We start from the raw sequence: 72,089 nt of genomic DNA on the forward strand, positions 1-72,089 counted from the left end.
AAAGACATACATGAGATTTGCCTCCCTTGCCTGAATGTAATATTAACAAAATAAATAAAGTGTGTGGTAAGAGTTGGCTATCTGTTTATCATAGCTTTGCTAATTTTAAAAACATAACTGTCCTGCAAAGATTTTCAATTGAACTTTTATTCGTATATTTTCTAATGATTTTAATGAATTCATTTTGTTTTGTTTGATTGATTAAATTGTTGTTTGGTGAGACAAAGTAATCTTTTACTGTATAAACCCTTCCGTGGTGTATGTTCACCTTCAAAAAAGTTAATCAAACTGATCCAGCTCTATTTGTTCTGCAGCGACACAATTTTACTGTCAATAATGCATTTTGTTTTGTTTATTCTTTTTCACCACTTGTAATAGATTGCCTTAAATTGGGGATTTTTTTACCTGCTAAAAAGTGATTTTTGCATCTGGTTTGCAAATGAAGGATTGAATCTGCGACATAATGTCTATATTTAGTTTGTATTAATTATATTATCAACATCAACGCACAGTGGGCCTTTTGCATAATGTTCAATTACAGTTACGCAGTCTGTGCATGTTTCTCTGACCAATGATCAGTTATGTGCGCACTTCTGCATGATTAGGCTTGTGGTTCAGCAGCAGATGATCAAGCACCATTGACAGTGCTGGGATAAACCAGACAAAAGATAAACAGTGCTGCAAAGAGTTCATCATAGGAGATGTGTCATGGCTTCTGTTAGTGACTGGCTCCAAATCAGACCTTAGATAATCCTACATAGAATCCTGTATTCTCATGTATTTTCATTTTTGACAATCAAAATCTGTTGACACATGTACAGAATATCTGTATCTGCACATCTGTCATTCAATTTATGCCTATCATGTAACACCATCTATAAAACAAAAACTGAAGTTATTTTGAAATGTATTGGTGTATTTGTATACCTGAGATTTATACAGTATTTACAGTAGGGTACCCAACATCTTAAATATACAGTACAGAAATGTACAAACATATTCAGTTCATTATTCTTTCTAACCTAATCTGGAAAATTTTTGTTTTTCTCATGTTTCAAGCACTTATTCATCTCTAACCACTCATTTGAATCCTAAAACTTTCACTATTGTATTGCTATGTCAACATATATTTTAGAAGTAAAAAGTGCAAGCTGTGTCATTTTATCTTTAAGCCATAACACTTTTCCATCTCATGGCAACAATGTGCAAATGGTACATTATAATCACTGTCATGATACACTTACTCTGAAACAAAATAATAAAAAAAAAAGGCAAAAGAATGAAAAAATACAAATTTTATGACATCACTTGTTTAAAATGAACAGATGACAGCTTCTCTCTAATATAACAATGAAAAATAAGCTTGATTCTGAGTTTGTGACAGTTTATTTTAGAAGAAAATAGGCCAATCGGAGATTCTTGCCTGTGGTCACTAGGCAGAGTTTGTCTATGGGGGGGTAATTTTTTCCCCCTGTCTGAATACCTTCAGCCCTAAACTGATTAACATTGTAAATGTTGATAGATTTTACTTTACTTGTTCGAGGCATCATAGAGGATCTAATGACAATTGTCAATGAAGTCACTGGTCATACCATAGATGTTATCGAACACAGAAACTGGTATCAGGGAGATATGAACTCCCTGCGGATTATTATTTTTTCCTTTCTCAAAAGGATTAAATCATAAAAAGATATATGAAATTAAAATGTTGCACAGTATATGCTATTATTCAGCGCCAATTTTATTAGTCATTTTAAGTATGGCAGACAAAAAGAATGAACTAGGCTCAGGGATTTAGGCACAGTTCGGCTCACGAGGTTCTGATGTGGGAAAGAATTTGTGAACAACACCGGTTGTGTGCAACTGCAAAGGCTTTGAGACTGTGAGATGTTTAATTAAAGCTGCACCAAACACTAAAACACAAGGGGTCATTTCAAGCTAAGGATCACAATGACACTTTTGAACCCAACGAATGGATTAATAATAGATCAACCAAGTGGAAAAAGTGAAATCAGTTTCAATTGAGCATCTATGGTCTTTTAAAGCTATATTTGCTACAATTATTTTTCAAGGATTTGTAGTCTGCATCACTGAACTGGGTTTTCATTCCTAAAGCTTGTCATGAAACGGTTTTTGTCGTCGTCGTCGTCTTCCGCTTTATCCGGGACCGGGTCGCGGGGGCAGCAGACTCAGCAAAGACACCCAGACGTCCCTCTCCACAGACGCCTCCTCCAGCTCCTCCGGGGGGAGCCCAAGGCGTTCCCAGGCCAGCCGAGAGACATAGTCCCTCCAGCGTGTCCTGGGCCTCCACCCGGTGGGACTTGCCTGGAACACCTCCCGAGGAAGGCGTCCAGGAGGCATCCGGTATAGATGCCCGAGCCACCTCAACTGGCTCCTCTAGATGTGGAGGAGCAGCGGCTCTACTCCGAGCCCCTCCTGGATGGCTGAGCTCCTCACCCTATCTCTAAGGGAGTGCCCGGCCACCCTACGGAGGAAGCTCATTTCAGCCGCTTGTATCCGGGATCTCGTTCTTTCGGTCATGACCCAAAGTTCATGGCCATTGGTATATCGAGAGCTTCGCTTTTCGGCTCAGCTCTCTCTTCACCACAACGGACCGGCACAGTGCCCCCATTACTGCAGCAGCCGCATCGATCCGTCTGTCAATCTCCCGCTCCATTCTTCCCTCACTCATGAACAAGACCCCAAGATGCTTAAATTCCTCCACTTGAGGCAGGAACTCCCCTCCAACCTGAAGAGGACAAGCCACCCTTTTCCAGTCGAGAACCATGGCCTCGGACTTGGAGGAGCTGATCTTCATCCCAGCCGCTTCACACTTGGCTGCGATCCGCCCCAGTGCATGCTGTAGGTTTTGGCTAGAGGGGGCCAGCAGGACCATGTCATCTGCAAAAAGAGGAGACGAAATCCTCTGGTCCCCAAACCAGACCCCCTCCGGCCCTTGGCTGCACCTAGAAATACTGTCCATAAAAATTATGAACAGGACCGGTGACAAAGGGCAGCGCTGCTGGAGTCCAACATGCACCGGGAACAGGTCTGACTTAGTGCCAGCAATGCGAACCAAACTCCTGCTCTGCTTGTACAGATGAAAGAGTCCAACCCTGATTCTCCAGCCTCTGTTTCCACCAGGGAATGAGTGATGGCAGGATTGAGAAGATCCTCAAAGTACTCCTTCCACCGGCCAATAATGTCCCCAGTCGAGGTCAGCAGCTCCCCACCCCCACTGTAAACAGTGTTGGCGAAGCACTCCTTCCCCCTCCTGAGGCGCCGGACGGTTTGCCTGAATCGCTTTGGGGCCAACTGGTAGTCCTTCTCCATTGCGTCACCGAACTCCTCCCAGGTCCGAGTTTTTGCCTCTGCCACCGCCCAGGCCGCGGCACGCTTGGCCCCACGGTACCCGTCAGCCGCCTCAGGAGTCCCACAAGCCAACCACAGCCGATAGGACTCCTTTTTCAGCTTGACAGCGTCCCTTACTGCCGGTGTTCACCACCGGGTTTGGGGATTTCCGCCGCGACAGGCACCGCAGACCTTACGGCCGCAGCTATGGGCGGCAGCATCGACAATAGATGCGGAGAACATGGTCCACTCGAACTCTATGTCTCCAACATCCCTCGGAATCTGGTCAAAGCTCTCCCGGAGGTGAGAGTTGAATACATCCCTGGCCAAGGGGTCCACCAGACGTTCCCAGCAGACCCTCACTATGCGCTTGGGCCTGCCAAGTCTGTCCGGCTTTCTCCTCCTCCAGCAGATCCAATTCACCACCAGGTGGTGATCAGTGGACAGCTCAGCCCCTCTCTTCACCCGAGTGTCCAAAACATGTGGCCGAAGGTTTTTGTGTTCACTTTTAATTGATGACTTTTCACTTTGACTGCCCTGCAGTGATAACTGAATATAGTATGTTTGTAGAGTATGTATTTAGTATGTTGTGTTTTATTCAAATTTGAGAAATTCTGGGTAGTCTGTTTGGGTGTAATTGTGTTGTGAGCTATAAGAAACATCAGTACGCTGTCTGTGGTTGTGCTGTCAGTTTACCTCAATTCAGCTACAACCTAGATGGTTAATTTAGTGGAGTTAAGATTGTTGCCTTAGTCACAGCTAAAAAACGTCAGCGGTCACAACTGCAACCTATTTTGGATGTAGGTATTGGTCACGTAAAGAAGCCCCTACTAGGAGAGTCACGGCTCACCACTGATGTATATTAAGGATTGAGCTAAATGTTGAACACCAACTTATTTCCTGTGCTTGTGTGGGAAGGACAGTGCCTGCTCTAGGTTGCTACAGTCTTGTGTAAATTGTCAGCAAGTCACTGTGACATCACTTGCCGACTTGTAGATGACCAAAACTTCCTGCTGCACTTGGACCACTTCTGGTCTAGTGTTGCCAAATCCTGTGAGCTTCCTTCTTTGTCTAAGTAGTCAATTTTTCATCATATGTCACTTCCTCTCTATACGCTCCATATGGGGCTTTTTTTTTGAGAGATCAGCAACAAGAGTTCACTCCTGTTAGGAGAGTAAAAATCCATCTTGTCAAAGATTACTGAGAGCTGCAGATCAACAAACTTGCATCATAAAGAACGATGGCAGCTGCTGTTGGACTATTGCTTCTGTTACTGGGAGTCTCTCAGGGTGAGTATTAAATCCTTTTCACACGAGACTCAATTAGTGCTTTAGTTGCAGTGTTAGCAATACTTAAATATATTTACAATAGATGAAATATATTTTGCATATCTTTTGGAAATCAAGGTTCATAGTCTCGGGAAAGAGTGGAGAAGAGCAGAATCCAAGTTGCTCAAGGTCCAATGTGAACTTTCCATGGTCCATTGAGGAGTCATGTTATGTGTTGGTCCACTGTGTTTTAACAAGTCCAAACTGACCATCCCACTGCTAACAAGCTTCAGGGAGATGCTGTTTCATTTCCCAGTAGGACTTGGCACCTGCTCACGCTGCCAAGGTACCAATACCTGGTTTAATGACCATGGCATTGTTGTGTTTGATTAGCCATCGAACTGGCCTGACCTAAACCCCATCGGTTCTCTATGGGGTTTGGTCAAGGTGATGATGGGAGACACCTTAAGATGAAGGATGCTATAAAAGCAACCTGGCTTCCGTAACACCTCCACAGAAACACAGACATATTACTTCCATACAGTGCTGATGCAGTTATTAATGCTAAGGAGTGGGGCTACTTTTTAGCAGACTAAAATTTCTGTATTAAAAATCTTTATTTCTATTGGTCTCATATTATATTCTAATTTTCTTACAACCCAAATGTTGGGTTTTTTATTAGTTGTAAGCCATAATTATCTAAATTGAAGCGAAACATCTTCAAACACACCACTCTGTAATATATAACATGCAAGTTTCTCTTTTTGAACTGATCTACAGAAATAACAGATCACATTATATTTGCAACTGCATATTTATAAAAAGCCTGGGTGGTTTCAGTCTTTATTTCAGACATTTCCTGTCGGTATGAGGTTGGTACAAAGTGTGGAGACAAAATAAAATCTAAATATGCTGAACCCCAGACTTGGAACTAATTACAGAATGACCTGAAAATCAAGGACACGGTCCTCTTGAACATCATGAAGTACTTCTCACTGACTTGGAGATAATAACATCTGGTTTAGATGTTGGTTACAATAGAAATGCAGATTATGTACAATACCGGTCAAACGTTTTAGAACACCACAGTTTTTCCAGTTATTTATAGCAATTTAAGTTGTTTAAGTCAAATGAATGGCTTGAAATGCTACAAAGGGAAGTGCTGAACTGTCAAAGCTAGAAAAAAAAGATAAGGTTACCGATGTAAGGATTATGATTATTGATCAATGAATATCAAAAATTATAATAAAAAATCATAATTCAGAAAATAAATTTTGAAAATCATTGCTTATGAATAGAAGTCAGAGATGTCCTCTGGTGTGGTGATTATGGGCTCACAATACGTAGTAATTACGATTAGTTAATTATCATCAATAATTGATAATTGTTAACCAAAACCACACTAAATGTCTCTGTTAAATCAGCCGCTTCACCAATCGGTGGGGGAACTTTTACCTTATTTTGACAGATAAATCAATCTTGCATGAAATAAACATGAACGCTTCTCCTATGTACATATATATATATATATATATATATATATATATATATATATATATATATATATATATATATATATATATATATATATATACAATGTTCAAAAAAATAAAGGGAATACTCAAATAACACATCCGAGATCTGAATGGATGAAATATTCTCATTGAATACTTTGTTCTGTAAAAAGTTGAATGTGCTGACAACAAAATACCACAAAAATCATCAATGGAAATCAAATTTATTAACCAATGGAGGCCTGGATTTGGAGTCACACACAAAATTAAAGTGGAAAAACACACTACAGGCTGATCCAACTTTGATGTAATGTCCTTAAAACAAGTCAAAATGAGGCTCAGTATTGTGTGGGGCCTCCACGTGCCTGTATGACCTCCCTACAACGCCTGGGCATGCTCCCAATGAGGAGCATGCTCCTCCCAGACCTGGACTAAAGCATCCGCCAACTCCTGGACAGTCTGTGGTGCAACGTGACGTTGGTGGATGGAGCGAGACATGATCTCCCAGATGTGCTCAATCGGATTTACCAACATTCAAAAACGACCAAAACATCAGCCAGAAAGCATAGGTACTGAGAAGTGGTCTGTGGTCCCTCCCTGCAGAGCCACTCCTTTATTGAGTGTGTCTTGCTAATCGCCAAAGATTTCCCCGTGTTGTCTATTCCATTTGCACAACAGCATGTGAAATTGATTGTCAATCAGTGTTGCTTCCTAAGTGGACAGTTTGATTTCACAGAAGAAAAACTCCAGTAATAAAACTGGAACAAAGGAGTGGTCAGGCCACGAGGCCCAGACCGCAGCTGCTTTGGAAGGAAAAACTTTTAAAAGTCCAACTTCTAACTCCTGGCCTATTTGGGATCAGCCGGACAAAAACATGAACATGCACCTTGCACAGCAAATCAAACAAAGTTCAGCATAAAACACTTCTATCAGTATTGCATGCAACAAGTTGATACCTTAGACTAACTATTGGTGATTCTAGATCACCTTAAACTATGCCTCACGCTGCCCAGACCTCTAAATACACCTATCCAATTTGATTAAAAAAAAGAACAAAATTACTTTGACGTGGATTTCTTTTCTCCACCGGTTGAGGATGGGTCAGGTCGGAAGAAAAACAAGCGGGTATTTTCCACGGGTTTTATAATCCCGGGTGAAGTTAGAGCTGGAAGGTCTGTTGAGCTGCGCATGTTAAACTGCGCAGCACAGCCAGTCTCCCCCCCCCCAAAATGGATGACCCCAACATCCCCCCTAGGTTTGAAGGGTGTGATTAATCGCAGTGTTTGAAACTATCGAGTCCATCCATCATAGGAGCTGAAAATCAATAAACCAAGATCCATGAACAAGCAAAAATAAAAAATACGGTCCCTGTGTTCCGTTTGGCAGGAACAGGAGTTCACAGTTCAGTTCGCTTCTCAAATGTCTATTACTGGGCAGGATAAGGATAAGTCCTACCTGTCTATGTAGTTCAATGAGGAAATACAAAAACAATATATTCACATTGTTGTAATTATGAATATGAATATATTATTTAATATTCAATATTAACATTTTAATATTTTATTAAATAATATTTTGGTCTGTTAATGGTTGTCCTGTGAATACCAGCCCAATAAGGTAGTGGCATTGGGACAAAATTTAAAGGGATGATCCAAGCTCTGACATTATTAACAGCAAAATTCTGCACACACATGGAATTAATTCACACAATTTCTTAAAATACAAGAATTTACTAACACAAATAAGTCAAACATATTTCAACCAACAAACTCTTTACTATGCTAAAACAATCCAACTAAACTACCAAGCAGAATTAAAGAATAAGGAAAACTAATGGGCTATATACAATATAAACAAGTTGATCAAAGATGGTTGAAAACCATGACTGAAAGAGTAGCTGTGGGGTGGGGCGGCTCGTTCTGTCGGCCGGCCAAACTGCACGTTACTGCTGTAACCACGGTGATGCGGTCCCGTCGTCCTTCCTTCAGACTGGGAAAACTGCTCCACTCAACCTCTTAATTACCCCCGTTCATGAATGAATACTGGATACACAAACAGCAATTCATTCCTACATATGATCGCATGATTGCATGACACTCTTGGATCCAGTTTGAAGAGTTATGTCTGTTTGCCAGCAAAGAGACATTAGCGCGCTGTGTCCCTCCGTCCAGTTTCTCTGGGGACCTGTGTGGAAGAGGTCAGCTTTTTGCAAAAGTGGTGATTTTATTTGGACAGTGACGTTACAGGAAGTCCCGTTACCCCTTTTCCTGGCTGTACTAGAAGTAGGTTAATGCGATTTATCTTGAAAGTTCCAGAAAAGTTCATACTGGCCTTTCATTTTGTAACCATGGCTGGGGTCCCAACAACATCATCATCACATTCTTTTGATCATCAGCTTTGGTAACCCTGGGACAAAGGGAAACAACAATGAAGGAAACAAAAATAACAAGACAACCAAATAATGGGGTCATAGCTTAGTCATCCAATTCCAGTCAGGCACAAGAATCAGCCTTTGTCATTGGCATAGGTGGCGCTAAGAACCATGGGAAAATAAATGTGGGCGAGTCCATCCTGGTTTGTAACCGACTATGCAGTGTGTTATCTTAACAAAAACCAACATTTAACACAGGTTTAGGTTTAAACACATTAGCTCCTTCAAATGATGATGAGATTTAACATAACTCCTGTCTCTAAACTATCTAGATGGAGAAAGGGAGAAAAAGAAATGGAATTTGCATTACTATAGGCTAGGTGTGTTTGTGGAGGTTTCAAGGTGTCTGTGGTGGTGGACTTTAGGATTTTCTCTATTAAATCCAGCAGAACTAGGCAAGTAGGTATCCGTGCCTCAACGGGACTGTCTACAGAAGAACCAATCTCTCTAATAAGATTTTGCATTTTAATCTCTAGCAACTTGTGTGTCCATTAAATCATTCTGTGAGGGTTTGCAGTGCATACAGAGTGTTAATGGAAAGTAGCGTGCAAACTTACAGTTAAACACTGTGTCCTTGAAGGTAGTTGTAATTTTAACAGTTTCTGTCGAAGGGAAGTTGTTAGTGGTAGGTGCATGTTATTGTGACTGTTGACACATGCACCTATCTAAACTGGTCCTACGCACTGGTCTTTCTTTTCCCGGACATGGAGACAAGCTCTGTTCTTGGGGAGGAGAGTTGAATGTAGAACTTCATCTGGTTCAGTAAAAGAGCATCAGCTGGGATGACGGTGTCATTTGGAGGCCAGTATACCATTTGTTGGAGGGTGTGGCTTTATAGCCCCTATGGCCCCCTACAGGAGAGTAGTGGGCGTAGGCTAATGTGACCCCCCTTCACACTGGAGGTGCACACTCTGGCTGTCTTAAGGAGACGGCGAAGGACGTCTGCTGAAAGTAGTGTGTGGCTGTGTTGTGCCTCAGTTAAAAGGGGATTTTCTTGGCCCAAGCAGTTATACAGCTCTCTACTGGTTGATGATTTTTCCAGCCAGAATGCCAGAAGCACTTCTGGTTTGAACATGGTTTTCTGCTGTACACCTTCCACCACTTTGGGGCAGTAAGTTTTCACAACTGGTTTCTTTAAAGAGCAAAGAAATGATGCATGACTGTGGGAGGGAGTTTTCTGGGTGGCTGAGTGCAGCTGTGTCCCAGAGGTGCCCATGTCTGGTTCTGACGAGGGCCTGAGAGGTTCTTTGGGCTCCTCTAAGCTGGCAACAGCAGGTCCTGGCCACCAAGAAAAGGCTCTGTGTCTAATGTGCCCTGATAGATCCCCACCCAACTAGTGATACATGATCGGTCTTGGGTGTGGCTGGTGATTTTTACATCACAAGCCTCGACCTGAAATGGTTTACTGAGGGAAAGCGTGGCTCTACTCACCTGCTCAAACAAGATTGAGCACATCGGGCTGATCTCTGATCCTGTTTTGAAATGGAAACTCAGTTTGACACATCCTCCTATACTGGGAGACAGTATAGGTGACGTGTATGTTCCTTTTGGTTCTGTTGACCTAAGAACCTTAGAGTTTGTGGTGTTTCTCTTGGCGAGGTCCCAAGAGGCTCTTGGAGTTTCCCAGGTTTGTCTCCCCATCCGATCTTGCGGAATATTGCGGAAGGCATCCTCCATCTCTCTCTTCAGGTTACATTCTGCTTGTTGATCCCAATCCTTACCATCAGACTTACCTTTGGGCCTCACTTGATGCTCAGGATGTCTATTCGACCAGAAGTGGTCCAGCATGGTATGTGCTCAGTACCAACCTGGTCCTTCTAACCAAACCTACGTTGTTCTCTGAACCGGTTCTTAACATGGGTTCTGGTTGAAGGCATTTCTCTGCCTTCTAACACAAGTCTGTCTTCTTTTGTGTGCACCTGCAAAACTCTAGCCTCACCTTCTGATCCCTTAGTAGGATGTGCACGTGTTTCCCACACCATCTGAGCATACTTCCAGATCTCTGGCATGGTATGGGTTTTTGTTCCACAGTACATAGTAACATCATATCGTACACTTTCATGAAGGTTGTGGAGGAATAATGATTTAAAAGCATGGTCCTGTTCTTTGCCGGGAGCATTACGTCCCTGGGAGCAGCTCTTAAGCACCGGTACTATTCCCTGGGTGCTTCGTTTTTCTTTTGCTGGATGGCATAAGCACCAAGAGTTGCAGAGGCCATGTCTGTGTACACAGAATGTTCTTCCCTTAAAGCCTCACAGAGGGTTGACTAACGGTCTCAGACTCTAGAGGGCTCTCCATGAAAACATGGACGCTCCTGGTTGTCGGCTTCCAAATGAGCTTCAACTTTTCCTGTGCTGATGGGCAGTTCAGGTATAAAAGACAGCGTTCGACTTCAGTGTTCATCAATGTTTGACTTGCATTATTAGGGTCGAAACGCTCTATGTCTTGGGCAAGAGACTCAAGCTGGCGGGTGCGCAACCCACTCTCAGGGATTGATGCTGGCCCGTCTGAGCCATCATCTGAAAGTTCACTCCTGCGGTTGAGAGTGGTATGAACCACATGAGTCCCAGAGACGGCTCTTCTGGCGCCTTGGCAGAGGTGATGGATCATAGAGGAGGGTGCTGCGAGTCAAGTGTAAAGGCTCCTCGCCCCTAAACCTTGAACTATTTACTTCTACTGGATCCGCAGCCAGGTATTGTTCATGGCTGCCTACTACAGTGCGGTGGGACACCGCACCACTGGACCTAATCTGACCACTCCCACCTGCTCTGGGTTTGGTGGATGTGTGGGGAACACCATGAGCGTTAGAAGGAAATCTTTGGAGAGCAACATCGACTTTATTCAGCTCTGTGCTGGATGTTCTCTCGGGGTGTTGTAGGTGTGTCTCATCTTCAAAGGTTTTAACATGTGAGGTGGGATTTACCTCCACCCCTCAGTCCTCTGGGGATGGGGGTGTGTTCTGGCTACTCTCAGCTACCTACAACCTTCTGGCTCTCAACTCAGCTGCTGCCAAATTCTTTTCAGCCTCTAACAGTTTATAAAATCAAGGCTCCAATCGCTTCCCGTCCCTGCATTCCTGTGGAGTCCTCCTGACTCACAGCTCCAGCAGCAGCCTGGGAAGTTTTATTCATATCAGCCAAAATGCACAATGACAACACAAAATAAGAAAAAAGAAAATAAATATCTTTTTTTAAAGAAAAAAAAATTAAAAACATTCAAGTGCTATTCTTAGCTTCAAATGAATGTTAGTGATGCAAACTATGGGTCATTTACTTTCTAGCAGGATCTACCAATTTAGACAACTAACATTAGTTGTATGAATCTGACCAACACGTGCTTCACACAAAAGAAAAACCCAGCAAAAATGCATAAATTTCAGAGCAGAAGTGGCAATGAATGATCAATAACTTGATTTTAGCTCAAGTTATGTCCTTTGATCATCGATGATGGTATTATCTGCCTGTGTTAATGGAAACAAATCAAAGTACTGTGGTTCCAACTGTAATTCTCACTAGTGACCACAAGATGGCAGTAAACGCCTGTCTGTAATGGAGAAAATCCTGTTGCAACTGCAATTCACTCAATGGCCACCAGACAGTGGTGTTGCTTTCTCCCTGACTGGGAGTGTTAGTTACAGCTGTAGTTACACCAACGGACACCAGAGGCAGATGGGATGCCAAAATGTCTGACCCCGACATCCAAAACTGCAAAATAATGTACATTGCTGCAAAAAAAATGCCGAGCTCGACCGTCCTCCACCCCACCTCCACCATCTTCCTTCCAATCTCCTCCCAGTCTCCTCACCTCCTCTGGCCTTCACCCCACCACCAGTCAGATCCCAGGGGGGGAAGACATCTCTAATCCTAAACCTAAAATGTCCTTTTAAGCTCATGATATTCTCAGCGTTCATGTCTTCCTCCGGGGTCCTATTGCCAAAGAAGTAATCATTTGCCAATAAACTTCTCTAATCACCATCTTTGTGTCTCTTATTGTGGGTCTTTTCAGGTTGAACTGGATAGGAGAGTGAAAACAAAGCAACCGACAAGTGCCACACATTAATGGGAACTTTTGCAACATATTTTGAAAGATCTTTTGGAAGAATATTTGATTTCTGTTATAGCAAAAATGCCATGAGATTGATCACCTATCTGCCAAAGGTGGCTACTTTGAATGAGATGTTTAGAACACCTGTTGGTCTATAAATTGATTACATGATTTCTCAAACTCAAATTACTTATTTGTTTGATGCTTTCATTTTCAGAGTATAATGAGAAAATAAACTGAATAATTTGAAATAGAAAAACTGGAAAATTTGAGGTGTTCTAAAACTTTTGTGTATCTGACCTGAATCTTGAAAGATACGACAGAAGAGTAGAATCATAAGAAAACTCAAAATGAACAAGAATCTAGAAAATGTTATGATTTATTTAACACATACAGATAAGCAGATACTAGCAGTTTCACATGGGCAACTTGCTTTATTATTATCATTAGAATTTAGTTAAATGACACAATACCTTGTACAGGTCCTTCTCAAAATATTAGCATATTGTGATAAAGTTCATTATTTTCCATAATGTCATGATGAAAATTTAACATTCATATATTTTAGATTCATTGCACACTGACTGAAATATTTCAGGTCTTTTATTGTCTTAATACGGATGATTTTGGCATACAGCTCATGAAAACCCAAAATTCCTATCTCACAAAATTAGCATATCATTAAAAGGGTCTCTAAACGAGCTATGAACCTAATCATCTGAATCAACGAGTTAACTCTAAACACCTGCAAAAGATTCCTGAGGCCTTTAAAACTCCCAGCCTGGTTCATCACTCAAAACCCCAATCATAGGTAAGACTGCCGACCTGACTGCTGTCCAGAAGGCCACTATTGACACCCTCAAGCAAGAGGGTAAGACACAGAAAGAAATTTCTGAACGAATAGGCTGTTCCCAGAGTGCTGTATCAAGGCACCTCAGTGGGAAGTCTGTGGGAAGGAAAAAGTGTGGCAGAAAACGCTGCACAACGAGAAGAGGTGACCGGATCCTGAGGAAGATTGTGGAGAAGGGCCGATTCCAGACCTTGGGGGACCTGCGGAAGCAGTGGACTGAGTCTGGAGTAGAAACATCCAGAGCCACCGTGCACAGGCGTGTGCAGGAAATGGGCTACAGGTGCCGCATTCCCCAGTCCTGGGCTACAGAGAAGCAGCACTGGACTGTTGCTCAGTGGTCCAAAGTACTTTTTTCGGATGAAAGCAAATTCTGCATGTCATTCGGAAATCAAGGTGCCAGAGTCTGGAGGAAGACTGGGGAGAAGGAAATGCCAAAATGCCAGAAGTCCAGTGTCAAGTACCCACAGTCAGTGATGGTCTGGGGTGCCGTGTCAGCTGCTGGTGTTGGTCCACTGTGTTTTATCAAGGGCAGGGTCAATGCAGCTAGCTATCAGGAGATTTTGGAGCACTTCATGCTTCTATCTGCTGAAAAGTTTTATAGAGATGAAGATTTCATTTTTCAGCACGACCTGGCACCTGCTCACAGTGCCAAAACCACTGGTAAATGGTTTACTGACCATGGTATCACTGTGCTCAATTGGCCTGCCAACTCTCCTGACCTGAACCCCATAGAGAATCTGTGGGATATTGTGAAGAGAACGTTGAGAGACTCAAGACCCAACACTCTGGATGAGCTAAAGGCCGCTATCGAAGCATCCTGGGCCTCCATAAGACCTCAGCAGTGCCACAGGCTGATTGCCTCCATGCCACGCCGCATTGAAGCAGTCATTTCTGCAAAAGGATTCCCGACCAAGTATTGAGTGAATAACTGTACATGATTATTTGAAGGTTGACGTTTTTTGTATTAAAAACACTTTTCTTTTATTGGTCGGATGAAATATGCTAATTTTGTGAGATAGGAATTTTGGGTTTTCATGAGCTGTATGCCACAATCATCCATATTAAGACAATAAAAGACCTGAAATATTTCAGTTAGTGTGCAATGAATCTAAAATATATGAATGTTAAATTTTCATCATGACATTATGGAAAATAATGAACTTTATCACAATATGCTAATATTTTGAGAAGGACCTGTATATTGTATCAGTGATGGACATAGCACAGTAGCGAGGATCAATATTTATTGTGCCAGGAAACTCATTCTTCTGTTTTCACATCAATTTTTGTGTGTGTTTAGAAGATAGTCTTTTTAATTGTAAGAAAATTTTTGTTTTATGTTCCAGGTTTGGCAGCTCACTGTGACGGCAGAAATTATGGAGCTCGGTGTGATGTAACTGTGGGAGAAACTGTGTTTCTACAGCTGGTTGCGAATCTTTCAGAAATACCTAGATTTGAACTGAAAAAGGAACAATCAATAATACTAATATGGAGGATAAATAATATAGTGACTAATACAATACAAGACAGATCTGTCTTTATTCCCAATAATGCAACATTTATAATCAACAACCTGATCCAGAGTGACAGTGGTGAATATAAACTCGAAATCTTTGGTTTAGATGGAAAGTCCACAGAAAATTGGACTCTTCATTTGAATGTTGAAGGTAAATGATTTACAAGAAAATAAAATTCAACAGATTGAGCTAATTCACATTATGTTGATAATATATTTAATTGTTTTAAACTATAAAATTATGCTTTTCATGATTCAGGTTAGAACAGTAGGTTTTCATTTTTTAGGTACATGGCACCATTCATACACAAAGCAATGCACAGCACTTCATAAAGAAACTTAAGTACATGAAAGAAAAATGTACATTAAAAAATAATAAATGCATTCAAAATATAGGCATTGTATAAAATAAGCAATAAACTGCAGATTTTAACCAGATACAAAGCTAAGAACTGGTAAAAGATATTAGCTTGTCTAAAAAGCGTAGTAAACAATGTTTTAGTTCAAAGTAGAGATCAGTTTCTGCACATGTCAGGTTTTGATTGGTTTCCGAGCTCAGCAGCATAGAAAGTAAATGCTGTCTCCTCATGTTTATTTCCGGTTCTGTGAACAGGTCTTTGATGTCATACCTGCTTTCTAAAGTAATATATAATTGTCATATTCATCAGCAACAATTCTAACAAATTATCACCTAATTCTTTGGTCACACTTTAACAACCAGCTCATCTTTTATCAACATCACTCACAGCCTAAACTAAGCAACATAGGTTGCTATCTGATTAGACCTTACAGCCAAATTGGGGCTCAGAGCAACACAAAGTCTTGAAACATTAAAAACTCAAAGCTCAGTCTGCTGAAACAATTTCACATTTGTGGTGTTTTCTTCCTTTCTTTCTATGCTATCTTGATTTCTTGTGCCTTTATTTTTGAAACAGGCAATTCCTTGGTGAGGATTGGAGTTATCGCTGCAGTGTTTTGTGTTGTTTCTGTTTGCTTAATCACTTCAACTGTCATCTATACACTGCAGAAAAAACAATTAAAGAAAGGTACAAATCAAACCTCAAAGTGTGATCCATTTTGTTCTACTGGTACATGAGAAAGTACAGTAGACGTAAGCATGTTTTTGTATGTTGACCAATGTTAAGTGATCACTTCTTGCTTATTTGCAGAGGATGGAGATCCGGATGATTTAACCTACGCTGTTGTCACAACAGTGCCGCAGCCAGATAGGAGGCTGGTGAAGGAAAAAGTGGAAGAAGAGGTGGAGTACGGCCAGATCAAGTCTGCAGGCTGATTTCAGCTGTTTAAAACCTACATGAGAACTGAATTAGTTCAAAGACTGTAGAATTTCCTGAGGACAGATAGAAGAAGGTGATGGAAGATGCCTTAATAACGTTTTTTATTTTCCAATAAAGTTAATTATTTTTTTGTCCCTAAGGACATGCCTGACATGTTTCAATGGAAAACGTCCATCTTCATCAGAGGTGTCACTAGATGGTACGTGTCCCATAGCCCACACAACTATGATAGGGGACGAGGGGGCCTTCCAGTTTTCCCTTAACTGGAATACCATCCTCCAGCAGTGAGCCAGACGCAGGGGGGGAATTGTGTCATTATATTAACAGGCTGACACCGCCTCAGGGAACAACAGCTGATTTTGACATGTCATATACCATCTAGTGATACCGCTGATGAAGACGGAGGTTTTCCATTGAAACGTCTCAGGCATATCCTTGGGGACAAAAAATGTGTCTAATAACAAAATAAGCTAGAGACTGCTTTTTTTGTTTATTCGGATTTTCATATTAGAAACATTCAAACCATCAAAGCTAAAAAAGTCTGCTCTTGCTATAAATGTATTTGATCATCATAAAGCTTTATTTGTTGATTGTCACCCAAAATATTACCTGACCTTCAAATAAATCCTGGGAAACAAGACAAGTTCATTGTAGTTTTGCCAGTTTGGGAAACTGCATGTTGGCTAATTCTTGTAGCACAAAACATGACCTGAAATTATTTTTGGACTACCAAAAAGAGGAAAATAGAGGCAGATTTTGTTTCTCTGTGGTTTAGTTCTTGGAGTCAAACAATATTAACACCAATAAATTATGTATATATGTATACCCAAAGTTACAGTAAAGGTGTGTCTTGTTTTCTTTTTCCTCCCCCTAAAACTTATGTTCTACCTGTGAAAGTGTCAATTTCATGTTTGTCATAAATATCTGCCTATTTATATTCTAAACTGGACTATTGCAATAAAATTTGCTTTTGACAATTTATCTGCATGGCTTACTTAGATTTAGAGCCATTTTGTGAACGGTGCTGTGATGGATGCACAAACCACAGTTTGTTGGAATGATCCAGATGCCAGAAGTTACGCCGCCATGTTTGTGGCTCCAAGTCATATAGGTGATAGGTCCTGATTGTTTTGTTTTTCTTCGGTCATTTCAAAGATGCACACGTGAACAGAGAAGGTTCCTTCTCTTCTTCTTCTTCTGCTCTGCCTACATCTCCTCCATCGTACCTGCCATCTCTGTGCAGTGCTGTTGCAAATTGCGGCTGCCTTTAGGACATGCAAAAATAATGACAAATATTGAGCGCAATTATTTGCAGCTTTAGTGAATCACACTGCAGATATTAAATAAGCATATTTCCATCCACTCCTCTTTGAATTTGATGTTGTGCTGAAACACCCAGTACTGCAAATTAATTGAGGCAAACATGTTAACTGAACAGTGGGTGTTATTGTTCGATACTGACCTCAATGTGTATGTTAGTAAATCATGCTTGTCATTTATGTGGTTGTGGAACAGGACCCAGAAGCAGACCAAAGCGTGGGATAAGCATAAAAATATTTTTTTTACAGAAAAACCAGAGCACGGGGAAATAGGACGAGCAAAACGGCTGAACAACAGGCCTGTAGTCAGGGAGGCAAACGGGAGGATCCAGGAGACAGATGAGAACAGATGAATTTGAAGACTGAAGGATGAGTGGAGAATGACACAGAATGCAGATGTAAGTAATTAAGAGGATATGTGGAACAACTGGGGCAGAAAGCAAGCAGGAAGACTTGGAAGGGAGAGGCAATTTTTATGCTGAGATCCGATTTTTTGTGTGATCTTTTAACTACTAATAAGGCTCAGTCCCAATACTCACACTTCACACTAAAACTGTCCGTGAAGTGTGTATACTTTGTAGAAGGGCATCTAGTAGTTCGAGTGCGCAGGTTACAAGCATGAAAAATCGCCGAATCGAGAAAGCACAGGTTGTCATCGACTTGCTCAAATCGTCACATACAGCAATGAGTTGTGGGAAATTTACTTCGGCGAAGTCCGTTTAGATGCGCGCTTAGCTGAAGTGTGGATTGAGGGCGCAAAGAGGGCAGGGCGAAAGACCGCTCTGGAGAATTGGGGCACGCTACGTACTCAAACCCAACAACTGGAACGCACAAATGGAACGATACAAGGGTGGAAGTGCGAGTATTGGGACACGGCATTAAATGCAACCACCATGTAGTCTGTTGCCACATGTGTAGGATAGAATGCAGACGTCACACACGTGTCCTACACTAAAAAAGTGTAGTGCAATGTTTTAAGATATTGAGTTCAGTAATTATAAAACATGTTATATTTTATTTTGACCTCACAGTTGTATTCGAAGTTCCAATAACAGGAAAGTCATTCAAATTCATTGACATTTTAGGTCATAAAAAGTAACTTCATAGTTACTTTACCTTGTAACTAGTTACTTTGATAGTGAAGTAACTGAGTTACTAACTCAGTTGCAAGTAACTTGTATCTAAAACTAGTAACATTTATAAAGTAACATGCCCAACACTAAGGGAAACCCGGACATCACTCTCACAGCCAAACTCTCCATGTGTTCCCAGGCCATTAAGGCTATATACATGTCTAATCCCTCCAGTAGGTTCTGAGTGTGCCATAGTGTCTCTCCCACTACACATCTTGACAGAAGATTACTTACTACAACATACTACATTTGCTTTTAGTATAACCATATTAAGCAGCAGCATCACCAGAAAGAGAGAATTCCAATCCTTGACTCAAGCTGGTTGATGTGTTGCAAATATAATCATAGTATCCTGCCTACTCTATAAGTTATTTTTAATTACAATTTTAGTTTTTCTCAGCCTTTTTCTAAACTTTTTTGTAATTTCTGTATGTTTCCAGAATTTTGCATTAGCAGGATATTTCCTATAGGCTAAAAAATGTAAGTTGATCACGCTATTGTTGATAAAACCTGTGTCTCATACCATTATTTCACACAAATAATAGAAATTCCCAAGAATTGATTAATTTTAGGAGTTTTTGTTGAATTGTAATAAGGTCCTGAATACTCAACTGATGAGGAAAATGTTGTTGCTTTGGTGTTTTGTGCCCTGGTTTATGACCTGATACTCTGCATATGAAAGATAAAAGTATTTGCTCCCCCTCCCATACCCATGTGCTGCAACACTAATTCATGTCAGATTTCAGGGCAGCTGGCTTGTGTAGTTTAAAAGGAGGCCACTTTGATTAGGGTTCTGTCAACATGTCTGGGGAAGAATTAGAGCAGGTCTTACCTCTCTCCCTCCTGAATGTGTGCTGTTTTCATGGGGATCTCCTTGAACACATGTCTACTATTATACTAGAGTTCTCGTACTGTCTAGTCAGGATGGTTTTGGCAGGGCTCCTGAATGCATCTCTCATGGTGTTAAACTGCCCTCCCTTGTCAAGGTTATAATAACACTGGTTGGGTGACAATCATCAATCTCCTTCTTTGGTTACTGCAAATTTTTCCATAACAGTAACTGATTCATATTTCATTTTTAGTCGGTTCTTGCAATTCTTGACTCATCTGGAATTCGTGGCAAAAGTTTTGCGATGTTCAAAATTTTGGCCCAGAACCCAGTCGTCTCAGTTAATTCTTAGTTAATTCTGAGGTCTTGACCACTCAGGGCTATTGTACCCCTTAAAACTACCCAGATCTCTCTTCTGCCAAAAAATGTAAAAGTAAGAAATAAGGAAAATAATAAATAAAATTAAAAAACATAACAAAAAACTATTTTTTTTAAATAAATAAGAAATATAAAACAGAGTGAATATATATATATATATTTTTTTGCATTTTATGCCCAAAAGTAAGCGCATTAGTTTTTACATTTTATTGGCAAAAGCAATCTCTGCACCTAAAATATTTTACCTTCCAAATATCAACTGTCATCATTCAAATGACATTCACTCCTGTTAGTCCTTCATAATTTTTTATTATATTTTGATGGAAAATCCCACAAATTGTCAAGAATAGTAACAAAATCAAATTTAATCGTAACGTGTTCTTAGATGTATTCGGCTTATTGTTAATCTTCACCAGCATTCCGAACATTTGTGCAGTATTCTTAATAGATTCTTGTAAATCATACTGATCATACTTGTAAATCACAAATGTTGGTGTGATTCAAGTGAAATCACTCAATTTATTTTTAGTTATAATTTATCTTTATAACTAAATCGTAGGCCATCACAAATTGGACCAGACAATTTGTAAAATCCTAGCAATCCTCATAAATCCTAACATTTTGCAATTCTTGGCCATTCATATTATTTGAGGTCTGTGTGGAATAGTGGATTCACATCAAAGGTCGCGTTAACCGAATATTTTCCGTTTTTGACCTGCGAATCCAATCCAGTCCAAATCCAATCCAAAAGTATACGCATGTGAAACAGTCTTATATAACCAATGTGAAAGGCATTGAGCAGACAGCTGTCCTGAAGAGTTAGCTCTGTAATTCACAGATGCCGGGTACAGTGCAGTGTAGCAGCGCATCCCACATAACATGCGTGCATGGGACAGAGAAGATGAGACGTGGCTTCCTCCTCAGCATTCTGAGGAGGAGATAGAAGGCATTCAGAGTTATAACTCTGGACCTCAATTAACGTGTGATGCTTTTGAGTGTAAAAGAAAGATTAGGTTGCCCAGTATTCATAGAAGGGAAGGAGCAACAGAAAGCGTAGTTAATCACTCGCTCTTTGCAGATGACAGAGCTAACAGCACAGCAGTCTTAAATGAAATAAATTTTATTGAAGCTGTAGTGCAAGCAATTGTGCACACAACTTCCTGCAAGAGCCCGAGCTTCTGTAAGCGCTCCCATTCAGCGGCCAGACCCAGAGATGCTGGCCTATCTCTGGGTAGCTCCTGATCATCCTCCTGATTGGTAGAGCCTATCCTCTCTTCTTGGTTACTGACGTGGGTGACCTGACATTAGCTTCTTTAGATTCATGGAAAGCCTGTGTCAGTCAGTCAGTTTCTATACCACTTCTTCCATAGTGGGTCGTGGGGAGGCTGGTCCCTATCTCCAGCAGTCTACGGGCGGGAGGCGGGGTACACCCTGGGCACATCAGCAATCGATTGCAGGGCAACACAGAGACATACGGGGCAAACAACCTTGCACGCACTCATTCACACCTAAGGGCAATTTAGAGAGACCAATTACCCTAACAGGCATGTCTTTGGACTGTGGGAAGAAGCCAGAGTACCCGGTGAGAACCCACACATGCATGAGGAGAACATGAAAACTCCATGCAGAAAGACCCCCCAGCCGGAAGTTGAACCCGGGACCTTCTTGCTGCAAGGCAACAGTGCTACCAACTACACCACTGTGCTGCCTGCTATAAGAATTACTTAAAACTATTCTTTCCGCACCTGATCCAGATGCCGCGGGATCAGCAGGAGCAGAGGTAAAGCGTTAAAGGATCATCTGGGGCCACTGACTGCGAGCAAATGCGTCCACTCCTAGTGATGGATCCTCCCGTGGGCTCAGTGAAGCTGACACTGTTGGGGATCCCCCTTGCACATGATGTCCGCTCTTCTGTTCAGGACCCCGATGATGTAAACTGCTCTGATGGAGAGCAGGTTCATGCGTGCCTAGCATAGCAGCAGTCTGGCCTTTTTCCACTTTTTTAACAGCTGAGCTGAGCGTATGCCTCCTTGTCAGTTTATGTAGGCTGCTGCAACTCTGTTGTCTGTATGGATCAGAAAATGCTCATCCCGCAGCAGAAGAGCAAAGTGCTGTGTCACTTTTCACACACACACACCGGGATACTGGCCTGAGGGGAACTCCCTCTGACAGTGTGTGGAGGTTTTCCCAATGGGACAGATCGGCTCCTGCTGAAGGAGGGACAGAAATAATCTTCCTCTTGTGGTGCGCAGGATCTATGCTAGGCGGGTGAACCATTTTTGAATGTATGTCATGTGAACCAGACCCAACAGGACCATGTGGCTGCTCCCAGTAACCGCGTAAGTGACGGGGCTGTCACTGTGATGTCTGGTTGTCTGCACTTCTCCAGTTCCTCCCTCAGAGGCGAAATCGTCTGATGTCTGCCTAGCATCCAAGAAATCTAACGCTATGTCTAGCAGTTAGCGTTCTGCTATGGGGAATTCCGTACAGACACAGGTCGTATCTGAAAAGATCAGATACATATCAGATTTAGGACCACATATCCAAGTGGCCTGGGTCGCATTTTGTCGTTCAGACTGTAATGAAAATTTTTGATACAGGTCGCATAAGGGCAAAAAAATCAGCACTGCTTCTTGTCATTCTTCTTGTTCTTAAAAATGTTTAGGAATCAGTGCTCTTCGCTGACGCTGAAGAAAAAATGGGAGCTGATTACCCAGTCTGAGCGCAAGCGGGTGAGGCCCACCCATCAGGTGCCCGTGGACTAGTTTTCACTGCTCACACAGGCGCAAAGGGATGAAATCCACTAGCAATAGCCTTAAAGGCGAAAACTTAATGGGACCACAGTAAATGTTTTTGTCACTGTGGAGAAAAAGTTAAATGTATTCATCTGGTTGATGGGGATTCTCTGTTCAGCTTGTTTGGACTGAATATTAATCAAAATAAATTAAAATAAATGCTATTGAATGGTTAATTATTCTTAATTAAAAAAAATAAAGTGACAGGTGAAAATAAAATTATGAGAGGATCTTTTTTTACCCTGTCAGTCAAAATGACAGACGATAAAAAAAGTCTAGCGCAACCACTGCTTTACACTCAAATAAATGCAGAGCAAAGAATGAGGATGTGTTTACAGCAACTGGCCATGTTTTTTTTTGGCTTTGGTTTTGCTGAGTTTCCTTCCTTGTTTCACCCCGGCAGAACAAAAGGCATTTGTACAGTTTCATACTGTCGTATAAGTTTATATTTTAACAGCTACTGAACAACAAAAGTTCACCTGGAAAGAGACATGAAAGCTGTGATCAGACTGCAGTTGATGCTGATAGGAGTCTATAGTGGTGAGCTCTTCATATTTTCTTGCATATTCCTTATTGATTTGTTTTTTCGGTCTTTTCCTGATGCATTATGACCAAATGCACTTTTAGAAAAAGGCACAGTAAAATACCTTGTACAGCCATGTGCCATACCTTTCATCGGGGCCATTTTTAGGGTCTCAAAACATTGGGGGCCTTAGCCCAAATCCAAAATATTTAGATTTCTATAAGACAATTTATAGGTAATTTAAAATCAAAATAACATAGGACATATTGTACCAGTTCTCTGTCTCGGCTGGTATTAGACTAAATGTAAATTATTGTGAATCAAACAAAAAAGGTTTGCAATAATTTTACTTTTTATTTTTGTTAGAAGCTGAACAAAGGACAAGGAGAAACAGAGTTTAGGCCTGATGAAAAACCATTTTGCTGAAGCTACTTACTTAGAAAAAAACTTAGTCTGAATTTTTGCTGACAAAAGTATTTCTTAAACTCAGAGATGTTTACTTTGGGCCAGATAAATGTGCTTCTTTTGTCATTTATATAAATTACCTTTTTAAACGTTACATTCTCATCAAAGTGTTCCACTCCTGAGGCCATTTGTCTTAATTGCTTACATTTGAAAAAATGAAAGTGGTATAAAGTTGATTTTCCTAAATCTCAGTCAAATGGTAAAATCCTAAAACATTTATTTTATTATGCCAAGAGCTTTCGAAAAATTTTTTAAAATTGTTCCTTCTTTTATGAACCTGTTCTATTTTATTGCCATCTTTTCAGCCCTTCATTCCACTTCTGAAGATATTTGGCCTGCCAAAAATAATGAAAGAAACATTTTTCAACACAGTCTTTTGTTCTGCACTGAGCATGTGAGACATTAGTGCAGTTCTTACTATTAAACACTTTGAGAGGAAAGGGTGTTAAGTTGTGGTGTTTAAAATATACCATAGAGCCTCATCCTGGACCTTATCAGTACTAATATTACAGTTATTAATAACTGTTTACATATGGTATGTCTCACCTTCAGTAAAACTGTATCCTTGTTTAATTAATTTAGTTTATATAATATTACATGTGTATTCAGAAAAATAAAATAGGTATCTAATCAATGGTCCACCTGTGATTAATTGCTATGATTTATTTCTTAATTATACTGCATCAGCGTGGGCTCTGGAACCCATCTCCTCGAGAGGGGCTGGACTCTCTTCTGCTCTGGAGTGGCCCACGGGGAGAGGTGTTGGTCTGTGGTGGGTTTGCTTGTTGCCCCCCAGCTCAGCTGTCTTGTGTTGGGGTTTACCCAAGTGGATAAGAGGGTCGCATCCTTGCGCCTTCGGGTTGGGGACAGGTCTCTGACTGTCGTTTCGGCCTATGGGCCGAGCAGTAGTGCGGAGTACTTGGCCTTCTTGGCGTACCTGTGGGGCGTGCTGGATAGTGCCCCTCCCGGGGGCTCCTTTATTCTACTGGGGGACTTCAACGCCCACGTGGGAAACGACAGCAACACCTGGAGAGGTATGATCGGGAGGAATGGCCTCCCCGATCTGAATCCGAGTGGTGTTCCGTTATTGAACTACTGTGTTAGTCATGGATTGTCCATAATGAACATCATGTTCAAGCATAAGGGTGTCCATTAGTGCACTTGGCAAAAGGACACCCTAGGCAGGAGGTTGATGATCGACTTGGAGCTGAGCTGTCCACTGATAACCCCCTGGTGGTGAGTTGGATCCACTGGAAGAGGAGAAAGCCAGACAGTTGGCAGGTCCAAGCGCATAGTGAGGTTCTGCTGGGAAGGTCTGGTAGAGCCCTCGTCCAGGGATGTATTCAACTTCCACCTCCGGGAGAGCTTTGACCAGATTCCGGGGGATGTTGGAGACATAGAGTCCGAGTGGACCATGTTCTCTGCATCTATTGTCAATGCTGCTGCCCGTAGCTGCGGCCATAAGGTCTGCAGTGCCTGTCGTGGTGCCAATCCCCGAAACCAGAGGTGGACACCGGCAGTAAGGGACGCTATCAAGCTGAAGATGGATTCCCATTGAATGTGGTTGGCTTGTGGGACTCCTGAAGTGGCTGACAGGTACCATGAGGCCAAGCGTGCTGCGGCCCGGGCTGAGGCAGAGGCAAAACACCGGGCCTGGGAGGAGTTCGGTGAGGCCATGGAGAAGGACTACCAGTTGGCCTCGAAGTGATTCTGACAAAACCGTCTGGCGCCTCAGGAGGGGGAAGCAGTGCTTGGCCTATACTTTTTACAGTGGGGTTGGGAGGTTGCTGACCTCGACTGGGACATTATTGGGAGTACTTTGAAGATTTCCTCAATCCTGCCATCACGCATTCCCTGGTGGAAGCAGAGGCTGGGGACTTGGGGTTAGACTCTTTCATCAAGTCCCCGAGGTGGTTAAAAAGCTCCGGGGTGGCAGGGCTTTGGGGGTGGATGAGATCCACACGGAGCACCTCAAGGCTCTGGATGTTGTGGGGCTGCAATGGTTGACACGCCTCTTCAATACAGTGCCTCTGAATTGGCAGACTAGGGTGGTGGACCCCCTTCATAAGAAGTGTGACCGGAGGGTGTGTTCCAACTACAGGGGGATCACACTCCTCAGCCTCCCTGCCTGGTAAGGCCTATGCCAGGGTATTGGAGAGAAGAGTTCAGCCAATAGTCAAACCTCAGCTTCAGGAGAAGCAGTGTGGTTTTCATCCCGGCCGTGGAACACTGGACCAGCTCTATCCCCTCTACAAGGTATTCGAGGGTTCATGGGAGTTTGCCCAACCAGTCCACATGTGTTTTGTGGACCTGGAGAAGGCATTTGACTGTGTCCCTCATGGTGCCCTGTGGGGGGTGCTCCAGGACTATGGAATCGGGGGCTCTTTATTAGGGGCCATCCGGTCTCTGTATAAGTGGAGCAGGAGTTTGGTCCGCATTTCCGGCACTAAGTCGGACCTGATGAAAATTTAACATTCATATATTTTAGATTCATTGCACACTAACTGAAATATTTCAGGTCTTTTATTGTCTTAATACGGATGATTTTGGCATACAGCTCATGAAAACCCAAAATTCCTATCTCACAAAATTAGCATATCATTAAAAGGGTCTCTAAACGAGCTATGAACCTAATCATCTGAATCAACGAGTTAACTCTAAACACCTGCAAAATATTCCTGAGGCCTTTAAAACTCCCAGCCAGGTTCATCACTCAAATCATGGGTAAGACTGCCGACCTGACTGCTGTCCAGAAGGCCACTATTGACACCCTCAAGCAAGAGGGTAAGACACAGAAAGAAATTTCTGAACGAATAGGCTGTTCCCAGAGTGCTGTATCAAGGCACCTCAGTGGGAAGTCTGTAGGAAGGAAAAAGTGTGGCAGAAAACGCTGCACAACAAGAAGAGGTGACCGGACCCTGAGGAAGATTGTGGAGAAGGGCCGATTCCAGACCTTGGGGGACCTGCGGAAGCAGTGGACTGAGTCTGGAGTAGAAACATCCAGAGCCACCGTGCACAGGCGTGTGCAGGAAATGGGCTACAGGTGCCGCATTCCCCAGGTCAAGCCACTTTTGAACCAGAAACAGCGGCAGAAGCGCCTGACCTGGGCTACAGAGAAGCAGCACTGGACTGTTGCTCAGTGGTCCAAAGTACTTTTTTCGGATGAAAGCAAATTCTGCATGTCATTTGGAAATCAAGGTGCCAGAGTCTGGAGGAAGACTGGGGAGAAGGAAATGCCAAAATGCCAGAAGTCCAGTGTCAAGTACCCACAGTCAGTGATGGTCTGGGGTGCCGTGTCAGCTGCTGGTGTTGGTCCACTGTGTTTTATCAAGGGCAGGGTCAATGCAGCTAGCTATCATGAGATTTTGGAGCACTTCATGCTTCCATCTGCTGAAAAGCTTTATGGAGATGAAGATTTCATTTTTCAGCACGACCTGGCACCTGCTCACAGTGCCAAAACCACTGGTAAATGGTTTACTGACCATAGTATCACTGTGCTCAATTGGCCTGCCAACTCTCCTGACCTGAACCCCATAGAGAATCTGTGGGATATTGTGAAGAGAACGTTGAGAGACTCAAGACCCAACACTGGATGAGCTAAAGGCCGCTATCGAAGCATCCTGGTCCTCCATAAGACCTCAGCAGTGCCACAGGCTGATTGCCTCCATGCCACGCCGCATTGAAGCAGTCATTTCTGCAAAAGGATTCCCAACCAAGTATTGAGTGCATAACTGTACATGATTATTTGAAGGTTGACATTTTTTGTATTAAAAACACTTTTCTTTTATTGGTCGGATGAAATATGCTAATTTTGTGAGATAGGAATTTTGGATTTTCATGAGCTGTATGCCAAAATCATCTGTATTAAGACAATAAAAGACCTGAAATATATCAGTTAGTGTGCAATGAATCTAAAATATATGAATGTTAAATTTTCATCATGACATCATGGAAAATAATGAACTTTATCACAATATGCTAATATTTTGAGAAGGACCTGTAGAGTTAATATCAGCCACTAATTCATTTAAACTGGCTTTTTTGAACATTAGATCTCTGTTAGGAAAATCATTCTTAATCAATGACTTCATTACTGACCATAATCTTGAGTTTTTAACAGAAACATGGTTCCATGAATTTAATAAAGCTCCCATTCTGATAGAGTCGACGCCTCTGAACTACAATTCTCTTTGTGAGAGCAGACAGCAAAGAAAAGGTGGAGGTGTGGCCACTTTGTTTAAAGATTCACAAAAGTGTAAAAAAGTGTATTTTTGATTCTTTTGAATATATGACTCTCAAGATAAAGAGACACCATTGATGTAATTGCACCAATTAAAGTGACGGTCGTTTCTGGGAACAAAAAATCTCCGTGGAGAGGTGCTCCACCAGTCAGAAGTGAAAAAAGGGAGTGTCGAAAAGCTGAACGCAGGTGGCGAAAGACTGGACTCCAGGTTCACTACAACATCTATAAAGAGAGAATCCACAGATATAACTTACAACTGAAAAATGCAAGATAATCTTTCTTCTGTGAGATCATCAGCAAAAACATTGATAGTGCCTTATTTGCCACAGGTTAACTAACCCTCCTGTAACTGTAGCATCTGAACTCCACTCTACCAGGCCCTGCAATGAATTTGCTAACTTTTTAACTAAAAAAAACCAAAAAATCAAAGGGCAGCATATCTATATCAACTCCAGTACCAAAGCTGTCTCCAACTACAACTGATTTTGACAAATTTCACAATTTCACAAAATAAAAAACAAAAAAAGCACTGAAAAACTAAGTTGCTTTAAATCAAGATTAAAAACTAAATCTAATATTTCTTCTAAATAATTGATCACACTTTCTACTGGGAGAGCAACAAGGCAATTTAGGATTTTTCACCTTAGAACCACACAAAAGAATATGTGTGCATACAATGCCTTGCAAATTATTCATATTTCTTTAACGTTTTCATGTTTTGTCACCTTTCATCCTCAGTTTAAGTTTTTTTCCTTGGTTTCCATGTGATACATACACACAAAGTTGTGAATATAACATGCATGGATTTCAATTTTATTGTTCAATTGCAATTCTGAAAAGTGTGACTTGCCTTTGTATTTAGCCCACCTTATTCAATAGTTTGTAGAACCACCTTTTACAGCAATTATTGCTGCAGGTTTTTTGAGCTATATCCCAGCCATTTTTGTACAGATAGAGATTGAATTTTTGGTCTTTCTTCTTAAGAAAACACATAAACAACCATTTTAAAGTATTGCCACAGTTTCTCAATTGGATTTAGGCCTGAACCGAGTCATTTTAATACATAAATCTGCTTTTATCTAAACCATTCCATTGTAGCTCTGGCTGAATTATAATGTTGCTGTCCTGATGGAAGGTAAACGATAAATTCTTAAAAGCTTAGGCCCAAGTCTTTTACAACTTCTTACAGGTTTTCTTCCAGCATCACCTTGTATTAAACTTCCTCCATGATTCCATCAACTCAGACCAGCTTCCTTTTACCTGCTGAAGAAAAGCATACCCACAGCATGATGCTGGAATCACTAGATTTTACAGCAACCATGGTGTGTTCAGGGTGATGTGCATTGTAAGGTTCTACCACAAATAGAAATATGACTTTTGTCCAAAACGTTTTATTTTGGTCTCATTTGACTAGAGAACCTTCTTCCACATGTTTTCTGTGCGCTTTACATGACTTGTGGGAAACTGCCACAAGTCATGTAAAGGGCACTGAAAGATTAGATACGTGGAGCGCACTGTTCATAATTATCCTGTCTAGTTAAGTGGGTACAAAATAAAGAATAAAAAAACACTCAAAATGTTTATATACTAGATTGTAAATGAGTGAAAACAACTCAAAGAAAACCTTTGATAGGCTTATTGAAAGCTTAAAAGACTTTACTGAAGATGACTTGCAAGGTTATAGAAAAAGGCTTGGCTATGTAAAATTTTAAGTAAATAAAGGTTAACTCAAGACTTTACAGAGTGTGTGTGTATGCTTAATATGTAAACATTGAGTATATACAGGACAAAGAAATATTATCAACATATTTAATTAATATATTATTTAATATTTAAATAATATGACAAGAGAATCCATGTATTGAACAAAAAAAATATTTTCATGTAATCTAAAAAGTTTGTTCATGTTTTACAAAAGTATAACAAATGCAAAGGTTTCTGGCATTTTGAAGTAGAATTTCAAGTACACATAGATTCCTTTTTGTTGGAAAACAAACAGAAAAAAAGTTTGTGCATGCATGGTTGTGTGTCCTGTGTATCTTTACCTTTCTAAACTCACCGGCCACGTTATTAGGTACACCTGTCCAACTGCTCGTTAACGCAAATTTCTAATCAGCCAATCACATGGCAGCAACTCAATGCATTTAGGCATGTAGACATGGTCAAGACAATCTGCTGCAGTTCAAACCGAGCATCAGAATGGGGAAGAAAGGTGATTTAAGTGACTTTGAACGTGGCATGGTTGTTGGTGCCAGACAGGCTGGTCTGAGTATTTCAGAAACTGCTGATCTACTGGGATTTTCACGCACTACCATCTCTAGGGTTTACAGAGAATTGTCAGAAAAAGAGAAAATATCCAGTTTTGTGGGCACAAATTCCTTGTTGTTGCCAGAGGTCAGAGGAGAAAGGCCATACTGGTTCGAGCTGATAGAAAGGCAACAGTAACTCAAATAACCACTCGTTACAACCAAGGCATGCAGAAGAGCATCTCTGAACGCAAAACACCTTGAACCTTGAGGCAGATGGGCTACAGCAGTAGAAGACTACACCGGGTGCCACTTCTGTCAGCTAAGAACAGGAAACTGAGGCTACAATACGCACAGGCTCAGCAAATTGGACAACAGACGATTGAACAAACATTGCCTGGTTTGATGAGTCTCAATTTCTGCTGCAACATTCGGATGGTAGGGTCAGAATTTGGCGCCAACAACATGAAAGCATGGATCCACCCTGCTTTGTATCAACGGTTCAGGCTGGTGGTGTAATGGTGTGGGGACATTTTCTTGGAACACTTTGGGCCCCTTAGTGCCAATTGAGCATCGTGTCAATGCTACAAGCTACCTGAGTATTGTTGCTGACCATGTCCATCCCTTTATGACCACAGTGTACCCATCTTCTGATGGCTATTTCCAGCAGGATAACACGCCATGTCATAAAGCACGAATCATCTCAGACTGGTTTCTTGAACATGACAATGAGTTCACTGAACTCAAATGGTCTCCAAAGTCACCAGATCTCAATCCAATAGAGCACCTTTGAGATGTGGTGGAACGAGAGATTTGCATCATGGATGTGCAGCCGACAAATCTGCAGCATCTATGTGATGCCATCATGTCAATCTGGACCAAACTCTCTGAGGAATGTTTCCAATACCTTGTTGAATCTATGCCACGAAAGGATTAAGGCAGTTCTGAAGGCAAAAGGGGGTCCAACCTGGTATTAGCAAGGTGTACCTAATAAAGTGGCCGGTGAGTGTATACAACAGTAGCAATGATACTAGTAATGATTAAAGTAATAATGTCTTCTTCTCCTAATCAGTGAAACTTTCCTGTGATGGTAGACAGGATGGAGCTCAATGTTATGGAGCTTTGGGAGGTGCAGTGGACCTCATGCTGGTGGACAACGTCTCAGAAATTTCCAGATTCAACTGGAGAAAGAACAGCTCAACAATACTCAGGTGGAGAAACAGCATTGTATATAATACAAAAGAGAGTAGATTTCTCTTTTTTCCCAGTAATGGAACAGTTAGAATCAGTAACTTGATCAGGACTGACAGCGGTGAATATAAACTTGAACTCAACGATAAAGATGGAAAGGTAACAGGACGGAGAACTCTGCAGCTCTATGTTCAAGGTAATCCACTGTTTATTCTGTTTTTTCTACTTATATGTTAACTGATGTAGAAAAATCTAACATTGTACTCTTACTATACATACAATATGATCTGATCTGCTCAGTCAGGAACCAAGTCAGTTATTCCTTCAATCAGATGAACATATCTACCTGTGGTGAGTGAGAGTGTCCTACAAAATCAAACCTCTTGATATCTTTTCTTGATCGACTGCATGTGTCTAAGAGGATGTAACACTGCAGATGGAGCAACAGTCTCCTTGAAAATACAGTGGGTGACCAAAGTCTCTTTAAGAGTCGTCTGAATTTTCACTGTATTCTAATTTCTTTAAATAAACAGAAACTTTCATATGACTGTTAGATTTTCAGTATACGGTTTGATATAGCCTTAATAAAAATTAAGTATGCTGAGGACTGAAAGAAATGTCCTTCCTGCCTATCATGTGAATCAGTAGATTTCCTCCTGCAGCTCAACGTCTGCTACTTGTTCTAATGTGGGATTTTAAGTTCAGAAAAGCATATTGTATAATTATTATGATTAGTACTGGATTCCCAGCACTTAGACTGTCACATCACAGTTAGAAGGTCTGATTCCAATCTTGCTGGACTTTTCTGTGGTTTATGTATTTCTTCAGATTTGATTGACAGTAAATGTTTGCTGGCATAGTGGGACTTGTTTGAGACAAATACAGAATACTTTATTATTATTGTTGTTGTTGTTGTTTTTGTTGTTGTTGTTATTATTATTATTATTAATTTAAGCAGTGGGACCTTCCTGTGATGGTAGACAGGATGAAACTCAATGTTATGGAGCTTTGGGAGGTGCAGTGGACCTCATGCTGGTGGACAACGTCTCAGAAATTCCCAGATTCAACTGGAGAAAGAACAGCTCAATAATACTCAGGTGGAGAAACAGCATTGTATATAATACAAAAGAAAGTAGATTTCTCTTTTTTCCCAGTAATGGAACAGTTAGAATCAGTAACCTGATCAGGACTGACAGCGGTGAATATAAACTTGAACTCAACGATAAAGATGGAAAGGTAACAGGACGGAGAACTCTGCAGCTCTATGTTCAAGGTAATCCACTGTTTATTCTGTTTTTTCTACTTATATGTTAACTGATGTAGAAAAATCTAACATTGTACTCTTACTATACATACAATATGTCACAAGTTTGATGTGTATTCCTGTACATTTCCAGATTCCCACCACGTAGTAAAAATGACCCATATTTAGTTCTAATAATAAAATACTATTTCTGTGTTTCTCTCTCAGCTCCCGTGTCCTCTGTCCAGCTGGTCTCTGAATGTTTATCCCAGGGACAGATGAAGGTGTCCTGTCTTTCTGAGGAGAGGGACAGTCCTCAGTACAGCTGGACTCTGGATGGACACATACTGACAGACTCTGAGCTCTTGTCTAAAAATTATGAAAATAACATAATCGTTCTGAGACAGAACATCTCAGGACATCTGATCTGCTCAGTCAGGAGCCAAGTCAGTTATTCCTTCAATCAGATGAACATATCTACCTGTGGTGAGTGAGTGTCCTACAAAATCAAACCTCTTGATATTTTTTCTTGATCGACTGCATGTGTCTAGGAGGATGTAACACAGCAGATGGAGCAACAGTCTCCTTGAAAATACAGTGGGTGACGAAAGTCTCTTTAAGAGTCGTCTGAATTTTCACTGTATTCTAATTTCTTTAAATAAACAGAAACTTTCATATGACTGTTAGATTTTCAGTATACGGTTTGATATAGCCTTAATAAAAATTAAGTATGCTGAGGACTGAAAGAAATGTCCTTCCTGCCTATCATGTGAATCAGTAGATTTCCTCCTCCAGCTCAACGTCTGCTACTTGTTCTAATGTGGGATTTTAAGTTCAGAAAAGCATATTGTATAATTATTATGATTAGTACTGGATTCCCAGCACTTAGACTGTCACATCACAGTTAGAAGGTCTGATTCCAATCTTGCTGGGCTTTTCTGTGGTTTATGTATTTCTTCAGATTTGATTGACAGTAAATGTTTGCTGGCATAGTGGGACTTGTTTGAGACAAATACAGAATACTTTATTATTATTGTTGTTGTTTTTGTTGTTGTTGTTATTATTATTATTATTATTATTATTAATTTAAGCAGTGGGACCTTCCTGTGATGGTAGACAGGATGGAGCTCAATGTTATGGAGCTTTGGGAGGTGCAGTGGACCTCATGCTGGTGGACAACGTCTCAGAAATTCCCAGATTCAACTGGAGAAAGAACAGCTCAATAATACTCAGGTGGAGAAACAGCATTGTATATAATACAAAAGAAAGTAGATTTATCTTTTTTCCCAGTAATGGAACAGTTAGAATCAGTAACCTGATCAGGACTGACAGCGGTGAATATAAACTTGAACTCAACGATAAAGATGGAAAGGTAACAGGACGGAGAACTCTGCAGCTCTATGTTCAAGGTAATCCACTGTTTATTCTGTTTTTTCTACTTATATGTTAACTGATGTAGAAAAATCTAACATTGTACTCTTACTATACATACAATATGTCACAAGTTTGATGTGTATTCCTGTACATTTCCAGATTCCCACCACGTTGTACAAATGACCCATATTTAGTTCTAATAATAAAATACTATTTCTGTGTTTCTCTCTCAGCTCCCGTGTCCTCTGTCCAGCTGGTCTCTGAATGTTTATCCCAGGGACAGATGAAGGTGTCCTGTCTTTCTGAGGAAAGGGACAGTCCTCAGTACAGCTGGACTCTGGATGGACACATACTGACAGACTCTGAGCTCTTGTCTAAAAATTATGAAAATAACATAATCGTTCTGAGACAGAACATCTCAGGACATCTGATCTGCTCAGTCAGGAGCCAAGTCAGTTATTCCTTCAATCAGATGAACATATCTACCTGTGGTGAGTGAGAGTGTCCTACAAAATCAAACCTCTTGATATCTTTTCTTGATCGACTGCATGTGTCTAGGAGGATGTAACACTGCAGATGGAGCAACAGTCTCCATGAAAATACAGTGGGTGACAAAAGTCTCTTTAAGAGTCGTCTGAATTTTCACTGTATTCTAATTTCTTTAAATAAACAGAAACTTTCATATGACTGTTAGATTTTCAGTATACGGTTTGATATAGCCTTAATAAAAATTAGGTATGCTGAGGACTGAAAGAAATGTCCTTCCTGCCTATCATGTGAATCAGTAGATTTCCTCCTGCAGCTCAACGTCTGCTACTTGTTCTAATGTGGGATTTTAAGTTCAGAAACGCATACAGGTCCTTCTCAAAAAATTAGCATATTGTGATAAAGTTTATTATTTTCTATAATGTAATGATGAAAATTTAATATTCATATATTTTAGATTCATTGCACACTAACTGAAATATTTCAGGTCTTTTATTGTCTTAATACGGATGATTGTGGCATACAGCTCATGAAAACCCAACATTCCTATCTCACAAAATTAGCATAGTTCATCCGACCAATAAAAGAAAAGTGTTTTTAATACAAAAAACGTCAACCTTCAAATAATCATGTACAGTTATGCACTCAATACTTGGTCGGGAATCCTTTTGCAGAAATGACTGCTTCAATGCGGGATGGCATGGAGGCAATCAGCCTGTGGCACTGCTGAGGTCTTATGGAGGCCCAGGATGCTTCGATAGCGGCCTTTAGCTCATCCAGAGTGTTGGGTCTTGAGTCTCTCAACGTTCTCTTCACAATATCCCACAGATTCTCTATGGGGTTCAAGTCAGGAGAGTTGGCAGGCCAATTGAGCACAGTGATACCATGGTCAGTAAACCATTTACCAGTGGTTTTGGCACTGTGAGCAGGTGCCAGGTCGTGCTGAAAAATGAAATCTTCATCTCCATAAAGCTTTTCAGCAGATGGAAGCATGAAGTGGTCCAAAATCTCCTGATAGCTAGCTGCATTGACCCTGCCCTTGATAAAACACAGTGGACCAACACCAGCAGCTGACACGGCACCCCAGACCATCACTGACTGTGGGTACTTGACACTGGACTTCTGGCATTTTGGCATTTCCTTCTCCCCAGTCTTCCTCCAGACTCTGGCACCTTGATTTCTGAATGACATGCAGAATTTGCTTTCATCCGAAAAAAGTACTTTGGACCACTGAGCAACAGTCCAGTGCTGCTTCTCTGTAGCCCAGGTCAGGCACTTCTGCCGCTGTTTCTGGTTCAAAAGTGGCTTGACCTGGGGAATGCGGCACCTGTAGCCCATTTCCTGCACACGCCTGTGCATGGTGGCTCTGGATGTTTCTACTCCAGACTCAGTCCACTGCTTCCGCAGGTCCCCCAAGGTCTGGAATCGGCCCTTCTCCAAAATCTTCCTCAGGGTCCGGTCACCTCTTCTCGTTGTGCAGCGTTTTCTGACACACTTTTTCCTTCCCACAGACTTCCCACTGAGGTGCCTTGATACAGCACTCTGGGAACAGCCTATTCGTTCATAAATTTCTTTCTGTGTCTTACCCTCTTGCTTGAGGGTGTCAATAGTGGCCTTCTGGACAGCAGTCAGGTCGGCAGTCTTACCCATGATTGGGGTTTTGAGTGATGAACCAGGCTGGGAGTTTTAAAGGCCTCAGGAATCTTTTGCAGGTGTTTAGAGTTAACTCGTTGATTCAGATGATTAGGTTCATAGCTCGTTTAGAGACCCTTTTAATGATATGCTAATTTTGTGAGATAGGAATTTTGGGTTTTCATGAGCTGTATGCCAAAATCATCCGTATTAAGACAATAAAAGACCTGAAATATTTCAGTTAGTGTGCAATGAATCTAAAATATATGAATGTTAAATTTTCATCATGACATTATGGAAAATAATGAACTTTATCACAATATGCTAATATTTTGAGAAGGACCTGTATTGTATAATTATTATGATTAGTACTGGATTCCCAGCACTTAGACTGTCACATCACAGTTAGAAGGTCTGATTCCAATCTTGCTGGACGTTTCTGTGGTTTATGTATTGCTTCAGATTTGATTGACAGTAAATGTTTGCTGGCATAGTGGGACTTGTTTGAGACAAATACAGAATACTTTATTATTATTGTTGTTGTTTTTGTTGTTGTTGTTGTTATTATTATTATTATTGTTATTATTATTAATTTAAGCAGTGGGACCTTCCTGTGATGGTAGACAGGATGAAACTCAATGTTATGGAGCTTTGGGAGGTGCAGTGGACCTCATGCTGGTGGACAACGTCTCAGAAATTCCCAGATTCAACTGGAGAAAGAACAGCTCAATAATACTCAGGTGGAGAAACAGCATTGTATATAATACAAAAGAAAGTAGATTTATCTTTTTTCCCAGTAATGGAACAGTTAGAATCAGTAACCTGATCAGGACTGACAGCGGTGAATATAAACTTGAACTCAACGATAAAGATGGAAAGGTAACAGGACGGAGAACTCTGCAGCTCTATGTTCAAGGTAATCCACTGTTTATTCTGTTTTTTCTACTTATATGTTAACTGATGTAGAAAAATCTAACATTGTACTCTTACTATACATACAATATGTCACAAGTTTGATGTGTATTCCTGTACATTTCCAGATTCCCACCACGTTGTACAAATGACCCATATTTAGTTCTAATAATAAAATACTATTTCTGTGTTTCTCTCTCAGCTCCCGTGTCCTCTGTCCAGCTGGTCTCTGAATGTTTATCCCAGGGACAGATGAAGGTGTCCTGTCTTTCTGAGGAAAGGGACAGTCCTCAGTACAGCTGGACTCTGGATGGACACATACTGACAGACTCTGAGCTCTTGTCTAAAAATTATGAAAATAACATAATCGTTCTGAGACAGAACATCTCAGGACATCTGATCTGCTCAGTCAGGAGCCAAGTCAGTTATTCCTTCAATCAGATGAACATATCTACCTGTGGTGAGTGAGAGTGTCCTACAAAATCAAACCTCTTGATATCTTTTCTTGATCGACTGCATGTGTCTAGGAGGATGTAACACTGCAGATGGAGCAACAGTCTCCTTGAAAATACAGTGGGTGACGAAAGTCTCTTTAAGAGTCGTCTGAATTTTCACTGTATTCTAATTTCTTTAAATAAACAGAAACTTTCATATGACTGTTAGATTTTCAGTATACGGTTTGATATAGCCTTAATAAAAATTAAGTATGCTGAGGACTGAAAGAAATGTCCTTCCTGCCTATCATGTGAATCAGTAGATTTCCTCCTGCAGCTCAACGTCTGCTACTTGTTCTAATGTGGGATTTTAAGTTCAGAAAAGCATACAGGTCCTTCTCAAAAAATTAGCATATTGTGATAAAGTTTATTATTTTCTATAATGTAATGATGAAAATTTAATATTCATATATTTTAGATTCATTGCACACTAACTGAAATATTTCAGGTCTTTTATTGTCTTAATACGGATGATTGTGGCATACAGCTCATGAAAACCCAACATTCCTATCTCACAAAATTAGCATAGTTCATCCGACCAATAAAAGAAAAGTGTTTTTAATACAAAAAACGTCAACCTTCAAATAATCATGTACAGTTATGCACTCAATACTTGGTCGGGAATCCTTTTGCAGAAATGACTGCTTCAATGCGGCGTGGCATGGAGGCAATCAGCCTGTGGCACTGCTGAGGTCTTATGGAGGCCCAGGATGCTTCGATAGCGGCCTTTAGCTCATCCAGAGTGTTGGGTCTTGAGTCTCTCAACGTTCTCTTCACAATATCCCACAGATTCTCTATGGGGTTCAAGTCAGGAGAGTTGGCAGGCCAATTGAGCACAGTGATACCATGGTCAGTAAACCATTTATCAGTGGTTTTGGCACTGTGAGCAGGTGCCAGGTCGTGCTGAAAAATGAAATCTTCATCTCCATAAAGCTTTTCAGCAGATGGAAGCATGAAGTGGTCCAAAATCTCCTGATAGCTAGCTGCATTGACCCTGCCCTTGATAAAACACAGTGGACCAACACCAGCAGCTGACACGGCACCCCAGACCATCACTGACTGTGGGTACTTGACACTGGACTTCTGGCATTTTGGCATTTCCTTCTCCCCAGTCTTCCTCCAGACTCTGGCACCTTGATTTCTGAATGACATGCAGAATTTGCTTTCATCCGAAAAAAGTACTTTGGACCACTGAGCAACAGTCCAGTGCTGCTTCTCTGTAGCCCAGGTCAGGCGCTTCTGCCGCTGTTTCTGGTTCAAACGTGGCTTGACCTGGGGAATGCGGCACCTGTAGCCCATTTCCTGCACACGCCTGTGCACGGTGGCTCTGGATGTTTCTACTCCAGACTCAGTCCACTGCTTCTGCAGGTCCCCCAAGGTCTGGAATCGGCCCTTCTCCAAAATCTTCCTCAGGGTCCGGTCACCTCTTCTCGTTGTGCAGCGTTTTCTGACACACTTTTTCCTTCCCACAGACTTCCCACTGAGGTGCCTTGATACAGCACTCTGGGAACAGCCTATTCGTTCATAAATTTCTTTCTGTGTCTTACCCTCTTGCTTGAGGGTGTCAATAGTGGCCTTCTGGACAGCAGTCAGGTCGGCAGTCTTACCCATGATTGGGGTTTTGAGTGATGAACCAGGCTGGGAGTTTTAAAGGCCTCAGGAATCTTTTGCAGGTGTTTAGAGTTAACTCGTTGATTCAGATGATTAGGTTCATAGCTCGTTTAGAGACCCTTTTAATGATATGCTAATTTTGTGAGATAGGAATTTTGGGTTTTCATGAGCTGTATGCCAAAATCATCCGTATTAAGACAATAAAAGACCTGAAATATTTCAGTTAGTGTGCAATGAATCTAAAATATATGAATGTTAAATTTTCATCATGACATTATGGAAAATAATGAACTTTATCACAATATGCTAATTTTTTGAGAAGGACCTGTATTGTATAATTATTATGATTAGTACTGGATTCCCAGCACTTAGACTGTCACATCACAGTTAGAAGGTCTGATTCCAATCTTGCTGGACGTTTCTGTGGTTTATGTATTTCTTCAGATTTGATTGACAGTAAATGTTTGCTGGCATAGTGGGACTTGTTTGAGACAAATACAGAATACTTTATTATTATTGTTGTTGTTTTTGTTGTTGTTGTTGTTATTATTATTATTATTATTATTATTAATTTAAGCAGTGGGACCTTCCTGTGATGGTAGACAGGATGAAACTCAATGTTATGGAGCTTTGGGAGGTGCAGTGGACCTCATGCTGGTGGACAACGTCTCAGAAATTCCCAGATTCAACTGGAGAAAGAACAGCTCAATAATACTCAGGTGGAGAAACAGCATTGTATATAATACAAAAGAAAGTAGATTTCTCTTTTTTCCCAGTAATGGAACAGTTAGAATCAGTAACCTGATCAGGACTGACAGCGGTGAATATAAACTTGAACTCAACGATAAAGATGGAAAGGTAACAGGACGGAGAACTCTGCAGCTCTATGTTCAAGGTAATCCACTGTTTATTCTGTTTTTTCTACTTATATGTTAACTGATGTAGAAAAATCTAACATTGTACTCTTACTATACATACAATATGTCACAAGTTTGATGTGTATTCCTGTACATTTCCAGATTCCCACCACGTTGTACAAATGACCCATATTTAGTTCTAATAATAAAATACTATTTCTGTGTTTCTCTCTCAGCTCCCGTGTCCTCTGTCCAGCTGGTCTCTGAATGTTTATCCCAGGGACAGATGAAGGTGTCCTGTCTTTCTGAGGAAAGGGACAGTCCTCAGTACAGCTGGACTCTGGATGGACACATACTGACAGACTCTGAGCTCTTGTCTAAAAATTATGAAAATAACATAATCGTTCTGAGACAGAACATCTCAGGACATCTGATCTGTTCAGTCAGGAACCAAGTCAGTTATTCCTTCAATCAGATGAACATATCTGGCTGCGGTGAGTAAAATCATGACATTAAATGAAACCACCTGATCATTCATATTCATTACCTTTGTTTCAAATGGCTTCCCCCCTAAGTACCCTTTAAACAAAACCACTCTGGGTATTTGGACCAACAATAGATAGACAAAATTGAAGGAGAATATAAAGAGGTCTCTTTAAAGGGCACATATAATGAGTTTATACTATTTATTATTTAAAGCTGATCTTGCTTATATTCATTTCCTCCCACAGTACATAAACTGTAGGATATGCTCTGTCTATCAGACTTGTGTTGTTCTTTCATTCAAAGCCAAGAAAAGTAATTATTACAACTTGTTTCATAGACTTGTGTAGGAAGATTTGTAGGGAGAAGTCCGCTATATTCAACTTGATGAATCTCACACATTTTTGTCTCACAGTTGGCTCCTTAAGCAAAGTATAGATACTTTGATGTGTTTCTGCAATCATTAACTTCATTTCTATTAGGTATATTCCTACTTAAAATAGCATTTTTAAGAAGAATACAGTCAATGTCCTGTAAACAACAATAGTCCACCATACCTAGATGATTTCCATATTTAGATCATTGTTGATATATGTAAATCTTCCTACTAAGCCTACTAAGGCTTTTTGATATCAACATGTGCTTATAAAATTATTTAACAGCTTTATGATTTATATTTTATGCTTTCAATATTTATAGGTTTAATGGCTCTAAAATGTGCTATTTGCCCTTTGAGAGTTACTTAAACCTTTACTGTCGGCTCACTCTCCGAACAGGTTGAGGTGTTAGGTTGCTAAAAACAACCAACGGGAAAAAGTGAAAGTTTATGTCGGTGATATTTGTGTCTTTGAACAGGTCTGTCCCATTTGCTTATATTAGGACTGCGGGCTACTGTGGTAATTCTTCCATTAATTGGTATGTCTCTGTATTTCACTTGGAGGAGAAAGAAATGTGAAAAAGCTGAAGACTCTGCAGTCTCACAAATAATCGAGGATCTAGACAACTCCATTCTGATGATTGAAATGAAAAGTCCTACACACTGAACAACACGTTGTTGATGTGAAAATTCTGAATGAAAATTTTAAAACATTAAATCAAACAACTGTTGATACAAAACTTTTTCATCATGAAACATTTAGTGTAGTTTTGTGGATTTATTCTCATAACGTGTCTGTAGCAGGTGTGTTGTTTCTGTTTTTCTTTTTAAGTTTAATTATTGTACTTTCACATTTTCATTACATTACATACTTCTGTTAACAGGTACACTTGTAAATGTATTGTTTTTCTATGTGCAATTCAATGTTCAATTAAATTTTAATGAAACGTAAATATCTTACAATTGTGATTTTTTAAAGACAAAAGCCTCTAACCCACAGAGTGTGCCTATGTCTTTTGCACAAGTGTGGTAGGTGGTATCCTCTAGGAGGGGGACTTGAGGAACTTTATAGTGATGAACATTTTACAACTTAAACTTGTATGAAGTACTACAGTGTAAAGACAAATTTGTGTGTATTTTATGATTTACTGCTGCCGTTTAACCTTGCCTAACTGCCACCTCATGGAGAGAATAGATATGTGAATGCTACTGTTTATTGAGAAACAATAGGTTGACTAAAAGTTTCCATGCAATACTTGGTCAAATAAAAAAGGGTGGAACTTTAATGAAAGAAAATAATCTTCATTAATTGTTTTTCCTTTTCAAAAAATAAACTTGATCACCTTTTTCTGTCATCTAGGTACATTTTACACCACTGAAATGAGAGGTTTGCACCTAAACTCTTTGTTTTGACATTCAGTCAGACTAAACATTTCCTGTTTTAGATCAGATAGGATTACCAGACTTCTGTTTGCTAACTGGCTAGTTATTTATAATGAAAAGAATATATATTCTATTTTATATTTTTCTAAAATGTTTATAACTTCCGTAATATTCAGATGTTTACATAAACTAAGATTACAGTAGAAACATCACATGATAAGTACTTAAGTAGGGATGCAAAGGTACACAAAAATCACGGTTCAGTACGATTTCGGTAAGCTTCAATCAAGAAAAGTACAGAAAAACGTATGATTATTTTTTATTTCTTTTTTACTTCCCTCATCAGTGAACAAATCTGATTTAGAAAATTCTAAATGTTAAAAAAATTGGAAAGTGAAGATCTGATTAGAGATTTGGTTGAATATTATTTTGTTCATTTATCAGTGAATAAAGTACCATAAGCAGGCAGAGGAAATGCCTGGATAGACTGACCACTTAAATTCAGTTCAATTAAATTCAAAAATACTTTATTGATCCCTGAGGGGAAATTAGAATTCCAGTACAACCCATCCAGACAGACAACATGACACAAGAAATGGGGGGGGACGGGTCACCAAGGCTTTGCTGTCCACTCATAGGCGCTGCCCTTTCTAGATTGAGAAAAGAGACCACATTAGGTAAGAAGAGGGAAAACAATCTTATTTCACACTTTATCCTTAGCAGGATACAGTTTGAGATTGCAAAAAAAAAAAAAAAAACTCAGCACAAAGAAGCAACACATTGTTGGACCACTTGTTTGCTGAGTATTGGATTATCTGCCCGTTGTTGGACGTCACTGTGCCCCTCCAATGGCATCGGCCATTTTGTAACCAGGACAGCCCACTCCTACATATCCCATCAAGCATTGCGACTGATATGACTGGGCGTCCCCAGTCTGACGTCACAGGATGCTATATAAGAGGCGCTCATGTTTGAAACACTGCCTTCCGCTGGAATCACATCCAGGGATCGAAGCGCGTCACTTTAAGAGAAGAACTCTGTCCAGAGTTTCATTCATTCTCTCTCGTTGGACAACGAACTATTCATAACTGAAGTTTTTGGACTAGGAAGGCCAGAGATTTCACTTTTGCCGATCGAAGACGTGAGTTAACACGTAACTGGAGACACGGAGCTTCGGAGAGACGAACCGCTACCGTGTTTCATTTTCAAGTCGACTTTGATGGTCAGATCATATTTTTCCTTTTTGTCAAGAAGACCAAAGGACAAAGACTGACCGTTCCCCTGAAGTTAATTGTGGACACACATTAACTTAACCCCACTTTTCCTCGCTCGAATTCCCTCGCTCAGGAAGAAGACGACACAAGTAAAATCCATTTCTTTTTTAAAATTTCTTTATTCAAGTCCTGGGCAGGGTCAGAGGTTGTAGAAGCGATCAGAATCGCTGGTTAGGATCTCACGTGTTCTGAATAATATGTGCATGTAACCTTGCTTGTTGAAACTTTGATGTGTTATGTAATATCGGGATCCGCCGTGTTCCCCAGAGCTGTCTGTGTTTACTATCTGGACGCAGGTGCGTTGCAAAACTGGACTGTTAAAACGACCTCATGGTAAAATTCTCCATTTTACCTTTGTCTTCAATCTCACTGTGCTAGCTTGCCGCCAAAAGTTATCAATCCTTTGTTTCAAGAGTAAAGGGGGGAAGTTTTATGATCAGAAGATCATAAAAGACACTCTAAGCTGCGCTCCAACCCCCCCACCAGTCATCACCACACCCCCCTTTTCATATCTTCTCCTTTCCTCTGTTGTGCCATAAACTGCTGGTTGACTCCATACCTACCCATTACCGTTTGTTGATTTTGTTTATTTAGATGTGTTTACCCCTGTGTATGTAGAATTTTGCATGTTGAGTAGGTGAAAATTAATAAATATTCACATAGATAAAGAGAGAGCGTTTGGTGTTTCATTGTGTGCAAAAAGTGATGTGTCAGTCAAAATAAGGTTCAAGTTCCACACGTTTCGGCAGAAACGGTCGATTAAACAGTGACATCTCCGGCAATAGTTATTAACTATTACGGAGTATTTAACGGTTGTAATTGTCAGAGGCGTCGAGCCACAATTACAACACCAGAAACCTCTCTGGTCTCAATTCGTAAATGAGGATTTATGGTTAAGAAATTGATTTTGTCAGATTATGATTTGTAATTATAATTATTGATCAAGATTATCCAATCAATAATCATACTCCCAACAACACAAAAACCTTCGGCCACATGTTTTGGACACTCGGGTGAAGAGAGGGGCTGAGCTGTCCACTGATCACCACCTGGTGGTGAATTGGATCTGCTGGAGGAGGAGAAAGCCGGACAGACTTGGCAGGCCCAAGCGCATAGTGAGGGTCTGCTGGGAACGTCTGGTGGACCCCTTGGCCAGGGATGTATTCAACTCTCACCTCCGGGAGAGCTTTGACCAGATTCCGAGGGATGTTGGAGACATAGAGTCCGAGTGGACCATGTTCTCCGCATCTATTGTCGATGCTGCCGCCCATAGCGGCGGCCGTAAGGTCTGCGGTGCCTGTCGCGGCGGAAATCCCCAAACCCGGTGGTGAACACCGGCAGTAAGGGACGCTGTCAAGCTGAAAAAGGAGTCCTATCGGCTGTGGTTGGCTTGTGGGACTCCTGAGGCGGCTGACGGGTACCGTGGGGCCAAGCGTGCCGCGGCCTGGGTGGTGGCAGAGGCAAAAACTCGGACCTGGGAGGAGTTCGGTGACGCAATGGAGAAGGACTACCGGTTGGCCCCAAAGCGATTCAGGCAAACCGTCCGGCGCCTCAGGAGGGGGAAGCAGTGCTTCGCCAACACTGTTTACAGTGGGGGTGGGGAGCTGCTGACCTCGACTGGGGACATTATCGGCCGGTGGAAGGAGTACTTTGAGGATCTTCTCAATCCTGCCATCACTCATTCCCTGGTGGAAACAGAGGCTGGGGAATCAGGGTTGGACTCTTTCATCTGTACAAGCAGAGCAGGAGTTTGGTTCGCATTGCTGGAACTAAGTCAGACCTGTTCCCGGTGCATGTTGGACTCCAGCAGCGCTGCCCTTTGTCACCGGTCCTGTTCATAATTTTTATGGACAGTATTTCTAGGTGCAGCCAAGGGCCGGAGGGGGTCTGGTTTGGGGACCAGAGGATTTCGTCTCCTCTTTTTGCAGATGACATGGTCCTGCTGGCCCCCTCTAGCCAAGACCTGCAGCATGCACTGGGGCGGATCGCAGCCAAGTGTGAAGCGGCTGGGATGAAGATCAGCTCCTCCAAGTCCGAGGCCATGGTTCTCGACTGGAAAAGGGTGGCTTGTCCTCTTCAGGTTGGAGGGGAGTTCCTGCCTCAAGTGGAGGAGTTTAAGCATCTTGGGGTCTTGTTCATGAGTGAGGGAAGAATGGAGCGGGAGATTGACAGACGGATCGATGCGGCTGCTGCAGTAATGGGGGCACTGTGCCGGTCCGTTGTGGTGAAGAAAGAGCTGAGCCGAAAAGCGAAGCTCTCGATATACCAATGGCCATGAACTTTGGGTCATGACCGAAAGAACGAGATCCCGGATACAAGCGGCTGAAATGAGCTTCCTCCGTAGGGTGGCCGGGCACTCCCTTAGAGATAGGGTGAGGACCTCAGCCATCCAGGAGGGGCTCGGAGTAGAGCCGCTGCTCCTCCACATCTAGAGGAGCCAGTTGAGGTGGCTCGGGCATCTATACCGGATGCCTCCTGGACGCCTTCCTCGGGAGGTGTTCCAGGCACGTCCCACCGGGTGGAGGCCCAGGGGATGGCCCAGGACACGCTGGAGGGACTATGTCTCTCGGCTGGCCTGGGAACGCCTTGGGCTCCCCCCGGAGGAGCTGGAGGAGGCGTCTGTGGAGAGGGACGTCTGGGTATCTTTGCTGAGTCTACTGTCCCCGCGACCCGGTCCCGGATAAAGCGGAAGACGACGACGACGACAAAAAACGTTTCATGACAAGCTTTAGGAATGAAAACCCAGTTCAGTGATGCAGACTACAAATCCTTGAAAAATAATTGTAGCAAATATAGCTTTAAAAGACCATAGATGCTCAATTGAAACTGATTTCACTTTTTCCACTTGGTTGATCTATTATTAATCCATTCGTTGGGTTCAAAAGTGTCATTGTGATCCTTAGCTTGAAATGACCCCTTGTGTTTTAGTGTTTGGTGCAGCTTTAATTAAACATCTCAGAGTCTCAAAGCCTTTGCAGTTGCACACAACCGGTGTTGTTCACAAATTCTTTCCCACATCAGAACCTCGTGAGCCGAACTGTGCCTAAATCCCTGAGCCTAGTTCATTCTTTTTGTCTGCCATACTTAAAATGACTAATAAAATTGGCGCTGAATAATAGCATATACTGTGCAACATTTTAATTTAATATATCTTTTTATGATTTAATCCTTTTGAGAAAGGAAAAAATAATAATCCGCAGGGAGTTCATATCTCCCTGATACCAGTTTCTGTGTTCGATAACATCTATGGTATGACCAGTGACTTCATTGACAATTGTCATTAGATCCTCTATGATGCCTCGAACAAGTAAAGTAAAATCTATCAACATTTACAATGTTAATCAGTTTAGGGCTGAAGGTATTCAGACAGGGGGAAAAAATTACCCCCCCATAGACAAACTCTGCCTAGTGACCACAGGCAAGAATCTCCGATTGGCCTATTTTCTTCTAAAATAAACTGTCACAAACTCAGAATCAAGCTTATTTTTCATTGTTATATTAGAGAGAAGCTGTCATCTGTTCATTTTAAACAAGTGATGTCATAAAATTTGTATTTTTTCATTCATTTGCCTTTTTTTGTTATTATTTTGTTTCAGAGTAAGTGTATCATGACAGTGATTATAATGTACCATTTGCACATTGTTGCCATGAGATGGAAAAGTGTTATGGCTTAAAGATAAAATGACACAGCTTGCACTTTTTACTTCTAAAATATATGTTGACATAGCAATACAATAGTGAAAGTTTTAGGATTCAAATGAGTGGTTAGAGATGAATAAGTGCCTGAAACATGAGAAAAACAAAAATTTTCCAGATTAGGTTAGAAAGAATAATGAACTGAATATGTTTGTACATTTCTGTACTGTATATTTAAGATGTTGGGTACTCTACTGTAAATACTGTATAAATCTCAGGTATACAAATACACCAATACATTTCAAAATAACTTCAGTTTTTGTTTTATAGATGGTGTTACATGATAGGCATAAATTGAATGACAGATGTGCAGATACAGATATTCTGTACATGTGTCAACAGATTTTGATTGTCAAAAATGAAAATACATGAGAATACAGGATTCTATGTAGGATTATCTAAGGTCTGATTTGGAGCCAGTCACTAACAGAAGCCATGACACATCTCCTATGATGAACTCCTTGCAGCAATGTTTATCTTTTGTCTGGTTTATCCCAGCACTGTCAATGGTGCTTGATCATCTGCTGCTGAACCACAAGCCTAATCATGCAGAAGTGCGCACATAACTGATCATTGGTCAGAGAAACATGCACAGACCGCGTAACTGTAATTGAACATTATGCAAAAGACCCACTGTGCTTTGATGTTGATAATATAATTAATACGAACTAAATATAGACATTATGTCGCAGATTCAATCCTTCATTTGCAAACCAGATGCAAAAATCACTTTTTAGCAGGTAAAAAAATCCCCAATTTAAGGCAATCTATTACAAGTGGTGAAAAAGAATAAACAAAACAAAATGCATTATTGACAGTAAAATTGTGTCGCTGCAGAACAAATAGAGCTGGATCAGTTTGATTAACTTTTTTGAAGGTGAACATACACCACGGAAGGGTTTATACAGTAAAAGATTACTTTGTCTCACCAAACAACAATTTAATCAATCAAACAAAACAAAATGAATTCATTAAAATCATTAGAAAATATACGAATAAAAGTTCAATTGACAGTTATGTTTTTAAAATTAGCAAAGCTATGATAAACAGATAGCCAACTCTTACCACACACTTTATTTATTTTGCTAATATTACATTCAGGCAAGGGAGGCAAACCTCATGTATGTCTTTTTCATTGTTAATATTGATTGGCCAATTTCTAAGCTGCAACCTTTTGTAGTTAAATTTTTTTATTTTTTTTTTCTTGTCCTGGCAAGCAGAGTAACACTCCCAATTGTTGTCTGAGTGCCATGAAGAAGCCCAACAGATTTACATTTAGAAGTGGAGCATTATGGCTTTCACTATAATGCTTTGCTTGATTTATATCAAAAAATTAGACGAGAAACTGCTTGCGATTTTTTTAAATGCATGGGGTCAGCGACTAATGAAGGGACGATGAAACATAAAAGAAAAAAAGAAGCAAGAAACAGGAAGAGATCGGGCAAAAAATAAAATGGGGAAGAAGGAGATAAGAATAGAGGAGAGAAAGACGGATAAAGAGCATACAAGATAACACTCTAGAAGACTGCTTGTACACTTGTAGAAATGCATATATAACAATGTAACTGAAAGTACACGGTACTAACGAATGCCGGCAGTGCACACCTGAGCTGACGGCCCCCACTATGCCCTGTTGGACCATGTGTTGCTTGATATTGGACCATTTGGACTGTTGGGACCCACAGCCATGGATTTCAACATTAAACTCCGGTACGAACTCTTCTGGAACTTTTCAAAATAAATTGCATTAACCTACTTCCGGCACAACTTAGGAATCGGGAGTAACAGCGGACTTCCCATGATGCCTCTGTCTGAATAAGAGCACCCCCTCTCCAACAAGCCGATCTCTTTCCACATGGCCTCTAGTGGGACCGGTCAGGGGAGGCCCAGCGCGCTGATGTCTCTTTGCTGGCAAACAGACATAAACTCTTCAACTGGATCCAAGGAAGCCATACGATCATCGATCATATGCAAAGATAAGTATGAATGAAATACTGTCTGTGTATCCGGTATTTTCATTCATGAATGGGGAAATTAAGGTGTAAGAGTTGCTTACTTTTTCCTCTGAGGCCTGTGAAGCAAATTGTCCCAGAGAAGTCCCCTACAGAGACGTGCGGTCTCTATGAAGCCGAGCGGAGCGGTCTCCCAGTCTGGAAGGAAGACAACAAAGACCCCATCACCGTGCAGTGGCGTTGGCGGACAACGAGCCATTCTTCATCCTCAGCTGGAGGTTAGCGGGAATCTAACCCTTTTGTTCACTGTGGATACCTTCTTCAAATTTCATCGTCTTTTGGACAACATTCCTCACCACAGTTAGGTTTGGGCAGACTAACAGTTAGGATGAAATTATCTAAACGTTTTTCATTTTATGAAGTTTTATTTGTGTGAAACTTGGCTATTTTAGTGCTAGCAGAATATCTGCAGCACACGTGCCCGGGTTGTGTTCTTTGTGTGTTTTTAAAGTTAAGACAAACTTTACTTGAAGGGTGATTTTAAACAGAAGATTGAGCATAATGCGCCGTCCGCGCTTATGCATTTTAACCCTTTTATTAACGGTATTTTATAGGTATGTGTTGGTTCTGGTGCTAAGCTATTAGCTTCTTTTGTTAGCTCAAATGCTAACCGGTAAGAACACATGCTTGCTACTGAAGAGTATTTAACAGAAAGGTTGTTAGTTTTCAAGCTAGTGAATAATAGTCCTGAACATCATTTACTAGATTTGATAACTAAGTAAACACCATTAAGTCCCATTTCTCCAGAAAGATTTGGCTCGTTTCCAAAATACTCCCTTAATAATATTTCTTCAAATATTATTTCAATAAATAAAGGCACCTAATTAGACACCGTTGAGAAATGGTCATCCAGAAGGTTGGTTTTATTCAGCAGATCATTATTTAAAACATTATTTTATTAAAATAATATTTTATCAGATTTTGCATTGTGAATGGTTGTCTAAATGTTGCTGATTATTCCCTAATTTGGTTCCAAGACTAACTTAACTTCACTTCCAGATTCTTCAAGATAATCCTTGGTTCTCAAACATAAATAACATTGCATGGTAATGTTGCATCATTCTTTTGGTCATGGTTTTCAATAATCTTTAATCAACTTGTTTATATTGTACATAGCCCATTAGTCTTCATTATTTTTTAATTCTGCTTGGTAGTTTAGTTGGATTGTTTTAGCATAGTAAAGAGTTTCTTGATTGAAATATGTTTGACTGTGAGTTGACTTATTTTTGTTAATAAATTCTTGTATTTTAAGAAATTGTGTGAATTCATTCCATATATGTGTTAGTTTATGCTGTTCAATAATGTCAGAGCTCGTCTCACACCTTTCTATTTTGTCCTAATACCATCGCCTTAAAGGGCTGGTATTCACAGGACAACCCTTAACAGACCAAAATAGTATTTGATAAAATTTGAAAATATTAATATTAAATAATATTCTCAGATTTATAATTCTAACAGGACGTTGCTGGACGCCACTATGCCTCCCGGCGTCATCAGCCATTTTGTACCCCAGGATAGTCCGCTACTACAAATCCCAGCGGGAACCGTGGCTGATAGGATGGGGGTGTCGCAGCTCTGATGTCACGGTCGACTATATAACATACTCTGAGATCACCCCGATTGCTTTTCAGCTTGGAACCGAGACGCGGTTACCGGCATCTAAAGCGCATCATTATGGAGAAGAAATCCCACGTGGACTTTCATTCATTCTCCCATTGGCCAGAAAACTATGCGAATTAAGCTTACCAGAATAAGAAGGCTTGTAAGTTTCAACTTAACCGATCGAAGACGTGGATTTAACACGTAACCAAAAAACAAGGAGGTTTCAAGGAGAAGAAAATTTCCTTTTTTTGTTCCAGTCGACTAGTGACGGTTTGTCATATTTTTCACCTTTCTGCCAAGGAGGCCAAAAGGACGTAGACGGACCGCGCTTTCCTGAGTTATCCACGGACGCGTGGAAACTCCCCCCACCCCCTTTCTCTACCTCTCTGCTCCAAGGAAGACTACATCAAGTAAAGTCCATTCATTTTATTTTATTTCTATTAAAATAGCTTCGGCAGGATAGAGTAGGATTTTAGGGCAATTTAGGATCGCCACTTGTAGTCCAATGTATTCTAAATTGTATGTGCATGCCTTACGTTATTGAAACTTGATTGCTGTTGATTTCTGAGGCCGCCGAGTCTTGCAAGTTGTATTTTACTGTGTGAACGCAGGTGTGCCGTAAAACTGAAGTGCTATAATAACCTTATGGTGAAAATCAACCATTTTCTTTGTCTTCAACTTCATGCTTTACTGGCTTGCCGCCAAAAGTTTTATTATCCTTTGTGTGCATGGACTTCCCAGCATTGGGGGATGTTTTATGACTACCTGTTTTAATTAAGCTACACTTTGGGAGTGGCCTCCCAGAGCTTCGTTCAACCATACTCCTTTTGTATTGTTGGGACCCAGCCATGGGTTTCAACATTAAACTCCAGTACAAACTTTTCTGGAACTTTCAAAATAAATTGCATTTAACCAAATTTCAGCACAACTTCAGGAGGGGGAAATGGGATAACTGCGGACTTCCTGTCACGTCACTGCCCGAATAAGAGCACAGCTTTTGCTACATCCTTGATCGATATTGATATATGATATTGATCGATTAATAAAATTAAATCTGACAGCACAAAAAAAATCCTTCACCTTCAACAGTTAACTGAAGAGTCTGTGTCCCTGAATTCCTTCCATCTGAATCAAAGGTTTCCAGAGTGTATTCCCCACTGTCACTTCTGCTGAGGTTCGTTATGCTCAATGTACCATTACTGGGAATGTAAAGATATCTGCTCTGAAGAGTGTACGGTGAAGGATGGGTCCTTATGTTCTCCAAGATAGTTGATCTGTTATATTTCCATTTATATTTAGGAATACGTGAGGTATTATCCATCAGCCGGAGGAGGACTGTTCATCCCAGAAGTCCAAAACACTGAGCTCCACCTTTTCTGCCATCACAGTAAGTTTTTACACCTGCAAGATTGGAAAATTTTAATTAAAAACAAGCAACAATTATAATTGTCCAAACATTATGAACTAAATAATAAATTATAGGTCAATTTCAAATTTCAATTTTATTTTTTTATTTTTTTGGCTTCACCATGCCAGAAATCAATGAGATAAATCCCATTTTAAGGCAACAGTTTCCTGGAAAGCCAATTAGTAACCTTGAAGGACTATTAAATAGTGGCTCTTGGACAAATGGTAATTAGTAGAACACACTTTTCAATAACAGTAACTGAGTTTTACATTTGTGGACATTGATTTTCTAGCATACATACAGTGATTCTTTATTTGATATTTTCATGTGTAGATCATTTGACAATCAGAAATTCACAGAAACACCACAGATTTGTTTGGGTAATCATGACACTGTAATCATGATGCATTGGATCTCTTCTTCAGACTTTAGATAAAAACCAATCAGTGCCACTGTGTTAACTCAGTGTTAAATAGCAAGGTGATTTTGTTTTATTTTTTAATGCTAACTGGACAAAACACATCTTAACACATAGGCTGTTAAATCACTTTTTTTTTTAAAAGAACGTGGCATCAAATCAAGAAGCAGTTAACCTTTATGTGGTGTTCGGGTCTGTGGGACCCATTTTCATTATTTACTGAAGGAAAAATGATACAATTAATATAAATTAATTGTAAATTTGTTTCCACTCATATCATGATTTTAATTAATTTTCTTAAGTTTTAAATAAAGGTTATAAATATCCACTTATTCCATAATAGGTCGCGGGGGAGCTGGTGCCTATCTCCAGCAGTCTATGGGCGAGAGGCGGGGTACACCCTGGACAGGTCGCCAGTCCATCGCAGGGCAACACACAAAAAACCATGCACACACTCACACACCTAAGGGCAATTTAGATAGACCAATTAACCTAACAGGCATGTCTTTGGACTATGGGAGGAAGCCGGAGTACCCGGTGAGAACCTACGCATGCACGGGGAGAACATGCAAACATAAATTATAAATGTGATCTAACAAAGGTAAATGTGATCTAACAAAGATAAAGGGCAAATATTAACCACATATTTTCTTTTTACTACTTGAAATTGAGATGAAGTAAACATCTGTTGAGTATTTGATTGTGAGGCAATAAAAATCACAAAATGCAACAGGTCCACCAGACCCAGAAACATTGGCTGAGTAAAAACAATATGAACACCACACAAGGGTTAAATCAGGTCAGGTCCAGTTTTGTCCACTAATGCTCTGCCACTAACCATCCTGTTGTTGTTGTTACTATATTTATCCTTTACCAACTGAATTGTACAACATTCACTGACTTTGTTCAACATATGCAGTTATTGATGTGTATGGCTTAATATGAAAAAAAAAGTATATATGCAACTGAAAATGAGATATTTAGCTACCTGTGAAACTGCCTTACAAGGTGTGCTCACAAGAAAACATGGAAACGTGAACTCGAACGCTGCCTTTTGGACCTGTACTGCCCATCAGCACGGGAAAGGTTGAAGCTCATCTGGAAGACAACATCCAGGAGCGTCCATGTTTTCATGAAGAGCCTACCCTCTAGACTATTATTCAACCCTCTGTGAAGCTTTAAGGGAAGAATATTCTGTGTACACGGACCGGGCCTCCGCAACACTTGGTGCTTTTGCTACCCAGCAAAAGAAAAGCGAAGCACCCAGAGAGTATTACTAGCGCCTGAGAGCCGCTTACTTCCAAGAGCGTAATGATCCCAGCATAGAGGAGGACCATGCATCATTATTCCTCCACAACCTTCATGAAAGCGTATGATACGACGTTACTATGTACTGTTGAACAAAACCCTCACCATGCAAGAGATCCGTAAATGGCGTGGGAAACACATGCACGCCCTACTAATGGATCGGGAGGTGAGGCTAGAGTTTTACAGGCGCACACAGAAGAAGACAGTCTTGCGTCAGAAGGCCGAGAAATGCCTTAAAACAGAGCCCATGTTAAGAAAAGTTTAAGGGAACAACGTAAGTTTGGTCAGCTGGACCGGGGGGTGGTACCGAGTACCAACCACAGTCAAAGTTGCCGGACCACTTCCGGACGAACTGACAACCTGACCATTACGTGAGGCCCAAAGGTAAGCCTGATGGTAAAGGTTGGAGTCAATATGCAGGATGGAACCTGAAGAGAGAGATGGAGGATGCCGCAAGATTCTGACAGAAGCAGTGCGCCAGGCATGTGCCCAACCTCCACCGACAGTCCCACCGAGGCACGGATGCCTTGCCTAGTTCTGCTGGATTTAGTAGAGAAAATCCTAAAGTCCACCACAGCAGACACCTTGAAACCTCCACAAACACACCTGGCTTATAGCCTAAGTAGTGTAATTCCATTGTTTGCTTTTTTTCCTCTCCCTTTTCCGATCTAAGAAGTTTAGAGACAGGAGTTATGTTAAATCCCATCATCATTTGAAAAAGCTAATTTATTTAAACCTAAACCCACGTTAAACATTGGTTTCTGTTAAGATAACACACTGCATAGTCGGTTACAAACCAGGATTGACTCCTTCACATTTATTTTCCCTTGGTTCATAGCACCACCTATGCAAATGACACAGGCTGATTCCCGTGACTGACTGGAATTTAAGGACTAAGCTATGACCCGTTCATTTGGTTATCTTGTTATTTTTTGTTTCCTTTTTATTGTTTCACTTTGTCTAAGGGATACCAAAGCTAATGACCAATGGAATGTGATGATGTTGTGAATGTATTGTTTTTGTATTTCTTCAATGAACAACCTAGACAGGTATGAGTAGGTCAGAGTTTAGTCCTGCCCAGGACATCTTTATCCTGCCCAGTCATAGGCCTTTGAGAAGCGAACTGAACTGTGAACTCCCGTTCCTGCCAAGAGGAACACAGGGATAGCATTTCCGTTTTTTATTTTTGCTTCTTCACGGATCATGGATTATTGAGTTTCAGCTCCTATGATAGAAGGACCCGGTAGCTTCAAAGACTGCGATTAATCACACCTTTCGAACCCAGGGGGGATGTTGGAGTCATCCATTTTGGTCGCACAGTTGAACATGCGCAGCTCAACAGACATTGCAGCTCTGACATCATATATTTTTATTTTATTATTATTGTTAGGTAGTTATTTTTATTCCCTTTGTGTAGAATAGTGCTTGTTAGTTCGGTGAATGTTTTTGGACCAGAGTAATGGTATATCAGAATTATTTGGCTTCAGTAAATCTTCATGTATATAATTAAGAGAAGCGTTTGTGTTTATTTCGTGCAACAGTGATTTATGTCAAATCAAGGTCGAAGTTCCCCCACCTTCGGTGGAGCGGTTGAATAAACATTGACATTTGGTGGTTTTGGTTAATAATTTATCAATTATTAGTGATGAATAACTAATTGTAATTATTAAGAAATTTGAGCCCATAACCACAACACCAGAGGACATCTCTGATTTCTATTTGTAAGTAATGATTTTTGGTTAAGAAATAATGTTTCTGAATTATGATTGTATTTATTATGATTTTTGACAAATATTAATTAATCAATAATCATAATCCTTACAACAAAATATCAGTAAATAGTGGATTTGTACTTGCAGGCCATAAAGATCACCTAATGGAATGAAAGGACTATTGTCTTTAGTTGGGAAGTGATTGAAATAGGATTACAATAGATAGATAGACAGACAGACAGACAGACAGATAGATAGATAGATAGAGAGAGAGAGAGAGAGAGAGAGAGAGAGAGAGAGAGAGAGAGAGAGAGAGAGAGAGAGAGAGAGAGAGAGAGAGATAGATAGATAGATAGATAGATAGATAGATAGATAGATAGATAGATAGATAGATAGATAGATAGATAGATAGATAGATAGATAGATAGATAGATAGATAGATAGATAGATAGATAGATAGATAGATAGATAGATAGATAGATAGATAGATAGATAGATAGATAGATAGATAGATAGATAGATAGATAGATAGATAGATAGATAGATAGATAGATAGATAGATAGATAGATAGATAGATAGATAGATAGATAGATAGATAGATAGATAGCATACCAACCATAATTCTTTATTTTATCTTTTCATGTGGGGATCATTTGACAAACCGAAATTCACAGAAACATCCCAGATTTGTTTTTAAGATACTGTAATCATCATGTATTTGACCTTAGATGAAATCCAAACAGTGGGTACCACTATGTTTTACACATATGTGATTTTGTTTTGTTTTTTGATGCAAACTGGAATGAACAAATCTTAACACGTTAGCTATTAAATCACTTTAGATTAAACTGTTGAGGATAAAGTCTGTTCTTTTTGTAATTATTTATGTTTGTTTTACGTAACAAACTTCTTGCGTGTTCGTTTATTCACTGTAAGCTGAAAGAATTCACACTTGTTGAAATAACACACTCAGACACCGTTATATTGGTATATACCTGGCCCAGGGGAAGATCTCTCATGTGGTAACACAACACACACTGAGACGACTTCGAAGCTTCTCACTGGGGTCCTTGGTTTTATTAAAACACACATGAAACTGGGCAACGCCCTGTTCTACAGTTTTTTCACACATATAGTTACATACATACTTTCCGGCTTACCATATTTAGAAAGTCATTATCCTGCTTACTTTTCCTGCACCTGCACTCTGCTTTTCTGCTGATATGAGAAGGGAGTACCAAGCCGTTAATCTTGTCCCATCCTTCCCCCACCAACAGTTCCACATTCTTTTGTGCTCCACCAACCTCAAGTCCAAACTTGTGCAATATCTATTCTGCAGGCCACACAATGTTTTACACTTACATGTTATACATTTTATTTCACCCAGGTTATGAATATAATAATAATAATAATGCACACACATAATATATCTCCACAATTTCCCCCTTTTGAAGTCTCCTGGGAGACTTCACCACTACTTGGAGATGCTAAAAGAGTTTAACAGTCATTACAATCTGTGGAGCAGAAGGAAATGTTTGTCATCATGCTTTTAGACCCTGCCTCCAATACCATACCCTGTGCCAAGGGACTATTGCCTGTCGGGCCTTTGTAGTCCCAAGGATGCTGACAACCTTCCAAAACTGGACAAGGAGTTGTGACCCCTCTTACTGGAGGGTGTCCATCCATGCGTTAAGCCATAGTATTTCAAATATTGCCAATAAAATACTCTACCATCCTTCTGTTCCCTAGACAGTAAGTAGTTAGTGCCCTAAAAAGTTTTCACACCCTAAAAAGCAATACATATGAGACCCCCTGTGACTTACTCTGACGGGTTACTCTCCGTCCTCCTCCTCGTTAGCATCAACCGCTAGCAAAGGCATCATATGGGAAGGAGGAGGAAGTGCGGTTTTCCCTTCAATGGTTGTAGTAATAAAGCGTACAATCAAAGATCTTATACATGGTACACAGCAACATCCACAGGTAACCATAATAGCTACAAAAACAGCAATGGATATGAACAGTGACATAATCAACCCTTTCCAGTGTCCAAACATTCCCGTCATCCAGTCTTCTAACGGATTATCTATACCTGAGTGCTCATGCATTGTGGCCGAAAGTGTTTTTAACCCTTCTAAAGCTTTTGAGACTGAACCATCAGGTGCAGTGTTGTTGGGAATAAAAGTGCAACACATATCCCCAAACATTGCGCAAACGCCCCCTTTTTCTGCTAACAACATATCTAATGCCATTCGGTTTTGCACAGCCATAAGGGAGGTTGGTGCCAATTGTTCAGACAGGCCTTCTACTGCGTCCCTGGTTAGGTTAGCTAGACGTTAGACATTATAATGGATGTAGTTGATGCGGTCTACATTTTTATTTGGGGTCACCGGAAAAAAGGCTGCAATTATTGGAATATTTTCAAAACCTGCAGAGATTTGATCCGCGATTTTAAATTCATTTGGCACACCCCGAGGTACTCCTATGGCATCAATGTAAGTGAGGGAGCCTTGACTCAGGTCAAAGGATCCTGCGCTCCTTTTCATGGCGTGCCTTCTTCTTCTACGTGTTAACGCCCTGGTCTTATCATGTGTAGTCTGAGCAGATGTTATATTAGGTCCTATCAGGATCAGTGGTGCCTGTAGCCTAACCATAGCACACAGACCTACAGTCTCTTGTGGTATATTAGTGAGCAGTCTATGTTCGCCGCAATAATAGTAAAGTCCTGGTCGTGCCCAGGGTCCTATCACTGAGCCTGGCACTGTGATGTTACACCAATCGCGAGGAATTTGTCCTACATTTACCTGTGGTTTTGTGGAAGTGAAGTCAAAACAAGTGTATGTGCCATTTCTCCATAGAGGGGTAAATGGTCCTGTTTTAGTGTTATTTGGGATGGGAGGAAAAATGCTGGCTAGTGTGGCGCAATCAGCTGGTGTGGCCTCATTAGTTAGTTGTATTATGCAATTGTAACCCCACGTGTCCTCTGAATGCAGAGGCGCAGGTTCAGTAGTTAAATGTGGTCTTGCAGCCGTGCATGCTACACAATCTGAGCTACACAATCTGAGGGTGACATGTGGCGGGTCAGGGGGAGAGACGTAGGGCGCCAGGGTCGAGATCCAAGATTTCCACCGAAGGAAAGACGAGAGAATGCCTCCGCCCGCTGTGGTTTCTGGATGCAGGAGGACCCAATATATGTCAGCCATAGGGTCAGCCAGGTGTTGTATGAGATACTGTCCATGAGAGAGGCGGGAATTGTTGCCACAGGCTAGTTGAGTTCCACTGGGCAGACGCACAGACAGTCCATCAGGTCCACATAAAATGGTGGCACCCATTTTGATCAAAATGTCTCTGTCCAATAAGTTGACAGGGGTGTCTCCTGACACCAAATAACTGTGGTTCAAAGTCTGTCCCCCTATCTCAGTTTTTAGGGGTGTGGTATAAGGCAGGACCTGATTAGCCCCAGAAAACCCCATGACAGTGGTAGTCTTTGTGGAGAGGGTGGTAGGAGGGGCTCGTTGAATAGTTGAGCATGTGGCCCCAGTGTCCACCAAAAAAGGAAGATTTTGTCCATACACCGTCACGGACAGTAAGGGGTCCTCAGTCCCTCTGTCCGGGTGGTTCTGTGGGGGCCCTCAGTAGTGGTCCGGGCCAAGGCTGGGTTCATCCCAGGCTGGCAGCTGAAGTGAAGGTTGCTGCTGTTGACCTTTGCGCAGTGGACCGCCCCATCCTCGATACGGGTGTCGCCCTGGGCCTCCTCTGGGTCCATACACACGACCATATGCCTCAAGGTTATATGGACATTCTCGGCTCCAGTGACCTTGCTCCTCACAGTAGTAGCAAACGTCAGCACCCCCCCATCGCCTTGGTGGTCCTCCACGGAATCCACGGCCCTTTGGCCCGCCCCTGCCCCTGAACCGGCCTGGTTGGGCAGGATAAGGACCCGAGTTTGCAGACCTTGGTGCAATCGTGTCCAGATGATCAGGAAAGGGAGGAGGCTGGGGACCCTGAGAAACCGCACCTCCATACATTATTTTTGAGGTTTTATTGTCTTTCTTCTTGTCTCCTGCTTTTTGCTTGGCTTCAGCTAACTGCATTTTTAACAATTGGGTCTTCAGAGTTTTAAGTTCCTCCTCATCTTTCTTATGTTCCTCTCTTATTTTGGACAGGTGGTGTATCAGATGGCGATCCCAAGTTCCAGCATCCGCTCCCACCGTGTCCGGATTGTCCTCCATGCTGGCTTTTATCTGTGGTGGTAGTCCTTTAAGAACAGCATTTCTGAACCAGTCTCGTTGTGCCCCCTCATTAGCCGGATTAGTTCCTGTCTGAGTTTGCCACATGGATTTACACTGGTCCAGGTATTCCCTGGGGTTATTTTTAGGGTCCCATTCAAACTTAGGGATGATGCGCCCCCTGGATACAGGGTAAGCACTTCTTAATGCATCACCTAGCCAGCGGACATGCTGGGTGAAGAGGTCAGAATCCGGGGCTCTTGAGGTAAAAGCAGCCGTCTCAATTTCTCTACATGTGTGGTGTGGCATGCACCGTCCTGCCACTGCTCTGTAATCCCCCAATGCTAAGGTGGTGCCAGCAGTTAGGGTGTCTAAAGTCTGGAGCCACACTGCTGCTCCTTCAGAGATGGGGGGCAAATTGTCACAGAGAGCCGTAATATAATAATTGGTTTTTGGGGCATAACTAAAGCCTTCTGGTTTAGCTGCTGCTTCGCGGGCTAAATGGATTCTGGACTGTACAACTGTCTGGCTGTCGGGTGGACCAGGCTCTTCAGGCATGTGTGGATGAGAGTCTGCTCTGTTTTCTTCATCTTGTAGTGCTCTACTATACCTGTTTTCCTCCAGGGTTGCCCCTGGGATTGATGTGTGACAGGGTGTGGGTGTTGGAGCAGGGGTGGGACAAAAAACCCCATCTGGTTTCCATGTTCCACTCAGTAGTAGGGACACTGATCCCACCGAATCTGTCCCTGACCTTTGTAAGCCAGATTTTGGGCCAGATGCCTCAAATGGTTGTCGTTCCCCAGCCTCTGAAAGTAGAGAGGCCGGGCGGGAAGATGGCTGTATAGTAGAATAAAAGGGATTTGTTTTCCTCATGTGTCGTTTTTGATGTTCTTGTCTTTCTCTTATTTGTCTGTCCTGAAATGCTCTTTTTTCTGCATCATTTAAGGAGCCTGCAGCTACTGACATAGATGAGCTGGAACATCCGGAGAGAGATCCACCATCATCAGCTGGAAGATTTAATCCATGCACAACAATTGTTCCATTTTCTACTTCCAATATGGGGTACAATCAACCAGGGGGTGGTGTGGGTCCACTAGTGAGGGAGCTGCATGAGGAGGAGGGTCTATAAGGGGGAGGTGTGTCTGTACACGTCCCCTGAGCTGATTTTGACCCCTCCTTCTTGTCTCCCTCCCTGGGTTTTTTCCGCTGCATCGTGTGAATTCCTCCTTGATAAATCAAAAGTATGTCGGCCCAAAAACGTTCTTCTTTGTCCAATTTATTTATGTTTGTCCTGTACTTAGCTTTGGACCAAACAGTAGCTTCATTTAACTTACTTTGTGCTTCCTGCGTGTGTTTCTTCGCTGTGTTCAGTTTATTTCTCAACCACTCACCTAAATCGCTCTTGTCTGTCAAGTTAATTCCCTCCGCTTTCATTGTTTGTCTTACCTTTTTTTCGATCTTCTTTTGAATTTTCTCACCTTCCTGCTTACCTCTCGTTTGGCGAACTAGTGCTTGTAAGTTAATTAATTGTGTTTCTAAATCTACCCACACTCTGGCTGCAGCCCCCCTTCCAGAGACATCCATTACTTCCCAGTCAAATTCCCCTTCCATCTTGTTCAAAATCCTGCGAAATAAATGTTCAATGAACTTTTCACCATATGCGCACAAAATCCGCTTATCACTGTGTTGTCTTTGTTAACAACACAGTACATTGATTGATCCGCAATGACAGACCGGCTCCGCTGATCTGTCCCAGTCACACACACACAAACAATCAGTCAGTAAGCGCTTGTCACAGTCACTCTCGTTTAACATCAGCAAAAACACTTAATATTCACATTTATTCTGTAATCCGCCACACAGACACTTATCCATTTTACTCGACAGTCAATTTAACCCAAATGATCATCTAGTTCAGTCACGCACACACATTCCAGCTCTGGCTTCCTCAATTCGACAACACTATCATTTACAGACACTCGCACACAAGAACTGCATAAATATGCAGAAACAATTCACTACGAAGCCATTTCACCCTTTACTCAACAAATGCTTCTTATTTTCCTCAAATAATCAAAAAATTCAACCGCAATTCTAATTCAGAACGTATGTTCAAAGACACTGACTGCACTCAGTCAGTTGTGTAATTCCTCTGTGTGACCACTAGATGGGGACTCTAACCCTCTGTAAGATCTCTGGATGAGCTTCCAAGTCTTTTTGAAAAAAAAACAAAATCCAGAGACCTCTCTTTTTAACCATTTATGGTTTGCCACGTCACAGGACTTAAACCTAGCTATCTTATTGATCCGTCAATCAATAAGTGGAGATGCCACTCTCAGCAATTAAAGGACTTTAACCTTTGACCTTTGACCTAAGGGGACTCCAACCCCTTGTCACGTTCACTTAATGCACACTCTTTTACAGTTTTGCAGAGTAATAACATTCAGAATCAACTGAGACCTGGTTTAATTTGGCCTATACATAAATTCAATCGGCAGAATTTAATACAATAGGCTCCACCTCACCTTTTAGAAGATTAAATGGGCGCCCCGGTCTCAGAGGTTTCGTCTGTCACACTCTCTCTTTGTCCAAATTCCCTGGTTCAGCCGTGAATCACATCGGAGGTCACCAATTGTTGAAGCACCCCCCCGAGGGGTCTTCTTGCGTGTTCGTTTATTCACTGTAAGCTGAAAGAATTCACACTTATTGAAATAACACACTCAGACACCGTTATATTGAATGTAAGTACCTGGCCCAGGGGAAGCTCTCTCATGTGGTAACACAACACACACTGAGACGACTTCGAAGCTTCTCACTGGGGTCCTTGGTTTTATTAAAACACACATGAAACTGGGCAACGCCCTGTTCTACAGTTTTTTCACACATATAGTTACATACATACTTTACGGCTTACCATATTTAGAAAGTCATTATCCTGCTTACTTTTCCTGCACCTGCACTCTGCTTTTCTGCTGATATGAGAAGGGATTACCAAGCCGTTAATCTTGTCCCATCCTTCCCCCACCAACAGTTCCACATTCTTTTGTGCTCCACCAACTTCAAGGCCAAACTTGTGCAATGTCTATTCTGCAGGCCACACAATGTTTTACACTTACATGTTATACATTTTATTTCACCCAGGTTATGAATATAATAATAATAATAATGCACACACACATAATATATCTCCACACTATGTACAGACTATACAGACTAAAGAACGAAAACATAAAGAACAACAAGACAGGAAGCGAGAAAAACAAAAAACCTAAAGCTTTAGATTTATTTTGTGACTTTTTTTCTGCAAATGCATATACGATGCTTTCATTTTGTTGTTTTTTTTCTTTTGCCTCCAACTTAACTTTTGTAATTTAGTAAGAGTCACACCTACTGAACAGCATTTGATCAGTTTATTAGAGTAAAAATAATTTCCAGCTTTGTAAACATACGAATTGCACTAATAGCTGTTATTCCTTCAGCTACATAAAGATGATCCAATGTGTGGAGAGCTGATCTTTGCTTCAAACTGTTTGAGAAGATTCGAACCTATGACCCACAGGTTCTAGAGCCAATGGGTAGAGCTACCCGACAGTGCTGAGATATTGATGTGTAGCACCCTTAAAATATGTTCAGAACGTGATTTCAACCTGGAAAGACACATAATGGAGAAACAACAGGAAGACGGTTAAAGAGTTTATTAATGAAAGATTATTTATTTGGCGCTCGGACCCCTGAGGGAGACACGAACGCTGAGGATGAAAATGAGTTTGAATAAACATCTTATGATTATTATTAGGTACGTCTTCCCCCCTGGGATCCGATCCTGGTGGTGGCGCAGGCCTTGGTATGGAAGGAGTTGGGAGCCCGTGGTGGAGAAGGGGTGGAGGAGGGTCGAAGCTCAGCAGAAGAGAGGTGTCTTCCATGCAGAAGGTCTTTAAAAGTGATGCCCTGGGAGATGATTGGCAAAGGAGGAGTGCGGACCTGCCGTTGATTGGAGCAGCCTTCGAGGAGTGATTGGACGAGACGGGGTGGTGAGTCTTCCATGTTGAATTTTCGTTTCAACACCATAATGCCTAAGTCATGGTGTATTGATGTCATGGGTCAAGCACGTATTTAATTTAGTAGTGGTCTGAACAGTTTGTTTAGTTTATGTTTAAATATGCACTTAAGTTACCTTATTTTATTTCATATATTTTGTTATATTACTATTTAAGAGCGACATGACGTAGAAAGTTCATGACCAGCTTTGTTTTTTTTCTAAAAAAATATATTAAAAAAATTCAGGAAAAAAAAACTACACACGCTCGAACCGTGGGTTTTGTTCTAATAAAGCTGCACAAAAATGAAGATCTGTGTGGAATCTACTTAAGTTGTTTTAAGGGTGGAACATCTGGCAAGGTTTGGCAGACTGCAGCTTTCAGATGATTGACAGATCCGATCAATAAGAGGTCCATTTGCGATGATTTGATCAGATTTGGTTCAGGCTGTGATGTTGTTGTGTTAATCAAGCTTAAGCTAAATTTCTTTATCTTAAGCTCCATGAGGCAGATCAATACTATGCTTCATACAGCAGACACAAAAGACAGAGCAGGTCCAACTACATATATGTGAAGTGTCAGGGTGTGACATTTTTGGACTTTGTTTGTGGCTTTGTGTTTAGGCACACATCCCTAAACACTAGGCACAGTTTGAACTGCGGCACACATCAGTTTATGCCATATCTATTGCAAAATCAAACAGTGTTGTAAGCGAATACAGAATCATTTACAAATTACAGCTTTTTACAATTTTCATGAATCCATACAAGTTTATTTTACAACATCTAAAACAATATTTTGTCACCATAGCAACTCTTTTAACCATTTTCACACTGGTGTGTGAAAACTGAAATACTGAGAACTTATGTGTCTTATGTGAGAACAACAGGGGAAATCTAAAAATAAATTGACCAAACACGAGAAAACACCAATGCTGTGGACTACTGAAAATATTTATTTCCTGCCATATACTCAAGTCAATCTGCATGAAATTGCTGTATGATCAGCAGGCTGCACAGTGACAGAGTTGTGACTGTATGAATCTTCCCTTGAAGCAAGAAGGTTGATAAGGGTTCCTCTCTGTCATTCCAGGAAAATCTTTAGTTTGTCTTTGTATTTTCTCAGAGTTGGGTTTAAAGTTGAGCATTTTCAGCTTTTAATTTCTTCATTATCACAGAAAACACAGTGGAGGGTAGTAATGTTATTTTTTCCTTTTTACAAGTTGATTCTCTTGTTCATAGTGTTACTTCCTCGTTGTGTGGTGCATTATACAAGGTAGCCCCTTTGAAAAAGAAGGTAGTTATTCATAGGAGGCTGGCTCTCTGGCTTAATTCAGAGCTGCGTACTTTAAAGCACAATGAGAAATAATGTTGTTCTACACACCTAGTGGACTCCTATTTAATCTGGACAAATAGTCTAGCGTTGTGTTAGAAGACACCCAAGCTAGAACAGCTTATTTCTCATCATTAATAGAAGAGGATAAGAATAATCCTAGATTTCTTTTTAGTACAGGTGCTAAACTTAGAGTCAAAGCTCCATTGAGCCATCCATTCCCTTAGCTCTCAGCAGTAATAACTTTACGGGATTCTTTTTAAATAAAATTGATTCTATTAAAAATAAAATCATTGGCATACTCCCAAACAAGATTACTTCATCCTCAGTAAGTGAGACAACATTGGAAGTACAGGGGTTGGACAATGAAACAGAAACACCTGGTTTTAGACCACAATAATTTATTAGTATGGTGCAGGGCCTCCTTTTGCGGCCAATACAGCATCAATTCATCTTGAGAATGACATATACAAGTCCTGCACAGTGGTCAGAGGGATTTTGAGCCATTCTTCTTGCAGGATAGTGGCCAGGTCACTACGTGATACTGGTGGAGGAAGACATTTCCTGACTCGCTCCTCCAAAACACCCCAAAGTGGCTCAATAATATTTAGATCTGGTGACTGTGCAGGCCATGGGAGATGTTCAACTTCACTTTCATGTTCATCAAACCAATCTTTCACCAGTCTTGCTGTGTGTATTGGTGCATTGTCATCCTGATACACGGCACCGCCTTCAGGATACAATGTTTGAACCATTGGATGCACATGGTCCTCAAGAATGGTTCGGTAGTCCTTGGCAGTGACTTCAGCTAATCCAAAATGCTGCAGCAAAAGTTCTGATGAAAATTAAAAGATAGATCATATGTTTCCTATTTTAGCTTCCCTTCATTGGCTCCTTGTTAAATCCAGAATAGAATTTAAAATTCTCCTCCTCACATATAAAGCCCTTAATGATTTAGCTCCATCATATATCAGAGATCTGATTGTTCCATATGTTCCTAACAGAGCACTTCGTTCTCAGACTGCAGGTTTACTGGTGGTTCCTAGAGTCTCTAGATGTATGGGAGGCAGTTAAGTTTTCAGGATCCTCTCCTGTGGAACCAACTCCCAGTTTTAGTCTGTGAGGCAGACACCCTGTCTACTTTTAAGGCCAGGCTTAAAACTTTCCTTTTTGATAAAGCTTATAGTTAGAGTGGCTTAGGTTATCCTGAGCTATCTCTGTAGTTATGCTGCAATAGGCTTAGGCTGCTGGAGGACATAATGACCACTCTCCGCTGAGCTGCTGCTGCCATCAGCTTAATATTGACCTTATTCAAATGATACACTTGGTCCTGTCTTTCAATATTTCACCCTGTCTCTCCTAGACATAGCTTCTGGCTGAGCTTCTACTGTGACTCTCAAACCCCCAGTCGGTCGTGGCAGATGGCCGCTCACACTGAGCCTGTTTCTGCTGGAGGTTTCTTCTTGTTAAAAGGGAGTTTTTCCTCTCCACTCTTGCTACATGCATGCTCAGTATGAGGGATTGCTGCAAAGTCAACACCAGTGACTGTCCACTGTTTCTACATGCTCATCCGGGAGGAGTGAACACTGCAAGTCACTGACTGGATGCAATCTGCTGGGTTTCCTTATACAGAAAGGCTTTTTATCCAATTTGAATAAATAACTAACTCTGACTGCACTGTTCAATGGTTAGGATTAATTGGAATGTATGTACCTGACTGTTGTGAAGTGCCTTGAGACGACATGTTATCACGTTCTGGGTTTGGATCAGACCAGAGTGCAGATAAGAGCTTGGCAGCATGATGAGAGGAAGACTTTTCCTTAATTAAAGGTCTCCAAAACGTAACATAATCCAGCAAGTACAAACATGAGTTGAGCCAAAAACTTACATGTGTACATAGTTCTGTAACATAGCAACACTGAGCATAAACAGTGGTATTGAACGAGGAATGGTGACGGAGGAACCAGCGGGGAACAAAGAACACAGACCAACTAATATACAGGGTGAAAACAAAGGCAGGTAATCACAGGAACTAAGAACAGGTGTGACAAGGAGATATGGAGGCATAAGGGACAGGTGGAACTAATTAACAATAAAGGAAAACATAGACCTAAGAACAGTTAATACAAAAACACAAACCAAGTCCAAGGATGTCATACCATGACACATGTGTTGTGAATTGGCGCTATATAAATAAAACTGAATTGAATTGAACAGTAACTCAAATAACCACTCATTACAACCAAGGCATGCAGAAGAGCATCTCTGAACGCACAGCACGTCGAACCTTGAGGCGGATGGGCTACAGCAGCAGAAGACCACACCGGGTGCCACTCCTTTCAGCTAAGAACAGGAAACTGAGGCTACAATTCCCACAGGCTCACCAAAAGTGGGCCAAAGAAGATTAGGAAAGATGTTGGCTGGTCTGATGAGTCTCGATTTCTGCGGCGACATTCAGATGGTAGGGTGAGAATTTGGCGTCAACAACATGAAAGCATGGATCTATCCTGCCTTGTATCAACGGTTCAGGCTGGTGGTGTAATGGTTTGGGGGATATTTTCTTGGCACACTTTGGGGCCCTCAATACCAATTGAGCATCGTGTCAACGCCACAGCCTACCTGAGTATTGTTGCTGACCATGTCCATCCCTTTATGACCACAGTGTACCCATCTTCTGATGGTTATTTCCAGCTTTGTGTTTAGGCACACATCCCTAATCAAGAGTTGATTAATAAGAGCGTTTGTTTCAACTTTACCCTGTTAAATATTGTTACATTGGACTTCATATTACTAATGAAAAAATGCTAATCATTCAAGCAATGCGGGCTAAGCCATCTCTGCCCACAGGAAGACGGTTTATGTGCATCAGAGCAAAGAGATGTATTTGCCTCTGTTGGCCAGCAGAGGGAGACCCTACTCCAACTGAATGGACGGGTGTTTTGTTTTAGGCCAAAAATATCAGTCATTAAAGTTTAAAACTAATATCAAATACTTTTGTCTGAAAGACAAAATAACAAGGTTACAACTCTAATGTTTAATGCTTGAAAAGTTTGATGACGTATAAAGCACAAGCAAAACAGGCTTGTTATCAGTTGTTTTCTCTATAGGTGTCAATGTATGTACAAGTCAAGGTTAAATCCATGGATGCGTGGAGCACAGTACACAAATCTATAAAATTACTAATCCCAGAACCTGGATTTTGATGATTAGAGTCTGCAATGTTTTGCACAGAAAATAATCCAATGGCCAAGTTGAGGTAAAGCCCTGATTACATATGTGAGGATGTGTCAGTTTATAAAAAACAAATTAAGACCATAGCTCCAGAATTAGGCTAAAATTGCGATTGGGATTTTTAAATATGTTTTGCAATTATTTTCCCCTCCAGGAGAGGCAGATCCTACAAGGACAATGATAGGCTAATAATGATTCTCACACTTATATTTCAGATTAAACAAACTTTAAAATCAGACAACGATAAGCTGCACAAATACAATAAGCAGTTTTAAATTATTATTTCAACTTTTAGGGTCAGTATAAAGATAAGGTTTAAAACCTGATTGGAATTATTCACTAACACAAAAAAACTGGCTGGCCTGGGAACGCGTTGGGCTCCCCCTGGAGGAACTGGAGGAGGTGTCTGGAGAGAAGGACATCTGGGCGTCTCTGTTGAGTCTACTGCCCCCGCGACCCGGTCCCGGATAAGCGGAAGACGACGAGTACGAGTACGAGTACAAAAAAACTGAATTTCTTTACAAACTTGAATGAAACTTTCATTTTTAGTTGTTTGCTGCTACAAAGTGGTACCAGCTGATTGTGTGATTCACTTAGATCAAGTTTAATCAAATATGGACTTTCCTGTTTTTTTATAATAAAATACAAAAGGAGTCAAAATGTCAAAATAAGCTTTTGATAGTAAACAAAAATAACAATTTTCAGACATCTTGGAATTCATCTAATGTCACTTGGCCCTATTCTATCCTGTAATTTTACACTTCACTGCAGAAAGACCCTGCTATGAAAGTTCGTTTTGCATCAGATACGGTTCAGCAACTGTTTTTAAAACCTTACAGAAAATTCTGGACAGGTTTATGTAAGTGAAGACAACCCTGAATGCTTTTTAATATTTTCTTGTATTAATCAACATGAAAAGAAAAGCTGTTTGTATCTAGTGGTGAAAAGGAAGTGAAGACAGACTAGTAACTTCTTTGCAAAAGAATAAACACTAACCGTCACTCTGTACCCTTTTTTTCCCCCTGTACCATCCGTTTAGACACTATAGCGTTAAATAATGTCACTTCAAATGTTTGTATGTGAACGGACATTTGAATTGACAACACATATTATAAGTAAATGGTGTACTTTACACAGCTCTATTAAAAATTGGGAAGTTCAACTAAAAGTTTTTTTTTATATACCGGTAGTTGTCCTAGACAAGTTTTTTATTTTTAGGCCTATGTTATTTTTAGTGCTTTTCCCTCCAAAAGGAAGTCAACTTGACACATTTTATATGAGGTTTTAAAAATAAAACATATACATCATGTCAGTTTATCAGCTTTCTATTCCTATCGTATCCAGTTTAAGGGTAAACAAGAAGCAGTATGTATTACAGACAGGCTCATTACAAGACCAACAAAGATACAAACAAGTCAGTGAAAATATCTTACAGTTAAATTTACGAAAGGAAAGCATTTTGAAAAGAAAATATAATCGTTATATCACCATCTCAATGATTACTTTAAACTTCAGTAGTTCAGACTCTTTAAATTAAATATTGGAATACATTCTTACAAACATCCAATGTCTGCACCTGCTTTTCCATGCAGGGCTGGTGGTGAATGAGAAGGAGGCGGGATACACCCTACCAGTATTTAAAAAAAAGAAACAAAGCGACAAAAAGCCATGCATGCACACATTCACGCATAAAGGCATTTTTTTTCAAGAGACCCATTGATCTAACATGCATATTTTTGGTATTAGGTAAAACCCACTGTCATGCAGAGCATTAGAAACATTACAATCTGATTTCTTTCAATTTTAATAAATTAAGCGGAAAAAGCACAGGCATGTTCCTGTATTATGCATGTTTGGTGCATAAGTAGTACTAAAAAATATGGTTTCCTTTAACTAGTAAGGGGACGAGAGATGAGGAACAAAACATTTCAATTCAAAACAGCAATTTGCAGGAATGGCAATCCAAACAAAGCTTAAACAGGGACTGATATTAAGGTAGTCTGAATATCATATAGATAGATAGATAGATAGATAGATAGATAGATAGATAGATAGATAGATAGATAGATAGATAGATAGATAGATAGATAGATAGATAGATAGATAGATAGATAGATAGATAGATAGATAGATAGATAGATAGATAGATAGATAGATAGATAGATAGATAGATAGATAGATAGATAGATAGATAGATAGATAGATAGATAGATAGATAGATAGATAGATAGATAGATAGATAGATAGATAGATAGATAGATAGATAGATAGATAGATAGATAGATAGATAGATAGATAGATAGATAGATAGATAGATAGATAGATAGATAGATAGATAGATAGATAGATATTTTTCAGATATTTGCATACACATTTTCCCCCACATTTCCATAAACACTGTAATCCATATTTTCATCCATCATAACGTTGGACTGCCGAGGTTCCTTTTTCACTTTACCATACTCCACTTGGATATCCATACTTCGCTCCTGCTGCCCTGTTCTCCTATCAGCGTCGGTCAGTTCTCTGCCGTCTTTCTCTTTTTCAGAAGAACAGCAGGAAGCAGAGGCACAAGATAAACATACTGGTTTTAAGCTTTGTGTTTAATTTAAGAAATATAGCAAAGTGTAATAAAAAATACATGTGGTACCATTGTTATTTTGTTTGTTCCTTTTCGCACAGATAAATCCCATGCTGACGAGTAGGACAATTAGCAGAACTCCGAGTGCACCAACTATTATTTGTAACAGCCCTGTTAGAAATAAAAAGAATTAGAGATGTTTAAGAAAGGAAGAAACCTGATTTCATAAATATTGGTAATTAAAGAAAGTAAAAAGACCTTACAAAATCCATTGCAACAGAAAAGGTTTTCACTTACTAAGATGCCAATGTTGGTCACAATTTGATTTAAGGTTGCATTAATAATAAAGAATGAATTTAAATCTGTCATCTTACCCACAATATTATGTTTATCTTCCATAGTTTCAACACACAGAGTGTTATTTTCTTTAAATGCCCACTTAGAAATGTGTACACCATTGGAAGTGCAGTTAACAAAGTCTACAAGCAAACCAAACACACAAAAAAACAATATTTTCAGTATGCAAGGATCACAATCATTCTTCTCACAGAATCTATATTTTTTTTTATCACGTTTTCACTCACCACAGGTAGATGTGTATTTTTCTTTGAAAAGAGAACTGACTTTGGTCCTGACTGAGCAGATCAGGAGTCCTGAGATCTTTTGCCTCAGGATGATGATGTTAGTTGTATTGTTTCCAGAGAGGAGCTCAGAGTCTGTCAGTATGTGTCCATTCAGGGTCCAGTTGTATTTAGGAGACTCTCCTCCTTTAGAGAGACAGGACACCTTCACCTGTCCCTGGGACAAACACTCAGAAACTAGCTGGACAGAGGACACTGGAGCTGAGAGAGAAATATTAAGGTAACCCTTTCTGTTACAGTCTACTAATTAGCATGTAATTACATTGACATTTGAAAATATTTTATTTCTTATTAAGAGAAGAAAATACATAGGTAGTAGTGTCATGCTAATATCACTGTTGAATATGGAATAAAATATGTATGTC

At 40.7% G+C, this 72,089-nt stretch overlaps 4 protein-coding genes across 9 annotated transcripts in view; 3 read left to right on the forward strand and 1 right to left on the reverse strand.

Moving 5' to 3' along the window:
• Window positions 1–4,498: 4,498 nt before the first annotated feature.
• On the forward strand, window positions 4,499–17,253 carry LOC124860714. Its single transcript, XM_047354235.1, has 4 exons — window positions 4,499–4,640; window positions 14,805–15,125; window positions 15,910–16,020; window positions 16,144–17,253. The coding sequence occupies exons 1-4, from the start codon at window positions 4,592–4,594 to the stop codon at window positions 16,266–16,268; spliced, it is 606 nt and encodes a 201-aa protein (XP_047210191.1). The 5' UTR covers window positions 4,499–4,591; the 3' UTR covers window positions 16,269–17,253.
• A 5,856-nt stretch (window positions 17,254–23,109) lies between these two features.
• Window positions 23,110–33,063, forward strand: LOC124860063. Its single transcript, XM_047353040.1, has 6 exons — window positions 23,110–23,266; window positions 31,276–31,590; window positions 31,695–31,745; window positions 32,353–32,667; window positions 32,866–32,956; window positions 33,045–33,063. The coding sequence occupies exons 1-6, from the start codon at window positions 23,218–23,220 to the stop codon at window positions 33,061–33,063; spliced, it is 840 nt and encodes a 279-aa protein (XP_047208996.1). The 5' UTR covers window positions 23,110–23,217.
• Window positions 32,949–41,815, forward strand: LOC124859981 (hemicentin-1-like). Of its 6 annotated transcripts, none has more exons than XM_047352913.1 (8): window positions 32,949–33,123; window positions 33,729–34,046; window positions 34,245–34,502; window positions 36,728–37,045; window positions 37,244–37,501; window positions 39,724–40,041; window positions 40,240–40,497; window positions 41,342–41,815. In XM_047352913.1, the coding sequence occupies exons 1-8, from the start codon at window positions 33,105–33,107 to the stop codon at window positions 41,527–41,529; spliced, it is 1,935 nt and encodes a 644-aa protein (XP_047208869.1). In that variant the 5' UTR covers window positions 32,949–33,104; the 3' UTR covers window positions 41,530–41,815. The 6 variants fall into 6 exon arrangements, with proteins under 6 accessions (XP_047208869.1, XP_047208872.1, XP_047208871.1 ...); XM_047352916.1 differs by having other exon boundaries at window positions 39,727–40,041; XM_047352915.1 differs by having other exon boundaries at window positions 36,731–37,045.
• Window positions 41,816–70,735: 28,920 nt separating this feature from the next.
• The window catches only part of LOC124860844 (T-cell surface antigen CD2-like), a 2,289-nt gene continuing 935 nt past the window's right edge, over window positions 70,736–72,089 (reverse strand). The window contains exons 3-6 of the mRNA XM_047354443.1: window positions 71,668–71,925; window positions 71,458–71,562; window positions 71,153–71,254; window positions 70,736–71,041 (exon numbers count right to left, since the gene is read on the reverse strand). Of these exons, the coding sequence (XP_047210399.1) occupies window positions 70,857–71,041; window positions 71,153–71,254; window positions 71,458–71,562; window positions 71,668–71,925 (650 nt within the window). The 3' untranslated portion in view covers window positions 70,736–70,856. The remainder of the gene's footprint in view (window positions 71,042–71,152; window positions 71,255–71,457; window positions 71,563–71,667; window positions 71,926–72,089) is intronic.

This window comes from Girardinichthys multiradiatus, chromosome 23, assembly GCF_021462225.1.
Source record: "Girardinichthys multiradiatus isolate DD_20200921_A chromosome 23, DD_fGirMul_XY1, whole genome shotgun sequence".
NCBI classification, from domain to species: Eukaryota; Metazoa; Chordata; class Actinopteri; order Cyprinodontiformes; family Goodeidae; genus Girardinichthys; species Girardinichthys multiradiatus.

Excerpts from the sequence above, each read along its gene's own strand:
- LOC124860714 (XM_047354235.1), top strand. The coding sequence starts at position 4,592 with ATGGCAGCTGCTGTTGGACTATTGCTTCTGTTACTGGGAGTCTCTCAG. Across the intron at positions 4,641-14,804 it reads GTTACTGGGAGTCTCTCAGG|GTTTGGCAGCTCACTGTGAC; the intron begins GTGAGTATTAAA and ends TTTATGTTCCAG. Across the intron at positions 15,126-15,909 it reads TCTTCATTTGAATGTTGAAG|GCAATTCCTTGGTGAGGATT; the intron begins GTAAATGATTTA and ends TTTTTGAAACAG.
- LOC124860063 (XM_047353040.1), top strand. The coding sequence starts at position 23,218 with ATGAAAGCTGTGATCAGACTGCAGTTGATGCTGATAGGAGTCTATAGT. Across the intron at positions 23,267-31,275 it reads GCTGATAGGAGTCTATAGTG|TGAAACTTTCCTGTGATGGT; the intron begins GTGAGCTCTTCA and ends TCTCCTAATCAG. Across the intron at positions 31,591-31,694 it reads TCTGCAGCTCTATGTTCAAG|TCAGGAACCAAGTCAGTTAT; the intron begins GTAATCCACTGT and ends TGATCTGCTCAG.
- LOC124859981 (XM_047352913.1), top strand. Across the intron at positions 34,047-34,244 it reads TCTGCAGCTCTATGTTCAAG|CTCCCGTGTCCTCTGTCCAG; the intron begins GTAATCCACTGT and ends TTTCTCTCTCAG. Across the intron at positions 37,502-39,723 it reads GATGAACATATCTACCTGTG|CAGTGGGACCTTCCTGTGAT; the intron begins GTGAGTGAGAGT and ends TATTAATTTAAG.